This window comes from Aquarana catesbeiana, linkage group LG12 (genome assembly GCF_042186555.1).
Source record: "Aquarana catesbeiana isolate 2022-GZ linkage group LG12, ASM4218655v1, whole genome shotgun sequence".
In the NCBI taxonomy this organism is placed as follows: domain Eukaryota; kingdom Metazoa; phylum Chordata; class Amphibia; order Anura; family Ranidae; genus Aquarana; species Aquarana catesbeiana.
In genome coordinates this window covers 39,192,455-39,263,646 of record NC_133335.1, presented here as the reverse complement: position 1 = coordinate 39,263,646, position 71,192 = coordinate 39,192,455, and the positions used below count along the sequence as shown (strand labels likewise).

The 71,192-nt window shown below is 45.8% G+C and overlaps 2 protein-coding genes across 3 annotated transcripts in view; one reads left to right on the top strand and one right to left on the bottom strand.

Annotated features, from left to right (window-relative positions):
• Positions 1-16,410: 16,410 nt before the first annotated feature.
• On the top strand, positions 16,411-36,943 carry RNF113A (ring finger protein 113A). The gene is made up of 10 exons (XM_073607610.1): positions 16,411-16,567; positions 21,935-22,011; positions 23,341-23,451; positions 24,858-24,965; positions 26,390-26,499; positions 28,397-28,503; positions 29,708-29,797; positions 32,394-32,487; positions 35,273-35,379; positions 36,804-36,943. The coding sequence occupies exons 1-10, from the start codon at positions 16,471-16,473 to the stop codon at positions 36,872-36,874; spliced, it is 972 nt and encodes a 323-aa protein (XP_073463711.1). The 5' UTR covers positions 16,411-16,470; the 3' UTR covers positions 36,875-36,943.
• A 9,012-nt stretch (positions 36,944-45,955) lies between these two features.
• The window catches only part of STRADA (STE20 related adaptor alpha), a 32,148-nt gene continuing 6,911 nt past the window's right edge, over positions 45,956-71,192 (bottom strand). Inside the window, exons 4-13 of one of the 2 annotated variants that reach the window (XM_073607606.1) lie at positions 68,991-69,019; positions 61,307-61,412; positions 59,639-59,760; positions 58,294-58,402; positions 57,549-57,672; positions 55,818-55,989; positions 52,203-52,307; positions 51,043-51,275; positions 50,452-50,494; positions 45,956-47,935 (exon numbers count right to left, since the gene is read on the bottom strand). In XM_073607606.1, the coding sequence (XP_073463707.1) occupies positions 47,783-47,935; positions 50,452-50,494; positions 51,043-51,275; positions 52,203-52,307; positions 55,818-55,989; positions 57,549-57,672; positions 58,294-58,402; positions 59,639-59,760; positions 61,307-61,412; positions 68,991-69,019 (1,196 nt within the window). In that variant the 3' untranslated portion in view covers positions 45,956-47,782. The remainder of the gene's footprint in view (positions 47,936-50,451; positions 50,495-51,042; positions 51,276-52,202; positions 52,308-55,817; positions 55,990-57,548; positions 57,673-58,293; positions 58,403-59,638; positions 59,761-61,306; positions 61,413-68,990; positions 69,020-71,192) is intronic. The other variant, XM_073607607.1, reaches the window with a different exon arrangement.

Sequence of the window (71,192 nt, the reverse complement as noted above, 5' to 3'; positions counted from 1 at the left end):
CCAAAGAGAGTAGTAATGAGGTGTGCTACAGTGAACAGTGGCTGTGGCCAAATTGCACAGTGGTGGTGGTGGGGGGGGGGGGCTTAAAGGGGCATGGTTAAATAAAACAAAAGCATTAGGGCCCTTTCACACTGGGGCGGTTTGCAGGCGCTATTGCGCTAGTAATAGCGCCTGCAAACCGACCCGAAAGTGCCGCTGCTTTGATTTTTTTTGAGTTTTGATTTTGCTTTGATTCCAGTGTGAAAGCCCCGAGGGCTTTCACACTGGAGCGGTGTGCTAGCAGGATGGGAAAAAAAGTCCTGCTAGCAGCATCTTCGGAGCGGTGAAGGAGCGGAGTGTATACTGCTCCTTCACCGCTCCTGCCCATTGAAATCAATGGGACGGCGTGGCTATACCGCCGGCAAAGCACCTCTGCGGAGGCGCTTTACGGTGGTTTTTAACCCTTTTTCGGCCGCTAGCGGGGGGTAAAACCGCCCTGCTAGCGGCCGAATACCGACGGTAAAGCGCCGCTTACGATAGCGGCACTTTACCGCCGATGCCGTCCCCACCCCAGTGTGAAAGGGCCCTAAGTGTACCCATAAAATATGATTTGATTAATAAAAGAAATGTAAGTTAATATATGAAAATAGCCTACCTTAAAAGTGGACACTATCAGCCAGTAGAGCAGTATACGGTGTCAGAAGATCAGTTGACGGTGTCAGTAGAGCAGTGGATGGTGTCAGAAGATCAGTAGATGGTGTTAGTAGAGCAGAGGACAGTGTCAGTAGAGCAGAGGACGGTGTCAGAAGATCAGTGGATGGTGTCAGTAGAGCAGTGGACGGTGTCAGTAGAGCAGAGGACGGTGTCAGAAGATCAGTGGATGGTGTCAGTAGAGCAGTGGACGGTGTCAGTAGAGCAGAGGACGGTGTCAGAAGATCAGTGGATGGTGTCAGTAGAGCAGTGGACGGTGTCAGTAGAGCAGAGGACGGTGTCAGAAGATCAGTGGATGGTGTCAGTAGAGCAGAGGACGGTGTCAGTAGAGCAGTGGACGGTGCCAGTAGAGCAGTGGACGGTGTCAGTAGGGGAGGGTGTCAGTAGGGCAGTGGACGGTGTCAGAAGATCAGTGGATGGCGTTAGTAGAGCAGAGGACGGTGTCAGTAGAGCAGTAGATGGTGTCATTAGAGTAGTGGACGCTGTCAGTAGAGCAGTGGACGGTGTCAGTAGGGGAGGGTGTCAGTAGGGCAGTGGACGGTGTCAGAAGATCAGTGGATGGCGTTAGTAGAGCAGAGGATGGTGTCAGTAGAGCAGAGGACGGTGTCAGTAGAGCAGAGGATGGTGTCAGTAGAGCAGAGGACGGTGTCAGTAGAGCAGAGGACGGTGTCAGAAGATCAGTGGATGGTGTCAGTAGAGCAGTGGACGTGTCAGTAGAGCAGTGGACGGTGTCAGTAGGGGAGGGTGTCAGTAGGGCAGTGGACGGTGTCAGAAGATCAGTGGATGGTGTTAGTAGAGCAGAGGACGGTGTCAGTAGAGCAGAGGACGGTGTCAGTAGAGCAGTGGACGGTGTCAGTAGGGGAGGGTGTCAGTAGGGCAGTGGACGGTGTCAGAAGATCAGTGGATGGCGTTAGTAGAGCAGAGGACAGTGTCAGTAGAGCAGTGGACGGTGTCAGTAGAGTAGTGGATGGTGTCAGTAGAGCAGTGGACGGTGTCAGTAGAGCAGTGGACGTTGTCAGTAGGGGAGGGTGTCAGTAGGGCAGTGGACGGTGTCAGAAGATCAGTGGATGGCGTTAGTAGAGCAGAAGACGGTGTCAGTAGAGCAGAGGACGGTGTCAGTAGAGCAGAGGACGGTGTCAGTAGAGCAGTGGACGGTGTCAGTAGGGGAGGGTGTCAGTAGGGCAGTGGACGGTGTCAGAAGATCAGTGGATGGCGTTAGTAGAGCAGAGGACGGGGTCAGTAGAGCAGAGGACGGTGTTAGTAGGGCAGAGGACGGTGTTAGTAGGGCAGAGGACGGTGTCTTATATGTACGTCCCAGTCAGGTCTAACGCATCACCTGACTCAGCCGGGAAGGGTTGCGCGCGCAACCTCGCCACGGCCGCCCATGCGCAGTATTCTTGCTGCTCTTCTACTTTTTAGGATGTGGCACTGCTCTATCATAAAATTCCCACAGTTCCATCCTGTGTTGGAGTTTGGTAAACTTTTTGATACATATATTGCCAAAAGTATTGGGACGTCTGCCTTTACACACACATGAACTTTAATGGCATCCCAGTCTTAGTCCGTAGGGTTCAATATTGAGTTGGCCCACCCTTTGCAGGGAAGGCTGTCCACAAGATTTAGGAGTGTTTCTATGGGAATGTTTGACCATTCTTCCAGAAGCGCCTTTGTGAGATCAGGCACTGATGTTGGACTAGAAGACCTGGCTCGCAGTCTCGGCTCTAATTCATCCTAAAGGTGTTCTATCGGGTTGAGGTCAAGACTCTGTGCAGGCCAGGCAAGTTCCTCCACCCCAAACTCGCTCATCCATGTCTTTATGGACCTGGTCCATTTATTGAACCCTATGGACTGAGATTGGGATGCCATTAAAGTTCATGTATGTGTAAAGGTAGGTGTCCCAATACTTTTGACAATATAGTGTGTATTGGGGTTGATTTACTAAAACTGGAGAGTGCAAAATCTGGTGCAGCTATGCATAGAAACCAATCAGCTACTAACTTCAGCTTGTTCAATTAAGCTTTGGCAAAAAAAAAAACCTGGAAGCTGATTGGTTTCCGTGGAGAGCAGTACCAGATTTTGCACTCTCCAGTCTAAAGCTTGATACACACTATACAATTTTCTGTATATTTTTTCCTTCAGATTTACCAAAACCATATAATATGAGGTCAGACCTTAAGAGTTTAACCACTTCAGCCCTGGAAGGATTTACCCCCTTTAGCTGACAATTGCACGGTCATGCGACGTTGTACCCAAACAAAATTGACGTCCTTTTTGTTCCCACAAATAGATCTTTCTTTTGGTGGTATTTGATCACTTCTGCAGTTTTTATTTTTTGCGCTATAAACAAAAAAAGAGAAACAATTTTGAAAAAAAAATTTTTTTTTAACTTTTTGCTATAATAAATATCCCCAAAAAATATATTTAAAACACATTTTTATTATTATTATTATTTTTTACTAGTAATGGTGGCGATCTGCGATTTTTATCGGCACTGTGACATTATGGCAGACAGATCAGACACTTTTGACACTATTTTGGAACCATTGACATTTATACAGCGATCAGAGCTACAAATAGCCACTGATTATTGTATAAATGACACTAGCAGGGAAGGGATTAAACACTAGGGGGCGATAAAGGGTTAAGTGTGTTCCCTGGATGTGTTCTAACTGTAGGGGGGGATGGGCTCACTACAGCATGACAGAGATCAGTACTCCCGATGACAGAGAGCAGTAGATCCCTGTCATGTTGCTAGGCAGAACAGGGAATGCCTTGTTTACATAGGGCATCTCCCCGTTCTGCCTCTCCTCACCACAATCACGGGCCGCCGGCGAACAGCTAGTTCGTGGGACCCGCGGGCACGCTCCCGCAGCACGCGCGCTCGCTAGGAGGCAAATTCAAAGGGACGTACAGGTACACTCATTTGCCTGCCCGTGCCATTCTGCCGGCGTAAATCGGCGTGCGACGGTTGGCAAGCGGTTAAATTTGTATGCAATCAGGCAGGCCCTTGCACTACATGGTTTTGGTAAATCTAAAGGAAATCAGACAACAAAAGTTGTATAGTGTGTGTATAGAGTCCTAGTAAATCAACCGTGCCGCCCCCCCATCCATGCGTCCGCTCCCTTTCAGGACACCGGACGCATGGATTCCTATGGCGGGGGTGGTATTTTTTTAAGCACCTGATAAGAGCCAGAGGCTCTAATAGGCTTCAAAATAGGGTGGGCTCCTGGTGCAGGGGGTGTGCCCTGATCCCACCCAATTGTGTGACGATAGCGAATTAATTTTCGCTCTTTTCACACTAACCTTCCTCCCCGCCAATCAGGAGGCAGGACGTCAGACCTGCTTTCTGATTGGCCAAAGTGCTTGGATGCTTGGTGCTTTGGAAGAGGAGCGAGGAGACTCGCGCTGGAGCGGAGGTCGCCGCCGCTCTGAGAGGATCTGCTTCAGACAGTGCTGCGGTAAGTCCCCTCGGCTCTGTCAGAGCCGCAGGGGGGAGATTCCAGAGCCACGTGCGCCTGGGAGGGGGGGTGTCGGTGCCAGAGCCGCGATCCACGGGGGAAGGTGTGCCAGAGCCGTGATCCGCTTGGAGGGGAGATGCTGCCAGAACCGCAAGCCGCGAGTGGGGGGGGGGTCGGTGGGCACAGTGGCTGCATTTGATGGGCAAGTGGCTTAATGTGATGGGCACATGTGGCTGCGTTTGATGGGCACAAGTGGCTGCGTTTGATGGGCACAATGGCTGCATATGATGGGCACAAGTGGCTGCATATGATAGGCACAGTGGCAGCATATGATGGGCACAGTGGCTGCATATGATAGGGAACAAGTGGCTGCATATGATGGGCACAGGTGGCTGCATATGATGGGCACAGGTGGCTGCATATGATAGGCACAAGTGGCTGCATATGATGGGCACCCGGCACAAGTGGCTGCGTTTGATGGGCACAAGTGGCTGCGTTTGATGGGCACAAGTGGCTGCATTTGATGGACACAGGTGGCTGCATATGATGGGCACAAGTGTCTGTGTTTGATGGGCACAAGTGGCTGCGTTTGATGGGCACAATGGCTGCATATGATGGGCACAAGTGGCTGCATATGATGGGCACAATTGGCTGCATATGATGGGCACAGTGGCTGCATATGATGGGCACAGTGAGGCTGCAATTGATGGGGTTCAGTATTTTTCAGTTTGTTTGCGCCCCCCAAAAAATTTTGAGCACCAGCCACTACTATCTGCCATGGTGTGAGATGAGGCTGGGTTCACACTGGTCCGACAAACGCTCCGACATTGGGAGCTCATGTCGCATGACGTGTGAAATTTAATGTTTCCCTATGGGAGCCGTCCTAACTGGTCCGACACAAGTCGTTCCGACTTTAGAAATGCTCCCTGTACTACTTTGGTCCGACTTTGATCCTACTTCAGCCTATTGACTATCATTGAAGTCGGATCAAAGTCAGATTGCCGTCTTGCATGATCCGACTTCGGCACGCGACTTGTGCTCAGATGTTCTTGAGGGGGAACTCCGCGCCAAATTTTAAATAAAAAAACCGGCATGGGTTCCCCCTCCAAGAGCATACCAGGCCCTTGGGTCTGGTATGGACCTTGAGGGGAACCCCCTACGCCGAAAAAAACGGCGTGGGGGGTCGCCCCCAATCCATACCAGACCCTTATCCGAGCACGCAGCCCGGCCGGACAGGAATGGTGGTGGGGACGAGCGAGCGCCCCCCCCCCCCTGAACCGTACCAGGCCGCATGCCCTCAACATGGGGGGTGGTGCCTTGGGGGAGGGGGCGCGCTGCGGCCCCCCCACCCCAAAGCACCTTGTCCCCATGTTGATGAGGACAAGGGCCTCTTCCCGACAACCCTGGCCGTTGGTTGTCGGGGTCTGCGGGCGGGGGCTTATCGGAATCCGGGAGCCCCCTTTAATAAGGGGGCCCCCAGATCCCGGCCCCCCACCCTATGTGAATGAGTATGGGGTACATCGTACCCCTACCCATTCACCTAGGGAAAAAGTGTCAATTAAAAAAAAACACTACACAGATTTTTAAAGTAATTTATTAGACAGCTCCGGGGGTCTTCTTCCGACTTCGGGGGTCTCTCCGGTTCTTCTCCGCGCTCTCCGGGTCTTCTGCCGGGCTCCTCCGCTATTTTCTGCACGCCCCCTTATGCCGTCACAGTCCCTGGGCATGCTGGGACTGTGCCGTTTTAGGGGGCGTGGTCATCACCCGATGACCACGCCCCCTTATGCCGTCATAGTCCCAGCATGCCCAGGGACTGTGACGGCATAAGGGGGCGTGGTCACCACCTATATAAGTCAGAGCGGAGCGCTCAGAGTGCATTCCAGCCCCAGAGAGCGTCGTGTCAACATCAGGAGAAGAGAGCAGAAGGCAGAAGGCAGAAGATTGAAGACCGGGCTCCTTCGCTATAGCAAAAGAGCGGCAAAAGAGCAGAAGAGAGCGGAGGAGCCCGGCAGAAGGTCCGGAGAGCGCGGAGAAGAACCGGAGAGACCCCCAAAGAGAAGAAGGCAGCAGACCGGGCTCCTCCGCTGTAGCAAAAGAGCAGAAAATAGCGGAGGAGCCCGGCAGAAGACCCGGAGAGCGCGGAGAAGAACCGGAGAGACCCCCGAAGTCGGAAGAAGACCCCCGGAGCTGTCTAATAAATTACTTTAAAAATCTGTGTAGTGTTTTTTTTTAATTGACACTTTTTCCCTAGGTGAATGGGTAGGGGTACGATGTACCCCATACTCATTCACATAGGGTGGGGGGCCGGGATCTGGGGGCCCCCTTATTAAAGGGGGCTCCCGGATTCCGATAAGCCCCCGCCCGCAGACCCCGACAACCAACGGCCAGGGTTGTCGGGAAGAGGCCCTTGTCCTCATCAACATGGGGACAAGGTGCTTTGGGGTGGGGGGGGCCGCAGCGCGCCCCCTCCCCCAAGGCACCACCCCCCATGTTGAGGGCATGCGGCCTGGTACGGTTCAGGAGGGGGGGGCGCTCGCTCGTCCCCACCCCCATTCCTGTCCGGCCGGGCTGCGTGCTCGGATAAGGGTCTGGTATGGATTGGGGGCGACCCCCCACACCGTTTTTTCGGCGTAGGGGGTTCCCCTCAAGGTCCATACCAGACCCAAGGGCCTGGTATGCTCTTGGAGGGGGAACCCATGCCGGTTTTTTATTTAAAATTTGGCGCAGAGTTCCCCCTAATATTAAACAATGCCGGGCATTGGTGGGGATCCAAGTCGGATCCCTGTTCATTGAAAGTCGGACACATGCTGGCTTTATGTCGCAGGGCAAAGTCGGATCCAAAGTAGGACGGCTGTCGTGTCGCACCAGTGTGAACCCAGCCTTACAAAGAAAAGGAGAAAAGGACACTGGGTTTGCACAGCAGGTGGGGCTCCAGAGTATATATTATGAGCAGAGACGGTTTTTTACAGCTTTCTCCAGATTTTGGTATTCCTGGATTGGGCTTGTTAGTTTGTAGATTTCAAAGTGTCTTTGGGGGGAGCACATCCTCCAACCAGGGTTGCCAACCATCAGTAAATTCTGATGGACTGCATGTCCATGATGGACATTCACAGAAAGATGTCAAAGTCATGGATTTTACAAACTGCCCATGAATTTACTGACAGTTGGCTACCCTGTCCCCAACTGTCCAGGCAGAGAAAGCTGAGGTGGTTAGCAAGTCCAGGGGGGCTGGAGGAAATGTGGAAGTCTCCAGAAGATTGAGCAAATCCAGGGGGGGAGCTGGAGAAAGTGTCTGGAAGATCGAGCAAACCCAGGGGGGCTGGAGGAAGTGTTTAAGTCTCTGGAAGATCAAGCAAACCCAGGGGGGCTGGAGGAAGTGTGTAAGTCTCTGGAAGATCGAGCAAACAAAGGGGGGGCTGGAGGAAGTGTGTAAGTCTCTGGAAGATCGAGCAAACCCAGGGGGGCTGGAGGAAGTCTGGAAGATCGAGAAAACCGAGGGGGGCTGGACGAAGTCTGGAAGTCTCTGGAAGATTGAGCAAACCTGGGGGGGGGGGGGCTGGAGGAAGTATCTGGAGGTTTGAGCAAACCCAGGGGGGCTGGAGGAAGTATCTGGAAGTATGAGCAAACCCAGGGGGGCTGGAGGAAGTCTGGAAGTTTCTGGAAGATCGAGCAAACCCAGGGAGGCTGGAGGAAGTCTGGAAGTCTCTGGAAGATCGAGCAAACCCAGGGAGGCTGGAGGAAGTCTGGTAAATCAAACAAACCCAGGGGGGCTGAAGGAAGTCTGGAAGTTTCTGGAAGATTAAGAAAAGCCCAAGGGGGGGCTGGAGGAATTGTCTGGAAGTTCGAGCAAACCCAGGGGGCTGGAGGAAGTTTGAAGTCTCTGGAAGATCGAGCAAATCAGGGGGGTTGGAGGAAGTCTGTGAGATCGTCGAGCAAACCCAGGGGGGCTGAAGGAGGTCTGGAAGTCTCTGGAAGATTGAGCAAACCCAGGGGGGACCTTAGTAAGTCAGGAATTCTCTGGAAGATTGAGTATTGCCGCTTGCAACTTAGTTTAACACAAGTTTATGCAAGTCCCAATGAAATCGGAAAAAAGTAGTGCAGGAACCTTTTTCAAAGTCACTGCGACACGAGTCGCGACAATTCAATTTGAACGGTTCCATTGACGGCAATGGGGTGAGACTTGTTGTGTGATTTGACGGTTCCAAAGACAAAGTCTCACCCCATTTCCGGCAATGGAACCATTCAAATTGCCGTGGCTCATGTCGCAGTGACTTTGAAAAAGGTTCCTGTACTACTTTTTTCCAGTGTGAACGAGGGCTAAGAGTCAGGTGGCTTAGTTTTTTTTCATTATGTGTGTTTGCTGGTAGAAGAATCCCTGTGTGGCAAATCTGTGTGTAAGGACTTTATTTTTTTCTGTTTAATAAAAGTGGGCTACCAGGATAGATGGATAGATCGATAGATAGAATCTTTGTTTTACAAAAAACATTTAATAGATCACAAAGGATCCCCAGAGTTCCATGGTTTTGTTGCTGAAACAGTACGGCAGACAATGTTCGCTTTGAGGCTCAGTTTTTCTGATTGAAACCACAAACTGGGCAATCTGATTAGGGAGGAGACACTGCTGTGATGATTCTTTTTCCAGCACAACTGACAATGAAATGTGTGTGTATATGTGTGCACCTCCCCCCATTATGCGTGGTACACACAATGAGATTAGCAGACGAATGATCGTCCGTTTTGTTTGCATGCTAGTCTTATATCGAAAATAAAGAGTTTACTAAAGTTACGGAAATTCTCGTATGATAGAAAAAAAAATCAGAAGTGATGTAATGTGTTGTAGTGTATTTGTATTGTATTTTTCGAACGACAACTGTACTGATTAAACAAAAATTGTACAATCTGGTATCGTACAAGAAAATGTTTCATGCTTGTCCAATCCGATAATATAGGGTAAACTGTCGTGATTGGCTCTCGAAAGCTCCGTACTAACGATCAGATTATTGTACGATCGATTTGAATGTGGTATTTTTCGTACAATTTCCTGATCGCGTGTACAGGCCATAAAGCTGCAAAGGCAGCTGCACAGGGTTGTGTACTTGCTGTGATGCTTTGCTGTGCAGTTCAACAAGTGCGACCCTCTACATGTCTGCAAACTGTTAATGTACACCACGATCATTGAAATCTATCAAATGGCTTCAGCCAGTTCTTCACCCATGGGGGGAACACCACTCTAAAGCTTAACCACTTAAGGACCGAGCCTCTTTTTGAGATTTGTTGTTTACAAGTTAAAAACATTTTTTTTTGCTAGAAAATTATTTAGAACCCCCAAACGTTATACATTTTTTTTTCTAACACCGTAGAGAATAAAATGGCGGTGGTTGCAATATTTTCTGTCACACCGTATTTGCGCAGCGGTCTTACAAGCGCACTTTTTTTTGGAAAAAATAGACTTTTTTGAATTAAAAAAATAAGACAACCGTAAAGTTAGCCCAATTTTTTTTTTTATATTGTGAAAGATAATGTTACGCCAAGTAAATTGATACCCAACATGTCACGCTTCAAAATTGCACCCGCTCTGGGAATGGCGACAAACTTTTACCTGATAAAAATCTCCATAGGCAACGTTTAAATAATTCTACAGGTTGCATGTTTTGAGTTACAGAGGAGATCTAGGGCTTGAATTATTGCTCTCACTCAGCCGATCACGACGATACCTCACATGTGTGGTTTGAACACCGTTTTCATATGCAGGTGCTACTCAGGTATGCGTTAAAATTTTGTTTTTTTTTTTTTGTTTTTTCTTATTTATTTTTCCTTTTATTTTTTATTTTTACACTGTTTAAAAAAAAAATTGTGTCACTTTTTTCCTATTACAAGGAATGTAAACATCCCTTGTAATAGAAAAAAAGCATGACAGGTCCTCTTAAATATGAGCTCTGGGGTCAAAAAGACCTCAGATCTCATATTTACACTAAAATGCAATAATAAAAAAAAAATGTTGTCATTAAAAAAAAAAAAAAAAAAATGGCCCTGTAGCCTCCCTGGCGGTTTTCCCGAGTGTGGCTCGGGGTTAAAATTCAGTACCATTAGCGGTAACCCCGAGCCACACTCGGGATCGCATTGCAGGATCCTGGGGCGGCGTTACTTACCTTGTCCCCGGGATCCTGCGATGTCCCCCGCAGTGTCCGAGGGCTCCGTCCTCCTCCGAAGCCTCTCCGTGCCAGGCTCCGTTCCCTGCGAGCGGCGCGACGCACGGGGGCGGAGCCTGGTGGCAAATTCAAAAAAATGTCAAAATCATAACACATACAGTACTGTAATCTTACAGATTACAGTACTGTATGAAATGACTTCACATCCCTTTTGTCCCCAGTGCTCTGGCCCATGCCCTGCATGCAGTTTTATGTGATATATACTGTTCTTTCTGCCTGGAAACTGGAGATTGTCCATAGCAACCAAAAAGTGTCCCTTTACGTCAAAAGTGGCTTTAGACCAGCTAGAAAACAGCGATAGTAAATTAGAACACTTGCAGAATTGAGCGATAGTGAATTGTGGGGAAATTTATTTTATTACTATTTTTTTTAATTTTTTTTAATTATTTATTTTTATTTATTATATTATAATTTATGTTTTTGTGTTTCAAACTTTATCATACCCGGGATATCTACTAGACTCTGGTTTGGACAGATTTAAGTGTGTTATTGTTAAAATTTACAGACCTACAATATAAAACGCCAAATTTCCATGCAAAATAATTGTACCGCTTTCAGCACCTAAAATCCGAAATAATCATACCGCCAGGGAGGTTAAGAGCTATGGGCGGAAGTGACGTTTTGACGTCGCTTCCGCCCTGCGATGTTATGGAGATGGGTGGGGGCCATCTTCCCCTCACTCGTCTCCATACCCAGCAAGGGGTAACATCTGATCGCCTCCGCTGCTGCCGACGGCTCTGGTAAGCGGCGGAGGGCACCGGAGTAGGGAGACCCTCTCCCGCCGCCGATAAAAGTGATCTCATGGTGAATCCGCTGCAGAGACCACTCTCTCTCTCTCTTCGGCCGGCGGTCCAAAGCGGACCGCCAGCCGAAGAAGAGGATACTGGGGTTATGGCAGCTAGTTGCTACCATAACAACGGTATTCCTCTTCAAACTTAGGACGTATATCGGCGTGCGGCGGTCCGTAAGTGGTTAGGAGAAGTCCAGCCTGGGATTTTTAGGCTGGGCTTCTCCTCTGGGTCACAGGAGTGCAATTCGTTTTGTTACAAATTCTGACGGGTCGCTTAATCTGACGAAACACCGGCCAGGGGGACATATTGGGACATTTGAGCGATACTTCTCCTTAGGATTTAAGAATGACCTCTGTTTTGTTTGGGGAGAAGTACTGACCACTGAACACAACCCATCCAAGTGTTCTAACTGCCCTGAAACTGGTTGTGGAACCTATTAGGGGTTATAACAGATGGTCAGGAGGCAACATATTGGGGTTGATTTACTAAAGGCAAATAGACTGTGCACTTTGCAAAGTGCAGTTGCACACTGCAAGTGCATTTGCTCCAGAGTTTAGTAAATGAGATGAAGCTTCACTTTGCAAACAATACCCAATCACGTGTAAGGAAAATAAAAAAAAAAATTAGAATATTTCCTTGCACACCATTGGATGATAAAAGTCATCCATAGTCATCCATTTCATAGATGTTAAAGGAAGTCATGATATGCTTCCCTTTTAATGCTATGGTCTCCTATCACGTGATTTCAGCTGAAAGGGGAGGATCAGATTTTAGGCGGAGCTGCTAATTGGCTGACTCAGGGTCAACACCAGTTCCTAAACCTCAAAAAAATATAAATGTCTTTTTTTTTCTCAAAAAGGAGTTTATTGAGATGAAACAGAACAAACGCACGCCTTAAAATGAAATATAAACTGTAGAGGTTCCTTTTTTCATTTCCAGTAGAGAAATGATGTTGAGTGACAGGTCACAATAGGAAATGTCTCCACTATGGGATTGGAAGACTAGTAAGTGCTGGCCAATCTGGGCCAGAGAATATTCCACAGTAGTTGAGGTTGGCGGTTGTCCTTCTCTCCGGCACAGGGCGGCCTCACTGATTCGTCGCTCTGATCTATAAACATACTGTTCCTCCATTCATTGTGTCAGTTGATCTGTGGAGGACAGAATCATTTCCCCTTCGTTCGACCTCCCTGGAATTCACACCTGCCATGTCAGGAGGCTCTAGAGAATGTCTTGCCCCCCCCCCTGTGCCAGCCCAAGCTACCTTCACACATGGTCACGAGAGACAGAAGAAACCAGATCTCTGGTGGTGGGTGTAATGTGCCCCCCTCACACAGCATGAAGGACACTCGTCTGTACCAGTATATATACTGTATACAGGTAATACACTTATCTGCGGCCACTTCATTTAAAGGGTAACTCCAATTTCATGGAATAAAATATAGCAAATAAAAAAAAATAATCTAGCATATAACATTGCTACACAAGTCATATAATTTAATGTTATTAAAAATGTCCTTTCCTTTCCAATCTCCAGCTGCTGTCATTTTCTGGAAAATTCTGTGTTCTTTACATTGACTCCATTTATTAGGTCTTATCACATACCTCATTTAAAGTCCCAAAACTCCCCCTTCTGTTCCTAGATAGGGATGGAGGTTGCATATTTTCATGCCCCTCATTTAAAGTCCCACAATTTCCTTTTGCTCAACCTTCTGGGACCTGTGACGTGTCCCAGAAGATTGCAGGGAGGAAGGGGGGAAAGGAGAACTTCTCCTCTGGGGCCACGGCGCCATGAGCGCAAGTGGAAGCTGGGTACTTGTCAGAGCTAGACACCTGCCCCCCCCCCCCCCCCCCAGGGGTTTAGGAGTCCTAAAAGCGTAAGTTCCACTTTTGGGTGGAACTCCGCTTCAAAGAGGGACTTTGGTTTGTTTTTTTTTTAAAAGTCAGCAGCTCTTATAGGGTTTATTTACTAAAGCTGGAGAGTGCAAAATCAGGCTCACTTCTGCTTAGAAACCAATCAGCTTCTAACCTCAGCTTCTTCAATTGAGCTTTGGCAATAAAACCTGGAAGCTGATTGGTTTCTAAGCAGAAGTGAGCCTGATTTTGCACTCTCCAGCTTTAGTAAATAAACCATAGCTGCTAAAAATCAGGTACTTTCCAGAGCCTGGATCCAGCACTGCCTTCCCACGGTGCTTTGTGAATTGTTCCTTCAGCTTCCAGGGATTTGTGACATGTCCCAGGAGACTGCGGGAGGGGGCAAGGCAAGGGGCTTCATCGTTGCGAAAGTAGGAGCGCCTACCATATTTGGTCAATGATGTCACCCAGGTGACCCAGCCCCTTTGCTTACTTCAGAGGTGGGGACCTGGAGATATCATTCGGCACAAGGGAAGCGATGTTTTGGCGCGTGACGTTTTTTTTTTTTCTTTTTGTGGGTTGGCGGTCATCGTTCATCATGATTGACGTGGACACTGTGCTTGAAGATGGATGTCAGTGGATGCTTTTAAAAAAAAAAAAATTTAAGAAGGACTTATCAAAAACTGTGCTGTTTTTTTTTTTTTTTACTTGACATTTTTTTTTTTTTAAATGAGTAGGGGTACTATGTACCCCTTACTTATTCACATGGGGTGGGTTGGTGTTTGGGAGCCCCCTAATGTTAAACAGGGCTTCCAGATTTGGATAAGCCCCCCCCCCCCCGCCCACAGACCAGCACAACCAGCGGGCCAGGGTTGTGAGGAGGAGGATCTTGTCCCCATGAACATGGGATCAAGGTGCTTTACCAGGGGTGGTACCCTGCAAGGTAAAATACCCTCCCCGTGTAGAGGGCCTTGTAGGATTCAGGAGAGGGGTCCAAGCTCACCCCCTCCTTTCCTGGCCTATCAGGGCTGCATGCTTGGATAAGGGTCTGGTGTGGAATTTATGGAATTTGGGGGGGACCTCATGTCATTTTTTTTTTTTTGGTGTTGGGTCCCCCTTAAAAATTCATAACAGACCTGAAGGGCCTGGTATAGATTGTGGGGGAACCCCACATTGGGCTTCTTTGTTTACATTCACCTGTTAAGCAGGAGTCCCCGGAATCTTTATCCTTGCTTTGCTGCTTGCATACCTGGAACTACAATGTGCATATGTGCTTCACTTGTTGCATGCTTGTTGGGTGAGGAAAGAGCCCTAAGCTGTGTCATACCTCCAACTTTATGGGAGAAGAGACACCTGGAATCAAAAAGGCCAAAGGACATCCCCCAAGCTAGGTATCCCGAGCTGACAGCTGACTGAGCACTGCAGGGATGAGTCAATGGTTGTTAGGATGCGGTGGGTGCCGGCTCCTTAACAACCTACACAAAATTCTGTCAAAACCGCAATAAAAACGTATGTACATCAGTGTTGCCAACCGTCAGTATTTTTACTGGCAGCCAGTAAAAAACAGGCACTTTTCTCCTGCCAGTAAATGCCAGTGACAGGAAAGAGTTGCCAGTAAAAAATATGGCTGTGATGCTCAGCTCGTAACTGCGCAGTTCCAGTCCGGATCCGGGCGAGACCATCCCAATTAATGCTACAATGTGTTTGGTGGCGCCGGCGGGGGTTGGGTCTGGTGAAGGTGGTGCCTGAGAGTGGCATGTGATGTCATGGTGTAAGGGAGGCGAGCAGAGCGGCAGGAGCCTTGTATGAGTGTCTGCAGGACGAGAGCAAGGCAAGCCGGGAGCAGGACTGTCAGTGCTGTTTGGACTGGAGTGGACTGAAGAAACCACCCGGTGTGGAGAGAGACTGTCACTGTAAATCAGGAGGGGACGTGTCGGTGAGGTGTCATCATCATCTGTGCTGCTGCCCCCTGCTGTCAGTGTCACTGTGAGAGTCAGTTTCACGTGAGTATGCCTGCCCATTCTAATTTCCTGCCCTCCTGAGTCCTGTCCCTGAGCTATTTACTTACTATAATTGAAAATAAAATTTGAAATATGTTTTGTGCCTTAATATCTACCTTTAATCACATTGCTAATTGCAAATTGTACTTATTTGAAACCTAAATGCTGAAATTTGCACTTAAAATTCTAACTTGGTAATTTTTTGGAAATGTCAGTAAAAACCCGGCTGTGCCAGTAAATTTTGAGTGTCATGTCAGTAAATTTCAATCTGGTAGGTTGGCAACACTGATGTACATGCATTTTATGTGTGTTTTTGGTGCGCTTCTATTAAAGTGTATAGGGACAAAATTGTGCTGCTGGTGCACCAAAAAAGTGCCTGAACCTTTTCAAAATAATTGATGTGAACGGGTACCATAGAGAATAATGTGATTTCCATTGTAATGCAGTGTTGTGCGACAGTGGCTGCATCAGAAAATGCACAAGTGTGAAGGGGGGGGGGCTAAGTCTGATGTACAGAGCTCTATTTCCATCCATAAGTGTTATATAGCACACTACACCTTTCGTCCCACCTGGAAATGATTGCATCTGTTATTTTTAAAAGCCAATATAAAGAGAAGGTAGAGGTTGGAAAAAAAGAGTTGTGGGTTTAACCAATTATTTTCAGCATATTAAAGCAGAACTAAAGGCAAAACTTTTTTTTTATTTTTCGTAGCATAATGGAGGTTTATAACCCCTGTCAAGTTTTTTGCCATCTGTGTCCCATTGGGGAGATTTCCCTTCACTTCCTGTCTCAAAGCCAAAACAGGAAGTGAGAGTTAATCTCTTCAAAGTAAAGGAATGTCCGGGTGTCCCCATTGGAAGATTTCCTTCTATTCCCGTTCTGGGGTTTTCTTTCACTTTTGATAATAATGGTAAACAGGGCAAATACAAAGAGTAAATCTCCCTAACGGGGACACAAAAAGCAATAAAACCTGACAGGGGTTATAATCCATCTCCATCCAAAACAAAAAAAAGTAAAAAGAAAAAAGAAATTTTGCCTTTAGTTATATTTTAATTCTATCCCTATAACTGGAGGGGGTGTCCTTTGTGATAACAGGTGTCCCTCTTTCCCATCTCAGGAAGTTGGAGGTATGGCTCTGCTTAGGACTCCCCCCACCAAGCATGTAGCCAGTGAATATGATATGCACATGGTAGTTCCAGGTATGCAAGCAGCAAAGCAAGAATAAAGATGACAGTCCTGCAATCTGCACCTTCACATACAACCCAGCAATGTCATCGCCCTGTATGTGTCTAATGACAGGTCCTCTTTATCTTTATTCTCTGATCATCCATAGAACACCACGGCCTGCAGTACCACACCACAACGTACAATATCCCCGGCGCCCAGCAGGTGTCGCCCTGCCTCACTCGGCTCTCTTTATGGCCTCTCTATCCCGGCTTCCGCCTCTTCTATCACCCCGCTCAGAGAAAGATGGCGGAGCCGGAGGAGAAGAAGTCGGTGTGCAGTTTTACGTTTAAGAAGAGCAACCGGAAATTCGCCGGCCGGAAACGGAGAGAGGAGGACCGGGGTGAGCGGGGTCTGCCGGCTGCCGGGCCGTGCGAGGCATTGTGGGAACTTAAAGTGGAGCTCCATTTAAAGGGACATGATAGGAAGATGGTGTAACACTGTGTGTTGGGGGAGAGCTAATTAAATGCATATTTTGTCCTCAGGCGTGAGGCTAATGATGTATGTGTGGCTTCACCTGGAGGGCATGGTTTTTAGTGGCTCTGGCCCCAGTCGGGGGAGGGTAGGAGGCAAGGGGCGAGTTTGGTTACACTGTCCCGTGGTTGCCCGCAGCCGGGATCGCCCACGTCCTGTGACTGCGCCGGGATCGCCCACGTCCTGTGACTGCGCCGGGGTCGCCCACGTCCTGTGACTGCGCCGGGATCGCCCACGTCCTGTGACTGCGCCGGGGTCGCCCACGTCCTGTGACTGCGCCGGGGTCGCCCACGTCCTGTGACTGCGCCGGGGTCGCCCACGTCCTGTGACTGCGCCGGGGTCGCCCACGTCCTGTGACTGCGCCGGGGTCGCCCACGTCCTGTGACTGCGCCGGGGTCGCCCACGTCCTGTGACTGCGCCGGGGTCGCCCACGTCCTGTGACTGCGCCGGGGTCGCCCTCGGCCGGGACCTGCAACTGCACCGGGGTTGCCCTCGGCCGGGACCTGCAACTACGCCGGGGTCGCCCCTGTCCTGTGCCTGCGCCGGGGTCGCTCCTGTCCGGGACCTGCAACTGCGCCGGGGTCGCCCTCGGCCGGGACCTGCAACTGCGCCAGGGTCGCCCCTGTCCTGTGCCTGCGCCAGGGTCGCTCCCGTCCGGGACCTGCAGCTGCGCCGGGGTCGCCCTCGGCCGGGACCTGCAACTGCGCCGGGGTCGCCCCCGTCCGGGACCTGCAACTGCGCCGGGGTCGCCCCCGTCCGGGACCTGCAACTGCGCCGGGGTCGCCCTCGGCCGGGACCTGCAACTGCGCCGGGGTCGCCCTCGGCCGGGACCTGCAACTGCGCCGGGGTCGTCCCTGTCCTGTGCCTGCGCCGGGGTCGCTCCCGTCCGGGACCTGCAATTGCGCCGGTGTCGCCCTCGGCCGGGACCTGCAACTGCGCCGGGGTCGCCCCTGTCCTGTGCCTGCGCCGGGGTCGCCCTCGGCCGGGACCTGCAACTGCGCCGGGGTCGCCCCTGTCCTGTGCCTGCGCCGGGGTCGCCCCCGTCCGGAACCTGCAACTGCGCCGGGGTCGCCCTCGACCGGGACCTGCAACTGCGCCGGGGTCGCCCCTGTCCTGTGCCTGCGCCTGGGTCGCCCCCGTCCGGAACCTGCAACTGCGCCGGGGTCGCCCTCGACCGGGACCTGTGCCTGCGCCGGGGTCGCCCCTGTCCTGTGCCTGCGCCGGGGTCGCCCTCGGCCGGGACCTGCAACTGCGCCGGGGTCGCCCTCGGCCGGGACCTGCAACTGCGCCAGGGTCGCCCCTGTCCTGTGCCTGCGCCGGGGTCGCCCCCGTCCGGGACCTGCAACTGCGCCGGGGTCGCCCTCGGCCGGGACCTGCAACTGCGCCGGGGTCGCCCCTGTCCTGTGCCTGCGCCGGGGTCGCTCCCGTCTGGGACCTGCAACTGCGCCGGGGTCGTCCCCGTCCGGGACCTGCAACTGCGCCGGGGTCGTCCCCGTCCGGGACCTGCAACTGCGCCGGGGTCGTCCCCGTCCGGGACCTGCAACTGCGCCGGGGTCGCCCACGTCCTGTGACTGCGCCGGGGTCGCCCACGTCCTGTGACTGCGCCGGGGTCGCCCACGTCCTGTGACTGCGCCGGGGTCGCCCACGTCCTGTGACTGCGCCGGGGTCGCCCACGTCCTGTGACTGCGCCGGGGTCGCCCACGGCCGGGACCTGCAACTGCACCGGGGTTGCCCTCGGCCGGGACCTGCAACTGCGCCGGGGTCGCCCCTGTCCTGTGCCTGCGCCGGGGTCGCTCCTGTCCGGGACCTGCAACTACGCCGGGGTCGCCCTCGGCCGGGACCTGCAACTGCGCCGGGGTCGCCCTCGGCCGGGACCTGCAACTGCGCCAGGGTCGCCCCTGTCCTGTGCCTGCGCCAGGGTCGCTTCCGTCCGGGACCTGCAGCTGCGCCGGGGTCGCCCTCGGCCGGGACCTGCAACTGCGCCGGGGTCGCCCCCGTCCGGGACCTGCAACTGCGCCGGGGTCGCCCTCGGCCGGGACCTGCAACTGCGCCGGGGTCGCCCCTGTCCTGTGCCTGCGCCGGGGTCGCTCCCGTCCGGGACCTGCAATTGCGCCGGTGTCGTCCCCGTCCGGGACCTGCAACTGCGCCGGGGTCGTCCCCGTCCGGGACCTGCAACTGCGCCGGGGTCGTCCCCGTCCGGGACCTGCAACTGCGCCGGGGTCGTCCCCGTCCGGGACCTGCAACTGCGCCGGGGTCGTCCCCGTCCGGGACCTGCAACTGCGCCGGGGTCGTCCCCGTCCGGGACCTGCAACTGCGCCGGGGTCGTCCCCGTCCGGGACCTGCAACTGCGCCGGGGTCGTCCCCATCCGGGACCTGCAACTGCGCCGGGGTCGCCCTCGGCCGGGACCTGCAACTGCGCCGGGGTCGCCCCTGTCCTGTGCCTGCGCCGGGGTCGCCCCCGTCCGGAACCTGCAACTGCGCCGGGGTCGCCCTCGACCGGGACCTGTGCCTGCGCCGGGGTCGCCCCTGTCCTGTGCCTGCGCCGGGGTCGCTCCCGTCCGGGACCTGCAACTGCGCCGGGGTCGTCCCCGTCCGGGACCTGCAACTGCGCCGGGGTCGTCCCCGTCCGGGACCTGCAACTGCGCCGGGGTCGTCCCCGTCCGGGACCTGCAACTGCGCCGGGGTCGCCCTCGGCCGGGACCTGCAACTGCGCCGGGGTCGCCCCTGTCCTGTGCCTGCGCCGGGGTCGCCCCCGTCCGGAACCTGCAACTGCGCCGGGGTCACCCTCGACCGGGACCTGTGCCTGCGCCGGGGTCGCCCCTGTCCTGTGCCTGCGCAGGGGTCGCCCCTGTCCTGTGCCTGCGCCGGGGTCGCCCTCGGCCGGGACCTGCAACTGCGCCGGGGTCGCCCTCGGCCGGGACCTGCAACTGCGCCGGGGTCGCCCTCGGCCGGGACCTGCAACTGCGCCGGGGTCGCCCCCGTCCGGGACCTGCAACTGCGCCGGGGTCGCCCCCGTCCGGGACCTGCAACTGCGCCGGGGTCGCCCCCGTCCGGGACCTGCAACTGCGCCGGGGTCGTCCCCGTCCGGGACCTGCAACTGCGCCGGGGTCGTCCCCGTCCGGGACCTGCAACTGCGCCGGGGTCACCCTCGGCCGGGACCTGCAACTGCGCCGGGGTCGCCCCTGTCCTGTGCCTGCGCCGGGGTCGCCCCCGTCCGGAACCTGCAACTGCGCCGGGGTCGCCCTCGACCGGGACCTGTGCCTGCGCCGGGGTCGCCCCTGTCCTGTGCCTGCGCAGGGGTCGCCCCTGTCCTGTGCCTGCACCGGGGTCGCCCTCGGCCGGGACCTGTGCCTGCACCGGGGTCGCCCTCGGCCGGGACCTGCAACTGCGCCGGGGTCGCCCTCGGCCGGGACCTGCAACTGCGCCGGGGTCGCCCCCGTCCGGGACCTGCAACTGCGCCGGGGTCGCCCTCGGCCGAGACCTGCAACTGCGCCGGGGTCGCCCCTGTCCTGCGCCGGGGTCGCTCCCGTCCGGGACCTGCAACTGCGCCGTGGTCGCCCTCGGCCAGGACCTGTGCATGTTCCAGAGTCGTCCTTGGCTGGGGCCTGCGCCGGCTTTGCCCACGTCCTGTGCCTGCGCTGAGGTCGCCCTCGGCCGGGTCCTGTGACTGTCATGCTCAGCCCAACTTGATTTTGTACCAGGAACATAACAGGAAGTCCCCAGCCTGCCGCTAGAACACAGCACATTTGCGATTGAAGCAACACAAAACCTGCAATTAAGCTTTAAACCCTCAGTGGTTTTTATCCTAACACATTGAGCACAATAAAATTAAACGTTCCCCAGTCATCTGTTTGTTTATATTTTTACCCCAGCACCTGCCGTTTTTTAAAACCTCCCATGCTGCTGGCTCCTGCTCTCTCAGTACTGCTTCCCTGAAATTGCGGTCTTCACAGGAAAGATTTAACAGTGGACAGTGCAGTCAGTGTGGAAGAGGAGGGAGGGGTGGTGGAGCTCCTTTCCATCCTAAGCTATAGGGCTGTGTGTTTCTATTGATACAGTGTGGGGAGACACATCTCTAGTCCCTGCATGCGAGGGGACTCCATAAAATGCTGCAAGAGGAATGAGCCACCCTGAAACAGGAAACCTGGGACAATCATGGTAGCTTACTGGAACATAGGCAAGGATTAAAAAATTAAGAAGCTGTATACTCAGTGATTGAGGAAGAAGACGTTTTTAATAAAGGACTTGTCAAAAGATGTCTCTTGTTTTTTGTCACACTACACTTTTTTTTTTTTTTGGGTGAATGGGTAGGGGTACAATAACCCATACTCATTCACATGAGGGGTGGGGGGAATCTGGGGGCTACCAGATTTTGATAAGCCCCCTGTCCGCAGACCCCCCCCCCATGTTGAGAGTGTGTGGCCTGGTATGGTTCCTGGTCTGCCGGGCTGCATGCTCGGATAAGCGTGTGGTTTGGGGGGAGCCCACGCCATTTTTTTTTTCTGGTGTGGAGTTTCCCCTCAAAATTCTTTAGTCTGGTGTGGTTTTGGTGGGGGAACCACATGCTGTGGTTTTTTTTTTTGTTTTTGTTTTTTTTTTTTTTTTTTTTGTTTGTTTTTTTCTTAGCCGACAAATCTCTTTTTTACATTCAGCTGTCAGTAGGGAAACCCCACTGACAGCTAAGGGCTCATCAATTATTAAGGACATGGCGGCCGGCTTCCAGGCCCACTCCTTAGCAACCAGCTATATACAGTGAATGGAAAGCAAAAAAAGAAAAACGCAATCGTGGCAAAATCGCGGTTATAAAAACACGGAAAGCACTGCAGAAACACTCAAAAGCAACATGCATAGATGCAAATCAAGCCTAAATCAGCTTCTGACATTACAAACTGAACTGAGGGTTTAATATGACTTCCTCTCCTTAGAGGAATCCCGAGGCCTCCATTGCTGATCTGTGGAAATGCTGTTGGCAGGCCTTCTGCCTTCAATCCCTCCACATTCCCTGATCTGGAAGAAGTACAGAGATCTATGGAAGCTAAAGTAATGTCTGAGGTCCTTATCTGCATCGTTGTTCTGGGTTAGGGAGCATGGCAGCCAGGCAGATAGCATTTTTAGTATGAGGAGTTGGCAGGAAATGTTTCTTATCTCCTATATGTGATGAAGTGTCAGAGGATCAGTGTGTATCAGGCTGGGTCACTCCCTGATAAGTCATACTGACATGTTTTTGTCTCTGCAGAGAGCAGTGAAGATGATGAGGGCGCTCCTGTGGTCAGGAGGAAGAAGAGAGAGATCATCAACCCCATGGTGCAGAGGGTAAGTGTTCAGAGGTTGATCATATGACTGATACATGAGAGACTTTGTATTGAGTGCTGTTAGAATGTCTTTTAAGACAGCACCTGAGAGTAGCTCCTCCCACTTCTTATAGAAACACTGCTACATTCATCTTTAAATGCAGCCTCCTCCCCACAGATCCTCAGATTTTAGTGTTTGCTCTTATCTGGCCTTATCTTGAGAAAGGTGGCCCCCAAACCTTTTTCCCTTATATGGCTTTGGTAGTACTGGCTCTGCTTTGTGCATGGTTGTGTGGGTGCACATGGGACCCCCAAGCATCCCCTCTTTATGGGCAGGGGTGACTCCAGATTTTCTTCCCCTTTTCCGTGCTGGGGGAAAGTCACGGTGGCGTGGTGTGTTTTTTTTTTTTTTTTTTTTTTGTGGCACTCGCCACTCCTCCTCTGTTTGCCATACTTGGGAGGGGAGGCAGTGCCATTGCATGCTGCAGAAGGGCATGTCTGTATAATATGTTGGCACAGTGGCTTGTGGTAATCTGGGTGGGAGAGTGTGTGAAAGGGTGACAAGGCTGGAAGACATTTTGAGAGATGGATAAAACTTTGTCATCTTTTAACAGAAGGAGCCTAAACAAGGACCTTCATGGCAGGGTCAGCAGGTATTCAGTGAATAATTCCGTAGTTTTAAGGCCTTGAAAATGACTTTGTGAATTACACTTATTTGTCAGAGTTTATAAGAACTTAGTGGTTGGGTTTACATCTAATATTAGACCAGTTTGCATTTTCCCAAGGAGCTGAAGGTAGCATGGAGGTGTTTCTTATAGGAACCTATGAGCTATTTATCTTGCGAATAGTAGATGGGTTTGGTTGCTTTAGGCAAAAAATTGTATCAAATACTTACTGTAATTTTATGTTTTCCTGGTGCAAATCCATGACAGCATATATGTACTGGTATGCTGCCATGTTGGCACCAGGAAAACAGAAAATTGGATCAAATGCTTACCGTAATTTTCCTTTCCTGGAGCCAATCGATGGCAGCATACGTGGTATTATGCTGCCATGTTGGCACCAGGAGAACCGAGAATTATATCAAATACTTACCGTAATTTTCCTTTTTCTGGTGCCAATCCATGGAAGCACACATGTGGCAGTATGCTGCCATGTTTGCTCCAGGAAAACTGAAAATAGTATCAAATACTTACCATAATTTTTCTACAACTACATGTATGCCGTGTTGGCGCCAGGAAATAGGGTTTTTTCTAAAAGATTCCCCATAATGGTAATATAAGGGACAAGAGTCAGGACTGTGTCTATGTGATGCTGTACTGTTTTCTGAAACTTGTGTGATCTCTTTTAGACAAAGCAAAGCACCAAGGAGGAAGCTGACCACAAAGCGAGCAGCAGTGAGGAGGAAGAGAAGGTCTCCTCCAAGTCCATAACCGTGTCCTATAAATCTACAAGATCAGCAGTGAGTGTCTTGTCACTTTGATACTCTCACCCTACTTTATATCAAGTACACATTCTGTGTTAATGTATACTCTGTCTGAAAATAATTCTTGATGTGACGTATTTTCATTTTGCTGTTTTTTATGCCAGTGTTTAATTTCCCAGGGGGTTCCCTATGGTTCTATTCCTTCTGTGGTGGTTGGAGAGTTGATGCTTATGAAATAATTCATAATTGCTTTTTTTTTCTATTATTTACCTAGCTACAGGTCTGTGATCTCTGACACACCGTAAGGCCGGCCATAGACGGTTCCAATCTCAGCCAATTCAGCAGGAACCAGCCGAGATTTGTACCATGTATGGGCAGGCTGAATGTACCAAGTTAAACGATCAATCAGTCTGGGTACAACCAGCCTGCCGGATTTCACATGCAGTTATCGCTATCGGCTGGTATAATTACTGTGTTCTCCCAGCTGTGATACTTCCTCTGCTGGGAGAATACAATGGCTTGGCGGGAGGGATTCACCTGTCAACACTTGCAGGAAAGAAATTTTCTCAGTAAATGGGCAGCTTAAAGTGGTTCTAAAGGCAGAAGGTTTTTCTTTATCCTAATCCATTCCATGCATTAAGATAAAAAACCTTCAGTGTGCAGCAGCCTCCCTAATATTTACCTGAGCCCCCATCTCGATCCAGCGATGTTGCACGAGAGACTCGGCAGTCCAGGACTCTCCCTCCTGATTGACTGAGACACACAGCGGGCACCATTGGCTCCCGCTGCTGTAAATCAAAGTCAATGAGGAGAGAGAAGGGGCGGGGCCGAGCCACGGCTCTGTGTCTGAATGGACACACAGAGCAGCGGATTGGCTTTGGTGCCCCCACAGCAGGTTGCCTGCTGTGGGGGCACTCAGCAAGAGGGGGGGGCCAGGAGCGCCGAGGAGGGACCCAAAAAGAGAAAAAAACACTGCACAGAGCAGGTAAGTATGACATGTTTGTTATTTTTAAGACTTTAATATCACTTCAGGGCTCATCATACACATTACAATCTGACTGTACAATCATCCTTCTACTAAAACCATGTAGTATGAGGACCTACATAAACTATCCAATCCATTTATATCTATTTTGATAGATCTAAAGGAGTTTGTACAGTCCGATTGCAATGTGTGTAGTGAGCTTAAGAATTTAGTGGAACATGATTTTTTACGACTTAAGAACCTATGATTTTAATGGGAGCGAAATTGATGAGGTTTTTGAGGCCGTTTATAAGGATAACAAATGAGTCGCTAGTTTATAAAACATTATTTCTCTTGTTATTCACCAATTAAAAAACATATACTTAGTTTCATAATTTGGGATTTGTGTTGGTAAACATGGCATGGTTTAACTTTCCTGTGACGTGCAGGGGGCCTAATATGTGTATTGCTTTCTCAGAAACCTGTGGGGCCTGATGATATGGGGGCCACAGCCACATACGAGCTGGATACAGAGAAGGACAAAGATGCCCAGGCAATATTTGAGAGGAGCCAGAAAGTACAAGAGGTGAGAGAGAATGTTTCAGAATGACTTTGATATCTAGTTTGTATTAGAGCTGCTCGATTCTGGATAAAATGGGAATCACAATTTTTTTTTTGCTTAGAATAAAAATCACAATTCTCTCACACTTCTGAAGAACTTTTTTATTTTAAAGATTTGCAACCCCTGAACATTAGGATATCAAACAAGATGGCAATAAAATAAGACGTAATACTCTTTGCTTCAATAAAATTTAAAGAAATGTAATGAAAAATAATGTAATGTGTAAAAAAAAAAAAAAATTAAAAAAAAAGATCCAATAAAGTTAAATTAGGGTCTTTTTTCTGATACCTACTGCAACTTTTTTGTTTACGCTTCAGCTGTCAGCAATGGTACAAAGCATTGAAAAGTTATTTTACAAATTAAATAATTTTTTTTTTTTTTTTGCGCTTTTTTTTTTTATTGGGAAATGTGTAAATATATGTTAAAGGTGTAAAAATATATTAATGAACAAAGCAAGCAAAAAAAAAAAATAGTTCTAATTACTAATAGTTTATAAAATAGAAGTAAATTAATAAAAAATCATTAGGAGAAGAATTAAATGGAGAATAAGGAGTTAATAAGGCTGATTAGCCTAAAGTAGGGGATTCGTTTTTTTACTTGACGAGGTTGCTTTAAACTGACTTCATTTGCAGAGGAAGTTCATCCCTTTGATCTGTAAATGAATAAACAGAAGGACAGATAAGAAGATACAATGTTTTTTTACCCTCAGCTCTGAGCAATATTGTTGATAAAAATTGCGGGCTGCTTTTTATTTTTTTGACAGCTGTGAGCCAGGAAACCTTGAATCTGAATCTTGAAAATGCTGGATTAATTTAATCGAATCAAGATTCTGATCTTTTAACGATTAATCGTGCAGCTCTAGCTTGTATTCTTATTTTAAAAATTAGTTTAGACCTGTTGACCTTTTGATATTTCCTGTATTGATGATACTGCCTGCAACATCCACGGCATAACATACATAGACAATGTAGATCATTTCTTTTCTCCAAGGAGATTCCAGCATAGTGTCCTTACCATCACCATACTGGCCTACATATGAGAAGGTCTGTTTGGGGGGGAAACTAGTTTATCTACTCATTTTGGACTGTAAAAGGAAACCATTGTGCTTGTATTGGGGGTCCTTGCTGATCCCCTTTTCTCACTTCAAGCCCACTAGGCTATGTCTTAATTGAAAGCTGCAGATCTATGTCTGTCATTAATTGACTTGGCTCCTGTTAGCTGAATGCCATGTGATCACCTAGTCATTGGGTCACATGATGCTGCTCAGCAATTGAAAGCAAGATTACATTTATTTATTTTTACATTTACAAAAAAAAATGAATTTTGTAATGCTGACACAAACACTATTGACTTATGTGACGTGTGAATTTCTCTTACCCTGATGTCAGGAGCTAAAAGGAAAAGAAGACGACAAGCTCTATCGTGGAATACACAATTATCAGAAGTTTGTAAAGCCTAAAGACACGTCAATGGGAAATGCTTCCTCTGGTATGGTGAGGTATGCCGGCCAGTCACTGATCACATGCTGGTTGTCCCTGTAACATTTGCTTAACCACTTCAGCTCCGGAAGGTCCCCCCCCCCCCCCCCTTCTTGAGAAGGCAATTTTTTTGCAATGCGGCACTGCATTATTTTAACTGACAATTGCACGGTCATGCGATGTTGTACCCAAATAAAATTTTTGTCCCCCCCCCCACAAATAGAGCTTTCTTTTGGTGGTATTTGATCAGCTCTGCATTTTTTTTTATTTTGCGCGCTATGAACAAAAAAAGACAATTCTGAAGAAAAAAAACAGTTTTTTTACTTTCTGCTATAAAACACATCCAATACAAAAATCTAATTTCGTCATCATTCTTTTTAGGCCAATATGTATTCTGCTACATATTTTTGGTAAAAAAAAAAATTCCAATAAGCCTATGTGTCTAAAAACTAAGATTTTTATTTATTTTTATTTTATCTTTTTACTAGTAATGGTGGCGATCAGCGACATATAGCTGGACTATGATATTGCAGCGGACAAATTGGACACTAACTGACACTTTTAACGCTTTTTGGGGACCAGTGACACTAATACAGTGATCAGTACTAAAAAGTATGCTCTGTCACTGTACTAATGAGTAAAAGATGACCAGCAACTTTATACATGCTCTTCATTCATTTCAAATGTATTAATACTCCACAAAAAGAGATAGGTACAGTAGATGTTAACGCGTTTCAGCCTTAACGGCCTAGTTCACAACAATTGAAGGGCATGTAATTGAAGATCATCTTTTACTGAATATCGTGTTGGCAGCTGAGCGACTACTTTTCCTACACCCGACAGCTCAGGAGAACATTCAGTTGATTTGGGGTAGTGGCACCCTTTCTCTTTTTACTGTACTAATGACACTGACAGGGAAAGGGTTAAATGTATGCGTAAGTTGTGCTTACTAACTGTGGGGGGGGGGTTGACTAGGGGAAGGCAGAAATTTGCAGAAACACAGGATCAGTACCTTCCCCTCTGACAGAATGACAATCTGCCTTGTTTACATAGGCAGATTGTCGTTCTGCCTCTGTACTATTTATTCGGCGGGCGCCGGCGGACATCAAGTCTGCGGTACCCTTCAATGGGCTTCCGGTGTGTATAATCGCCGGTGTGCGCCCTAGACCCGGAAGTATCAGATCACGTACTAGGTACGTGATCTGGCACAGAGTGTCCGCTCTGCTGCAGTAAATGTACGTGGGTCGGTTGCTAAGCGGTTAAAGCAGAATTACTCTCTAAAAATGTAGACAAAAAATGCTAGGAGGTAGAGATTTTTGAAAGCGACAGAATGTCTTCTGCCAATAAACTTTTTACACAGTCCCCCTAGCAATTTTTCTTTTCTGTGTACACTGTACAGCACACGTTTCCATGCAGTGTACACTTCTGACCCATTTCTAGGATCTGTAAGATGCCAAGAATGAAGCTGATGCTGGGGATGGTGGAACTTCTGTAGACATGTGCAGGAGTCACATAATCAGTGGCCACCCAATGTTTTGTATAGGGTGGGGAAGGGTTAGAGCTTTTTATCATGTTTTTATTTCCATCTGTGTCTCTGTTGGGGAGATTTTTCTTCACTTCCTGGCTTGAGAGTGACAGAGTCTCTTTAAGCATATGTGAGTCCAAAACTGTGTCCTAATCTATAAATTAAATGAACTCGTATAATCTTTTATGTCTTGAAAATGTTGGACCTTGTCTATAAATCCAATTCAGAGGGCATGTCTGTTGTCTACATCAGCTAACCAGCAGCCTGATTTAGGATGGCCAACTAGACTCCATATGTAGGATAAATTTTATCTATAACAGTGTTATTACCTTCTTTCTTTTAATAGCAAAAAGACTGTCAGTATTAATTGTATTGTGGTGTCTTAATTTCAGGAAAGGTCCAATCAGAGCTCCCGAACATCTTCGAGCTACTGTGCGATGGGACTATCAGCCTGATATCTGTAAAGATTACAAGGAGACTGGATTTTGTGGGTTTGGAGGTGAGACAATCACATTTAATTTTGATTTCTCAAAGGGATTTTGCTTTGTAATAGGCTCTCTTAAATCAGTTCCCGACTGCACTATAGCCAAAAGACAGCTACAGCGGGGTCATCCAGTTCTCGGGGGGTGTTTACGGACTCCCTCCCAGCCTGCACCCTCACAACGGCTTCCACTTGACAGTATTATGGTCTCCTGAGCGGGTCCCCTAAACAATACTCAAGGTAACACTAGGCATATACCATACTTGGCCAGATGTCCCTGGAAGGAGATACAGCTATTCCAGTGATCTCAACTTACTTCCGGGTCCCGTGCTCAGTGACTGGCCTGCATTCTGAACACAGGGGGTCGGCTGCTTGGCACAGGCACCATTTTAGCCCCCTTCTTATGGACCGAATAGCAGACATTCCGCCTGTGTGTATGGCAGATGGTCCGAAAGAAGCTGGCCGAAAATCTGGCTTCTGATGAAGGGGCATGACCAAAAAAGGTCTGCTGATCTGCATTTGATCAGCGTTCTCAGCTGACGGGTGTGTTCTGGGAAAGGGGGGGAATAGCTCAGCAGGGAGATTGCTGTACTCGGATCCTCCCAAGCGCTTCAGGTTTTTTTTTTTTTTTCTGAACGAAAAAAACCTGATAGTGTGTACCAGGCTTTAGAGATGGCTTTGCATTTTCTGATTGAACAATCTCTTCCTCTTATGGAGCTTGTGATTGGCTGCTGAGGCACCCAGTACTGTCATATGGGTCCTCCTCACTGTAATGTCCAGGTCATGGATTATACAGCCAGCCTACTCTCCTTTCTCCTATAGACCAACAGATTGGCATGTCACATAGCTGCAAGGACTGACATTAGGGCCTGTGCTGATGACATCGTCTGAGACGCTTCTGAGATCATTCAAAATTCATTGACATTTGCATTCAACTTGCAGTTGACCTCGTTCTGACCTGCCTTTGACCTGCTTCATGCAGGTTTTGCATTCACATAGACTTGTATGCTAAACTCTGCTGACACAAACATAATCCCTTCAACACCAGTCCTTAATATGAACATGTTGCATATGGGCGAAGCACAGGTTCATTATAAGGCCATGAGGACAGGAGAGGATCCTATCATGCTTTGGGTGTGACTATGAAATCATTCTTCCTATCTCTTACCTCCTTAAGTTAGCTGCTGTTTATACTTACCAGTGTTCTTCATGTTTCTTCCAGACAGCTGTAAGTTCCTGCACGACCGTTCAGATTACAAACATGGCTGGCAGTTGGAGCGAGAACTGGAAGAGGGCCGATATGGAGCTAATGGTGAGATATACATGTATAGGTGTGACAGATGTGTCTTCGCAGAAGGATATGGCATAGATAACACATCTTTTGTTTTTACACTGAACCCAGCACCTGACATGTCAACCAATCTGTTCAGTAAGATGGCTGGCTCAGTTTTACACAGAAGATAGAAATTAGAGGATGGTTACCATTTATTGTCGTTTTTTTGCTTGTATACTCTTCAGGATCCTTTAATAATATCTGCTTCTATCTGCATTTTAAAGGGGATCCCCAGTGGCAACACCTTCCTATTTTTTAGGTTCTAATGACAGAGCTGTCTAGGTCTTGAAACTTAACCTGTCAGCATTTGTCATTTTCCGTGGCTGCTAATATTTACAGTTGTGCGAAAAAGTATTTGCCCCTTCCTGATTTTTCATTTTTTTTTGCACATTTTTAACACTTAAATGATTCAGATCATCAAAAAATTTTAATATTGCACAAAGATAACCTGAGTAAATCCAAGATGCAGTTTTTAAATTATTTCATTTATTAAGAGAAAAAAAGCTGTTCAAACCTGCCTGGCCCTGTGTGAAAAAGTAATTGCCTCCTCCCATGCTGAATCATGAATGAACTGCGATTAACCACAATTTTTTGGAAAGCTGGGTTAAATTTTACTTACCACATCCAGGCCGGATTACTGCCAGACCTGTTGAATCAAGAAATCACATAAATAGAAGCTGTCTGACAAAGTGAAGCATGCTAACAGATCACAAAAAGCCACACATCATGCCACAATCTAAAAAAAATTCAAGAACAGATTAGAAACAAAGTAATGTACATATATCGGTCTAGGAAGCGTTTCAAAGCCATTTCTAAGGCTTTGGAACTCCAGTGAACCACGGGGAGAGCCATTATCCACAAATGGAGATAACTTGGAACAGTGGTGAACCTTCCCCAGGAGTGGCTGGCCTACAAAAATTACTCCAAGAGCATGACAAAGACTCATCCTGGAGGTCATAGAAGAACCCACAACAGCATCTAAAGAACTGCAGGCCTTACTTGCCTCAGGTAAGATCAGTGTTCATGATTCAACAATAAGAAAGAGACTGGGCAAAAATGGCATCCATGGGAGAGTTCCAAAGCCACTGCGGCTCATCTCACATTTACCAAAAAACATCTTAATTATCCCCAAGACTTTTAGGCACATTTTCTGTGAATTGATGAAATAAAAATTTTACTTATTGGAATGTGTGAGTCCCGTTACATCTGGCATAAAACAAATACAGCATTTCATAACAAGAACATCATACCAACAGTCAGACATGGTGGTGGTAGCATGATGGTCTGGGGCTGCTTTGCAGCTTCAGGACCTGGACGACTTACCATATTTGATAGAACCATGAATTCTCAGCTCTACAAGGAAATCCTAAAGGAGAATGTCCGGCCATCAGTTTGTGATCTCAAGCTCAAGTGCACTTGGGATATGCAGCAGGACAATGATCTGAAACACAACAGCAAGTCCACCTCCAAATGGTTCAAACAAAGCAAAGTTTAGGTTTTGGAGTGGCCTAGTCAAAGCCCGGACTTAAATCCAATTGAGATGCTGTATCATGACCTTACACAGACCGTTCAAACCCTCAAATGTGGCTGCATTAAAACAATTCTACAAAGAAGAGTGGGCTAAAATTGCTCCACAGCGATGTGAAAGACTCCTTGCCAGTTATCGCAAACGCTTGATTGGGTGGCACAACCAGTTATTAGGTTTAGGGGGCAATTACTTTTTTCACACAACTGTATGTCACTGTTCCAAACCGTAGGATTATGGTGTATGTGTGTCTAACGCAATGTGCCATTATGACTAACCCATAAAGCACAGGATAGAAAGCATTTATTGGTTCAGGGATCCAAACCCGCTTAGCTATGTTGAGGGGAAAAAATGGCTGACTTTTTTTTTTTTTTTCCTTTTTCTTTAATCTTGCATACAGACATGTGTTAAAGTGATTGTAAAGTCTTGTGTTTGTTATTTTTATAGGGGGAAAAAAAAAAAAAACATACTTACCTTCTCCATTCGCAGTGGATTTGCAGAGCAGCCCAGGATCCTCCTTTTCTTGGGTCCCTCTTCTGTGATCCTAGCCCCTCCCTCCTGTCAAGTGCCCCCACAGCAAGCAGCTTGCTATTGGGGCACCCAAGCTGAGTCACAGCTCCCTGTGACTTTTTTTTTTTGTGTCTATTCAGACACCGATCCCCAACCCGCCCCCTTTGTCCCCTGATTGGCTAGCTGACTTTGATTGACAGCAGTGGGAGCCAATGTAACCACTTCTGTGTCTCAGCCAATCAGGAAGGAGAATCTGGGACGGCTGAGACACTCCTGGACATCGCTGGACAGAAAGGAGACTCGGGTACGTATTAGGGGTTGCTGGGGAGGCTGCTGCACAAAGAAGGCTTTTTATCTCTAATGCGTAGAATGCATTAAGATAAAAAAAACTTCTGCCTTTACATCTTCTTTAACTATTCTGTCTTTACTAGTTTTCTTATTAGATGGTAGGGAGCAAAGCACTTTTTACAGAATGTGACGTCACTAAATCAGCAATGATGAAGTTAACATCCTACCGTTCTCTTACCTTGTACTGCTTAGATGAAGAGAATTATGAAGTGAGCAGCGATGAGGAGGACCTTCCCTTTAAATGTTTTATATGCAGACACTCCTTCAAGAACCCGGTTGTAACCAAGTAAGTAACCCTCGATAGAGTGCACACCAGAAATACAACCACCTTTCAAAACGGGATTCTCTCAAATCTCTGAAAAATGTTACCTCTCTCCCTGAGTTCACTTTCTTATTGTGGCAGACTAGTTTTCCTAAAAAGTGGCCTGTTCCATTCCGTGTATAGCATCAGTGTGGCACTTATGTGCCAGGCCATAATGCATGCAGATGTAGAAAGAAGTATTCCCTTTTTTTCTTTTAGAAATCATGCACAACTTAAAAGATACCTAAAGGTAAATTTTAACAAACATATACTTACATCCTCTGTGCAGTTGGTTTTGCACGGAGTGGCCCCGATCCTCCTCTTCTTCTGGGGTCCCTCAACGGCGCTCCTCCTCTTCTCGAGTGCCCCATCAGAGAAGCGCTCTCCCTCGAAGGCACCCGTGTGGGTGCGCTCCCATGTCCTGCTGCTGCGTCTATTGACACAGACAGCACGACTCAGCCCCGCTCCCGCATCATTAGATTTAATTGACAGCAGCGGGAGCCAATGGCTGCACTGCTATCAATCTATCCAATCAGGACACAAGACACCGGCTGGAGTTGGCCTGCTTGTTCCCGGCACGGGAAAGACCGGGTTCAGGTAAGTAAAACAGGGGCACTGGGGGGCTGCTACACTAAAGGAGGTTTTTCACCTTAATGCATAGACTGCATTAAGGTGCAAAACCTTGAGGGTTTACAACCCCTTTAAAGCTGAACTTCAGGCATGCAGATAAATGCACAAGATACATGTTTATATGCCAAAGGATTTATATTTCTGCCCACCCAGTCCTGAGATTTACTCAGCACAGCCCTGTCTGGCAGGGGAGGAGACCTGGTCTTGGTGTGCCTGCAGGTAAAGCAGAAATCAGTAGACTGATGTACTCACTCCTCTGTGTCATTATGATATCTACACCTACAGTACATCTGGCAAGTATTCACAGCTCTTTACTTTTTTAACATTTTGTTATGTTACATCCTTATTTCAAAATGGATTAAATTCATTATTTTCCTCAAATTTCTACAAACAATACCCCATATGACAACATGAAAGAAGTTTGTTTGAAATCTTTGCCAATTTGTATCAGATTTTCATCAAGGATGTCTCTGTACATTGCTTCATTCATCTTTCCCTCGATCCTGACTAGTGTCCCAGTTCCTGCCACTGAAAAACATCCCCACAGCATTATGCTGCCACCACCATGCTTCACTGTAAGGATGGTATTGGCCAGGTGATGAGCAGTGTCTGGTTTCCTCCAAACATGATGCTTGCCATTCAGGCCTAATGCCGCGTACACACGAGCGGACTTTACGGCAGACTTTGCCCAGGGGATGGGATTTCGTCGGACAATTCGATCGTGTGTGGGCTCCAGTGGACTTTGTTTGCTCAAAAGTTGGACGGACTTAGATTTGAAACATGTTTTAAATCTATCCGTCGAACTCGAGTCCGGTCGAAAAGTCCGCTCGTCTGTATGCTAGTTCGACGGACAAAAAGCCACGCTAGGGCAGCTACTGGCTATGAACTTCCTTGTTTTAGTCCGGTCGTACGTCATCACGTACGACTTCGACGGACTTTGGTGGATTGTGTGTAGGCAAGTCTGTTCATTCAGAAAGTCCGTCGTAAAGTACGTCAAAGTCCGCCGGGCAAAGTCTGCCGTAAAGTCCGCTCCTGTGTACGCGGCATAAGAGTTTAATCTTTGTTTTATCAGACCAGAGAATTTTGTTTCTCATGGTCTGAGAGTCCTTCAGGTGCCTTTTGGCTAACTCCAGGCAGGCTGTCATGTGCCTTTTAATGAGGAGTGGCTTCTGTCTGGCCACTCTACCATACAGGACTGATTGGTAGAGGGCTGCAGAGATGGTTGTTCTTCTGGAAGGTTCTCCTCTCTCCACAGAGAAACGCTGGAGTGAGATGGTCAGTGACCATCGGGTTCTTGGTCTCCTCTCTGACTAAGGCCCTTCCCCAATCGCTCAGTTTGGTCGGGCGGCCCGCTCTAGGATGAGTCCTGGTGGTTCCAAACTTCTTAAATTTACGGATGATGGAAACCACTGTGCTGATTGGGACCTTCAATGCTGCAGACATTTTTCTGTACCCTTCTTCAGATCTGTACCTTGATAAAATCCTGTCTCTGAGGTCTACAGACAATTCCTTGGACTTCATGGCTTGGTTTGTGCTCTGACATGCACTGTTAACTGTGGGACCTTATATAGACAGGTGTGTGCCTTTCCAAATCATCATGTCCAGTCAACTGAATTTAGCACAGGTGGACCCCAAGTTGTAGAAACACCTCAAGGATGATCAGTGAAAACAGGATGCACCTGAGCTCAATTTTGAGTGTCATGGCAAAGGCTGTGAATACTTATGAGATTTTTTTTTTTTAATAAATTTGCAAAGATTTCAAAAACAAACTTTTCATGTTGTCATTATGGGGTATTGTTTGTAGAATTGTGAGGAAAATAATGAATTAAATCTATTTTGGAATAAGGCTGTGACATAACAAAATGTGGAAAAAGTGAAGCGCTGGGAATACTTTCCGGATGCACTGTATTAGTATGTGACTTGTTAGCACAGCAACACAACTTATGGTCTTTTGTTCTTCTTCTCTCTGTCCCAGTCTAAGTTCTGCTGTACAGAGTTGTATTCATTTGTGTCTTTTATATCTGCCTGGAGTTCAGCTTTAAGCACTTGGTTTACTCATTGCACATGTATTATCTTTCTACTGCTGGAAGGCAGACAAATATTGGATTCCAATAATAAGCAATGATTTCTCCTCTCTTAGGTGTAAACACTATTTCTGTGAAACCTGTGCCCTGCAACATTATCGGAAATCCCAGCGTTGCTACGTGTGCAACACACAAACAAATGGTGTTTTTAACCCTGCTAAAGGTACGTATTGTGTTCTGTGTCCTGGCTTAAACCAGCTGGGAGATGGATGGTGGTTTTCAGCCAAAAATTCTGGAAGTAAATTGCATTTGTTGTGGGATAGGTTGTTCAGTGTATTACAATGCCTGTCTGGGCAGAAAAAAAACCCAACAAGCATTATACCTCCTCAATAAGTACATTTTCCCTGTTTTATATCTGCAAGTACAGAATATTGTCTTGTGATTTAAGTTCCTTTCACACTTGTGTGACCTAAAAGTTGTGCAATTTTGACTGACTTGAAGCAATGCCTGTGTAATGTTGAGGTCTATGGCTCTCAAGTCGCATCAAAGTCGGACCAAAGTGGTACAGGGACTACTTTGAAGTCGCACAGATATGAATGGCACTCATTAGAAATCATGGGTTACGACTTGTCATGTGACTTGCAGTCCCAAATCGCAGGACAAATCGCACAAGTGTGTAAGGGGCCTTAGCCAGAAACTCGGTGAGCTCTTAACCTTCTGTAGTGGACTGACAGCGCTGAATCCTGAGTGTTGTCAGTCCTGTCCATCTCTCTGCTGCTAAACTTTACCTGTTCCTGCCCTTCTCTGTCCCACTCCACATGCAATTGTTGATTTTTTTTCCGAGTAAAGCAATGCTAACTGCCTTGTCTCCCAAGATCACAAAACAAAAAGAGGAATCAGCGCCACAAAAATGACTGGACAATTATGAAATTCAATTAAGAATGCTGTCACTTAATCCTAGTAAATTACTAGTAGATATTAAAAATAAATACAATTCCACAATTCCAAACTAATATATTTTTTCTAAAAAAATATGGACTTATGGTTCTTAGATTACCAGCACTTCCCTAGCACACTCTGCCACTATTTTATATATAAAAAAACCAACATAAATTGTGTGATTAATCATATGCAAAAAATAAAGTGAAACTGCAAATGCTATATATGTGTCCATATAATGTGCAAGTGCTGATTCAATAAGTGTATATCCGTCATAGTTAGGGTTACCACCTCATCCCTTTAGACCCCTTTCACACTGGGGTACTTTGCGGGAGCTACATCGCTAAAAATAGCACCTGCAAAGCGCCCTGAAAGAGCCGCTCCTGTCTCTTCAGTGTGAAAGCCGAGGCAGCGGCATGATGGGACTTGTAGTTTTGCAACAACTGGAGGTCTGCTAAGTGTGTGTGTGTGTGTGTGTGTGTGTGTGTGTGTATGTGTGTGTGTGTATGTTTGGGGGTTCCAAATAATTTTCCAGCAAAAAAAATACAGATTTTTACTTGTAAACAAGTGTCAGAAAAAGGCCTGGTCAGCAAGTGGATACATTGTACAAAAATAAATCACCTTTAGTGTGTGATCCATTAATAAAATCTTTACATGATCGTTCTAGGTACAGTGTATGCGCTAATTGTCTTTTTTTTTTCCCTCCAGAATTGATTGTAAAGATGGAGAAGCACAAGGCTGACCATGATGAAAGTGATTCGCCTGCAGAAGAGGGATAACACTGCTGCCATTTCCTGACTCTATTTTTCCTTTTATTTTTTTTTATGAATAAAAACTTTAGATAAAAACTGTTTATCTGAATTTATACTGGAGGTTGAAAATCCACAGCACCCAAATTGTAGGTCTGGATTACACTATGGGTTAAGGTGTTAGATGATGTGTAAAAGCAAGAAGCCTTTTTAGAGGGTTTTTTTTTTTTTTTTTTTTTTTACTTAAGCTTTTTTTTAAGGCGATGGGTATATTTTAAAGCTGGGCTCCAGGCAAAAGCTGCTAGATTTACAGATTTATGGGAGCTGTTTTACTTGCCAATGAAACAAGACCTGTAAGCATTTAACTGCAGCAAAGAAAAACTGTCTTTTACCCTGCCAGATAGGGCTGTGCTTTGTGGCAGAGCCATGTAAATCCCAGCACTGGATGAGCAGAAATACAACTCCTATGATGGCTAAAACAGCTCTATATATACAGTATCTCACAAAAGTGAGTACACCCCTCACATTTTTGTATTTTATTCTATATTTTCATGTGACAACACTGAATAAATGACACTTTGCTACAATGTAAAGTAGTGAGTGTACAGCTTGTATAACAGTGTAAATTTACTGTCCCCTCAAAATTCAACACACAGCCATTAATGTCTAAACCGCTGGCAACAAAAGTGAGTACACCCCTAAGTGAAAGTGTCCAAATTGGGCCCAATTAGCCATTTTCCCTCCCCGTTGTCATGTGACTCATTAGTTTTACAAGGTCTCAGGTGTGAATGGGGAGCAGGTGTGTTAAATTTGGTGTTATCGCTCTCACTCTCTCATACTGGTCACTGGAAGTTCAACATGGTACCTCATGGCAAAGAACTCTCGGAGGAACTGAAAAAAAGAATTGTTGCTCTACATAAAGATGGCCTAGGCTATAAGAAGATTGCCAAGACCCTGAAACTGAGCTGCAGCACGGTGGCCAAAACCATACAGCGGTTAAACAGGACAGGCAGGGCAGCTGTTAGAAATCATTGCGCCCCATACAGCCTACCTGATGGGGCCCCCTTGACCCTGCCCACAACTCCACCCACAACCCCACCTCTGACTCCACCCCTGCCCCCACACTGTCGGGGGGGGGGGGGGGGGGGGTCTGGTGGCAGGAGCGGAAACATGTAACATTTACAGCTCCCCACCAATCAACTGGATCTGAATGGGAGAGATGTCAGTTTGTGTTCCCATACACCAAAGACTTGTGTCCATTTACATCAGGCTACCTCTGATCTGTCACATTTAGGTCTGGAAAAATAAAAAAGGATGTTCTTTTCCATTTTTTTTTTTTTGACCTGAATGGACACGGAGGTAGGCGGATCTAAATGTACACAAGTCAGTTCATACCTGTAAACCTACATGGAGCTTTCACTCAGGTCTGCATGAAAAACTGACAGGTGGACCTGATTGCAAAGCTTGGGTGAAAGGTTTTCAAAGGGGAGTGGTTTGGGGGTGGTAAAAATGCATCTTGGCTGTGTTTTTACTGTCCCTACCCATCACATGTGTAAAGTAGCATCTCACTATGTGCTCATGGTCATTATCATTATGATGATCGGAGCACAGCAGGTGCTCTGTTAGTGTAACATGACTGTGTGGCGCTGACTTTGTTATGGCTGTGCTGTGTTATAGTCTGTAACACACAGTACAGCCATATATCGGGAAAGTCAGCACCCAACAGCATGTTACACTGACAGAGCCATAGAGAACCTGCTGTGCTCTGATCATCATAATGATAATGACCGTGAGCACACAATGAGAGTCTGGGGACTGCACATTCTTCAATAGCCTGTGTGACCTGTCCGTGTGTGTATGTGCAGGGGACTGCTTGCCTGTGCACCGCTGTCGAGATTACTCCTGCTGCTCTGTTTGTCTCAGCCGCCTCATTGATAAGTCTCTCCCTCAGGCTACAGCACTTACTGAGTGAAGGGAGCCATATTACAGTAATATCCATCTGCCAGAGAAGGCAGACAGTGAGCAGGCAGAACTTTAGTTTGTGCAGGTATACTGAGAGCAGTGTGTGTGTGTATCCCTGCACCTGAAAATGAAAAAAAAAGTCCCTCTTCTGCTTTCACCTTCTGGGTCCCTCTGTTAACCTGATGGGGCCCAGGAAATGACTATATATTCCTTATATACATTTGTAATCAAGTGGGTTGGGGTTAATAAAAAGTTATTTAGTTAGTTTTTTTTTTTTATATATCTAGAAGTTAAAAGATGCTCAGGCTCCCCCTGCTGGCTGGGCCCAGTACAACAGGGCTGGTTGTACTGCTCTATCAGTGGCCCTGAGGACAGGTTCCACTCAGAACTGGCCTGTTCCACTCAGTGCATGTGCTCAGCGTCATATCCAGAGGTTGATTTTGGGAAATAGACGTATGAGTGCTGCCAGCATTACTGCAGAGTTTAAAGGGGTGGGGGGTCAGCCTGTCAGTGCTCAGACCATACGCTGCACACTGCATCAAATTGATCTGCATGTCTGTCATCCCAGAAGGAAGCCTCTTGTAAAGATGATGGACAAGAAAACCCGCAAACAGTTTGCTGAAGACAAGCAGACTAGACTTGGATTACTGGAACCATGCCCTGTGGTCTGATGAGACCAAGATAAACTTATTTGGTTCAGATGGTGTCAAGCGTGTGTGGCAGCAACCAGGTGAGGAGTACAAATACAAGTGTGTCTTGCCTACAGTCAAGCACCGTGGTGGGAAGTAGCTGAGGGTAAAGGTGATGGATTGGCCAAGCATGTCTCCAGACCTAAACCCTATTGAGCATCTGTGGGGCATCCTCAAATGGAAGGCGGAGGAGCGCAAGGTCTCTAACATCGACCAGCTCCGTGCTGTCGCCATGGAGAAGTGGAAGAGGACTCCAGTGGCAACCTGTGAACTCCATGCCCAAGAGGGTTAAGGCAGTGCTGGAAAATAATGGTGGCCACACAAAATATTGACACTTTGGGCCCAATTTGGGAATTTTCACTTAGGGGTGTACTCACTTTTGTTGGCAACGGTTTAGACATTAAAACGGAGTTCCACCCAAAAATGGAACTTCCACTTTAAGGGGACCCCCTGACATGCCACATTTGGCATGTAATTTTTTTGGGGGGGGCGGAAACCCTTTTTTTAGAGGTTTCCAGCTCCCACTTCCTCCCAGGGTAGCAGAAGTAAGCTCACCTCTCCTCCCTCCCTCTCGGCAATCATCTGAGACGCGTCACAGGTCACATATGCAGTGCATGCCCGCCTGTGCACCCACAGTGACAATGCCAGCGTCACAGAGAGGAGGGGGAGACGAGCGGGGCTTTGTTCCCCCGCATCGCTGGACCCTGGGACAAGTAAGTATCTGATTATTAAAAGTCAGCAGCTGCAGTATTTGTAGCTGCTGACTTTTAACTTTTTTGTTTTAGTTGGAACTCCGCTTTAACCGCTTCAGCCCTGGAAGATTTGACCCCCTTCCTGACCAGAGCACTTTTTGTGATTTGGCACTGCATCGCTTTAACTGACAATTGCGCGGTCGTGCGATGTTGCCAAACAAAATTGATGTCCTTTTTTTTCCCCCACAAATAGAGCTTTCTTTTGGTGGTATTTGATCACCTCTGCAGTTTTTATTTTTTGCACTATAAACAAAAAAAGAGCGACAATTAAAAAAAAAAAACGCATTATTTTTTACTTTTTGCTATAATAAATATCCCCCAAAAATGTATAAAAATACAATTTTTTTCCCTCAGTTTAGGCCGATATGTATTCTACATATTTTTGGTAAAAAAAAAAAAATCGCAATAACCGTATATTGATTGGTTTGCGCAAAAGTTATAGCGTCTATAAAATAGCGGATAGTTTTATGGCATTTTTATTTTTCAGTTTTTTCTTATCAGTAATGGCAGCGATCTGTGATTTTTATCAGGACTGTGACACTTTCGACACTATTTTGGGACCATTGTCATTTATACAGCGATCAGTGCTATAAAAATGCATTGATTACTGTGTAAATGACACTGGCAGTGAAGGGGTTAAGTGTGTCCTGGGGAGTGATTCTAACTGTGGGGGGGAGGGGCTACACCTCACATGACAGCGATCACTGCTCTCGATGACAGGGAGCAGTAAATCTCTGTCCTGTCACTAGGCAGAACGGGGAAATGCTTTGTTTACAAAAGCATCTCCCCGTTCTACCTCTCTGTGACACAATCGCAGGCACCCAGTGGACATCGAGTCAGCGGGACCCACGGTCACGGAGACCGCGGCGGCGCGCACGCAGCACTGCTTCCTCAAGGGGATATACCCGTACGCCCTTTTGCCCAACAGTGCCATTCTGCCGATGTAAATCGGTGTGCGCTGGTTGGCAAGCGGTTAATGGCTGGGTTGAGGGGACAGCAAATTTACACTGTTATACAAGCTGTACACTCACTACTTTACATTGCAGCAAAGTGTCATTTCTTCAGTGTTGTCACATGAAAAGATATAATAAAAAATTTACAAAAATGTGAGGAGTGTACTCACTTTTGTGTGTGTGTGTATATATTTATACACATACACATACACACATATCTTCCGGGGTGCTGCTACGTGCGGGCACACTGGATGGTCTAGCTGCTATGTGGGGAGGCTCTGATCGAGGGGTACATCCAAACTCAGTGGTAATTATGTGCAAAGTGTTACTAAACATGTTGCTAAACAAACTTGCCAATGCTGTAACTCTTTTAAATAAGCTGTACATACTATTATAAATTTTTCTTTTTTCTTTAGCAAACTCATCCTCTGAAGAGACCCCAAAATTCATGGGTCGAAATGCGTCAGAATTGTTATGCAATAGCCTTATCACATGCTGTGTATAACCTATGTTTGCTATTATATGTATTTGGTATGGGTATTTTCCCACTGGAGCTCCCAACTTATATTTATATGTTGTTACATTCATTCATTACCCTTCAATAAAGCATTTTAATATTTTACTTAATGCCTTGCTCATATCTATAGCTAGCTGCCTAAAAACCCCGCTCGGGGGACTTTTTTCCATTTTTCTTGTCCATATTGGGGTGAGCAGCATTGACTCCTTAATGTGTCTTCCCTCTTTGCTATATTTATATATAAAGTCTGCTCCAACGTTCCCTTTTTTTAGAAAATTTTCATGGATGTGGTACCCCCTTGGCCCTTTCATATATATATATATATATAATGTCATTATGTATTTAGCAGTTTGCCTTGAATTTAGCTTTAAAAAGTGTTACATGCAATTATTCCCATATTAACGTTTACCATTGGTGATCATTTCAGATGATTAGGAAGAATTGGATGAAAGTATTTAAAATTATTTTTTATTTTGGCAATAGAATGTGTAACAGAGAATCTCCATATGATTGTTTAATACACCAGATGACTTGTGTCTGTGCACTTGTTCACAACAGGTTTGTCCATAGTTTAGACTTGAGGGTGGTAGACATGCAACAAAGTTTATAATCAAATTAAAAAAAACAAAAAAAAAAACAGCTGCAGCTTTGTTTAGGGGGGTGCTGTATCCAAGAAGGAGGTTTGAGGGTGGTTACATTTTGGCTGTGTGAAGCCTTTAGGAAAATGATTGTCATGGTAGTAGTATAATCCTGACAGATCATACAGAGCCCCATCTCTAACTGGTGCTGCAGCAATGTTACTTCACAGTCTTTCCCCTGATGGATGTTGTTGCGGTGGGGGGGTGCTCAGGAATCTGCAATCGGCTATGCATCAAATCTGATTTAAAATGTGGGGCCCTTTTAGTGAAATTATGGGCTTTAATTAACAAATCCAATTGGGTGGTAAAACTTTAACTATTCTTTGAACCCGCTGTACCTAATCATCTCCTTCCCAAGGGAAGGATCAGCCTCATTGTACAGAGTTGCATGGGGTAGAGAGAGGAAGCACTCCTAGTGGGAAGGCTGAGGTGGCTTAATCTTCTCAATTGTCACCTCAGTCATACAATATATTACCAAAAGTATTGGTACACCTGCCTTTACACGCACATGAATTTTAATGACATCCCAGTCTTAAGCTGGCCATACACCATGCAATTTTCTTATTCAATTTTCTTTAGATTTACCTTCAACTATGTAGCACAAGAGCCTGCCTGATTGCATACAAACTGAAAGCGTTTAGGTTTGACCTCATATTGTATGGTTTTGGTAAATCTAAAGGAAAGTTGTACGAGAAAATTGTATAATGTATGGCCAGCCTTAGTCCGTAGGGTTAAATATTGAGTTGGCCCACCCTTTGCAGCTATAACAGCTTCAACTCTTCTGGGAAGGCTGTCCACAAGGTTTAGGAGTGTGTCTATGGGAGTGTTTGACCTTTCTTCCAGAAGCGCATTTCTGAGGTCAGGCACTGATGTTTAACGAGAAGGCCTGGCTCGCAGTCTCCGCTCCAATTCATCCCAAAGGTGTTCTATTGGGTTGAGGTCAGGACTCTGTGCAGGCAAGTCAAGGTCCTCCACCCCAAACTCGCTTATCTATGTCTTTATGGACCTTGCTTTGTGCACTGGTCCAAATCCTTTGGTGGGATGGAGGGGGGATTATGGTGTGCGGTTGCTATTCAGGGGTTGGGCTTGGCCCCTTATTTCCAGTGAAGGGAACTCTTAAGGCCTCAGCATACAAAGACATTTTGGACAATTTTTTTTTTTGTGTGAACAGTTTGGGGATTGCCCCTTCCTGTTCCAACATGACTGCGCACCAGTGCACAAAGCAAGGTCCATAAAGACATGGATGAGGAAGTTTGGGGTGGAGGAGCTTGACTGGCCTGCACAGAGTCCTGACCTCAACCCAATAGAACACCTTTGGGATGAATTAGAGCAGAGACTGCGAGCCAGGCCTTCTCATCCAACAACAGTGCCTGACCTCCCAAATGCACTTCTGGAAGAATGGTCAAACATTCCCATAGACACACTCCTAAACCTTGTGGACAGCCTTCCCAGAAGAGTTGAAGCTGTTATAGCTACAAAGGGTGGGCCAACTAAATATTGAACCCTACGGACTAAGACTGGGATGCCACTAAATTTCATGTGTGTGTAAAGGCAGGTGTTCCAATACTTTTGGTAATATAACGTGTGTGTGTGTATATATATATATATATACACACACATACATACATACATCCAGCTTTTACTGTGAATTTATCAGACATCAGGAGCACAAAAAGAAAATATCCTTGTTCAGGTAGTTAGTTGATGAATAGAGCTGAAACTCACCCATTACTTATTTTTTCTTATTTATGCAGCCCAACAAACTGGAGAATGTCTCTGGGGCTCAATAATAGTAGAGAGCAGATAACACTACTTGCTCTCCAATGTGCACAGTGCAGTCTATTTGGTTCATAAAAAAAATTGGCCCATTACGTGTGTGTGTGTGTGTGTGTGTGTGTGTGTGTGTGTGTGTGTGTGTGTGTTCGGCTCCTATGATTAGGCTCTCCACCATTTGGCTTTTCATTTTAAAGTTTTAGTCATTCATTTCTGTTGCTCTCTGCCAGCTTCAAAGTCCTGAAGCCAACCGAGTACATCTGTAAATACCTGTATTGATGACATCAGTTTGAGAAACTTCTTCAGACTTCATTGAAAGGTGTATTTGTCACACTTCAATTGGGTTTTACATTCCCATAGACTTGTATGGCAATTTAAAATCAAACTTTAAAGAAAGAAAACCATTGCCACCTATCACTATGTTTTAGAAATGTGCCAGTTTTTAAAAGCAGCAGTATGGTGATGACGTAGCCATGCCATTGCCTTTTAAATGAGCTTGTATGTACAAATCCAATAACCTATAAAAACAAAAATCCTGAGGCTCGGTTCACACTGAAACCAGCTACAGATTGCATAGGAACGCTGTGCGTCCCTGTTCTCCGAATTAGGGATGAATCTTTGCCAGAATTCGGCCCTGAAACAGAGCCAAAGACGCACAGTGTTTCTGTGCAGTGCGCTCTGCAGCTGCCCCTGAGATATGAGAGCCGGTCACATTCTCCTGCTATGCGAATTAGATGCATCCAATTCGCATAGGTGTGAACCCAGCCTTACAATGTAGAGAGGAAAAGTGTGTGTACATCCAACACCATCTGCATGGGGTTACATCTAGCAATGAGTAACTGTGTAAATAGGATAAGGCCACAGAAAAAATAAATCGGTATGGATGGAGTCTGGCAGGCTGAATCATAATCTGGTTTGTTATAAACTATGTTGCCAAAAGTATTGTGACACCTGCCTTTACACACACATTAACTTTAATTCATGTGTGTAAAGCGCATTTGTAAGGTCAGGCACTATTGTAGAGAAGATCTGGCTCACAGTCTCCGCTCTAATTCATCTCAAGAGTGTTCTATCAGGTTGAGGTTAGGACACTGTGCAGGCCACCCCAAACTTGCGCGTCCACACTATATTGCCATAAGTATAGAGCCACCACTCTAAATCATTTGGTGGAGGGGGGATTGTGGTGTGGGGTTGTTTTTTCAGGGGTTGAGCTTGGCCTCTTAGTTCCAGTGAAGGGAACTCTTAAGGCATCAGCATACCAAGACAATTTCTGGCTCCCAACTTTGTGGGAACAGTTTGGGGATGGCCCCTTCCTGTTCCAACATGACTGCGCACCAGTGCACAAAGCAAGGTCCATAAAGACATAGATGAGCGAGTTTGGGGTGGAGGAACTTGACTGGCCTGCACAGAGTCCTAATCTCACCCCGATAGAACACCTTTGAGATGAATTTGAGCGCAGACTGCAAGCCAGGCCTTCCCGTTCAACATCAGTGTCTGACCTCACAAATGCTCCAATAAAGGGATGGTCAAACATTCCAATAGACACACTCCTAAACCTTGTGGACAGCCTTCCCAGAAAAGTTGAAGCTGTTGTAGCTGCAAAGGGTGGGCCAACTCAATATTGAACCCTACGGACTAAGACTGGGATGCCAGTAAAGTTCATGTGTGTGTTAAGGCAGGCGTCCCAGTACTTTTGACAATCTAGTGTATGTCTTGAGAACACCCATAATGAAATAACCAAAGAAGGAAGTTTAGATCTACTAGCACACATATAATTCTAGAGTTCAAGGGCAGCTCCAGCCATAACAAATATGTTCATAGCATTGGTTAAATCGCTTAACTGGACTTTATTTATATAAAAGAGAATGCAATGGTGAGATTTTCTTGCAGGAGGTCATATGTCAATTTCAGCTGGACTCCTACCTCCCCCTTCTCAGTTCTCTGCTTATTCTATGTATGTACAATCTATCACTTGGATTTCTAATGCCTGAATTGTGACAGAGGTAGAACTCACCAGTGGAATCTAAAAGAGAATAACCCAGCTAATCAATAGCCACACAAAACAAATATACATTCACTCTTTAAAAGGGTCCAGGAGCACTCCAAGCCAAATAAGGCTTCATTTGCACAAAATGTTTTCTACGCTGTAAATCCAAGCTGCAAAATTCTGATTCCTGCAGCTGAGATTGACAGCTGTGTGTAGATAGCTGCAGCCATCAAGTCTATACACTTGCCTGTACGAAATGTATGAATTGTACGAAATGCCCGTGCAAATAGAGCCTAACATGAGACTTCAGCAAAGCTACTGAGAATGTAGACTGAGGCTCACATTGTCTAATAAACCTGAACAAAAGAACAAGTTTCTGCTGATTAGAGAACTAGAAGATCAAACATATTGTTTTACATTTCAGCAACACCTTAAGAAAAAAAAAAAACATAAGAATAGCATTTAACATTTAGGAAGGGCTGTCGACATATGCTGGGCGGTCATTTCCACCATAGATGAGGGGGTGCAATATACATATGTCCAAAATTCAACAAATCTATTCCTGTAAGGCAGGGCAATGAAACCATAAACTTTATATATTTATAATTAAAGCAACTAGGGCAAAAGGAAGGTTTCACTGTTGGATGAAATATCATTGAGTGTTATGGCTACTATGTTGTCCATGACCCAGAGAATAGGGATGAGGTTTAGGGAAAAGCTTTGTTTTCTGTTCCAGGCCCCAAACTCCAAAAAGGGAAAAGGCCAATGATTGTTTCTGAGCTCCTTGCACTGTACTTGTCCAGCAAATATTGTGAGGTTTCCGCAGATTCAATTATAGGCCAATACACTTTACCAGAATGACCAGTATAATACAAGATGCCAATGACAATGTTCATTTTATTGCCCTGCCCTACAATTCCAATTGTGTTACAGTTTGGTGGGCCCTCTCGACAGAACACTCATTGTAAACAGCCAAGAGAAGCCGGTCTATAAAAATGGTAGACTCCCACCCCAACCAGGAATAAGCCCTTTCATGGTAAGCTAGCCTGTCCACTGAATGAGCAAGTTGGGATAGGTTGTTAAGGACCCTGGTGCCTGATGACCATCTAAGACAGCTTACCCCATTGATGGGTGTTCCAAGACCGCATTCAGTGAGGGCTATAGGATTATATGGGTGGTGTGCCACAGGTCTACCGACGTCTTTAGGATGGTGGTCTTAGGTAATCATCCCCCCCTTTCTCTGCTTACAGTAATTATAAAGCTTTATTGAACGAACCTCTCTTGGCCAGTTTGTAAAAATAGCTGCTGATTTATTTTTTCTACAACACTGACTAGACAGGTGCAGGTGACACCCATAAACAAGCAGGGTTGGGTGAACGGTGCTGAACCCTGATAACCAAATGAACGGATGTTCTGTGACAGTACAGTGCTAAGCAGGTTAACTATGTCTAGATACAAGACCGATTCCAGCATAGCGTGCCTTCTTCCAGAGGACCAAATAACACAAACAGTGAGATGAGGCTGTGGCCGGCACCAGAGGGAGTGTCCCTGTGTGGACTCCTAATATTTGTGATGGTAGGTTTCCTCATGCATCTCCATTAAGCGAGACCCCCTGGGGTCTGCACAGTGTAAACATGTATCGGGATTCCAATCCCTCCCTTTTCTCCTTAAAAGTCCCAGTCATCCACATCCAACTGCTCCATGTTAGATACCAGTCCCTCTAGTCCAGGAGGCTCTGAACTTCTAGCTCCCTCAAAGTTGGTGATGGGGGACACTGGACGGAGGAGCTCAGGGAGGGCTTCAGATGCTCTGCGCCTAATCTGCAAGTAAAAAATATTTGTTAAAATTAACACTTCTAAGTTTTTCTTTTTGTTTTAAAATTCAGCTAGAAATTTGTGCAGGTATTAGGTATATTTTTTAATTGATTGGAAGCTTACAAAACCATTCACTGCCTGCCCCTCTCTTTTATGCAGCCATAACACACTGTGTAAGTGTTTGCTGAAAACAAAGCCTCTTAATCAGGGGTCTCAAACTGGCGGCCTTGCAGCTGTTGCAAAACTACAAGTCCCATGAGGCATTGCAAGGCTGACAGTGACATGCATGACTGCCACAGACAGAGGCATGATGGGACTTGTAGTTTTGCAACAGCTGGAGGGCCGCCAGTTTGAGACCTCTGCTCTAAATACCCTTTTTCAGATATCTTCAGACCAGTCACGCGACTCTCGGCCTCTATTCCTCCAATCTACAGGCAACAGTGGGAGGGGCCAAGATCTCCCTCTGATTTCAGCCTAGGAAGTCACGTGACTGCCATGCTGTCAGCTCAGCCCCTCCCACTGTAGCCCTTAAATCAGAGGAGAGCGGCCAGAGGTCACGTGATCGGCCTAAAGATATCTGAAAAAGGGTATTTAGAAGCTTTGTTTTCAAACACTTACACAGTGTGTTATGACTTCATAAAAGAGAAGGGCTGGCAGTGATATATTTTAAGTTTACCTTACTACTAATAGCAACAGGAGGGTCACGGGAGACGAGACACACACACACACACACACACACACACACACACACACACACACGCTGACAGGCAGGGGGGCGGGGGAGCAGCAGATGCACATAAACTGACTGCGGTAATCAGGGATCAACAGCCATGATTATCGTGGTCAGCACACGGAGGGGGGGGGACGGACGACAGGAACTGGCAGGATCAGACAGGTGTTTTTTTTTTTTTTTTTTTTTTTTACAGCTTAGAGAGGGACAGATTAGACAGCACAAGCACTGTGCTGTTTAACCTGCTATAAGGAAACGGGATCTCTTTTTTGTTGTTTTTTTTTTTAGGGTAACAACCACTTACATTTTTTTTTTCTTCAATAACAACATGTATGTCATACTTGCCTCCTTTGTGCAATAGCTTCGCACAGAGCAGGCACAAAACTCTCTGGGGGTGAGCTGTCAGCGCTGTCCACTTCTCCTTTTCTCCATCTGCCTCCATAGTAAATAACTTGCTATGGGGACAGATGTGTGGTCTTAAAAAAAAAAAAAAAAAAACGCATAGCGTGGCTCATTCCCCCCTCCCCGTATCCTTCCTTTCTTCCACTGTGCCCAATCTGTCTGCTGATAGAACAGAGCCTTGGGGACACTCTGCACATGCTCCGTTTGGTGTGTATTGCTAGAGTTTTTTTTTTTTTTGGTTTGGAGGGTGCATGTGATCAGCACAGGGCCAATTAGCACTGTCCAGACAGAGGGAGAGGGGTTTTGCAGCCTCACAGGACAGTCAGAGGAGAATGAAAACTCCTACAAGCTTTAACCAGACACTGATAGGAGACTGCTCTAACTGCTGATGAGAAAAGGCATTTAGCAGATTATATTTACTAGAATCATTGCATTTTCATGATCTGTGTACTGTGGGAGACCAGATATAGTGAATGCAGGGTCCTGGATTTAGTAACCATTAACTGCATTATGAAATTACAATTATAACATCTAAACAGTTTTAAGGTATTTGTTTATATTTTATGCGGGCAGACAATTTACAATGTAGGGGCTGAAGAAGAAGCAAAGTTGCTTTGAAACACAGCTCCAGCATTTTCCTACTACATAAGGTGAATTCATACCCTGGACCCTGTGTTCCATCTATGGCTTTGGCTTTCCAGTGACAGCAGTTCCTTGCTTCCAGTCCACCTCCACTCCCTTGCCAAGGCAGCCTGGTTACGTGTCCGATTTCTGTCCCAGAGGCTACCTGACTGTAATGCTAAACTCTATTTTATCTTTCTGTGCGTTTTATCTTTCTGTGCTATTCAATAAAAATATGTAACTAAAACATAACCGTGTCCTTTTAAAGAGTTGGTTACATCATAGGAGAAGTGACCTAAAGGGTCATAAGCATAATTAGCAATTCCATGACTTCTCCTGATGATCCAAAAAACACACATGGGTGCTTTCTTTCCCAATATCTCCCCGTAAACAATTGTTGGAACCCTTGTATCTCTAGCTAGTGTTAGCAAACTTGAAGGCCCATTCACACCTACAGTATGCAAGCTGTGTATCACAATTCATACCATGTATAGGATGTTAAAAAAAATAAAAAGGAAGGGCGGGTGAGGTGTGTCATGTGCCTTTTAGTACATTAAGCTGTGTTGCCAGCTTATTCAAAATGAATAGGGGGTCTTATGCAGTAAAATGTAGGAGAGATTGTGGATTAACATGGGAGGGGTCAGAAGCAGCTGTAAAGTTATTTTCCTGCAAAGGTTGCAAAAGTGCTGCTCAGTTAGCTACAAATATGCCATTCAACCCATTACAGCAGCACTGTACTTGGAGCTTGGCTGGACATGGGCACACTTACCTGTTTGAAGAAGGAATGATTGAGCAGAGTGCCAGCATTTGGCCTGCAAAACACAAAAGTATGAATTAGAATGCAGATCGGGGTGGTAGGGGAAAATGCTAGCTCTTTTCAAGCTGCCCCATAGCTAAACTTTAGGCTTAAGGCAAGTCCGTGCTTTGCAACAGCTTTACTTTAATGCCAATCCTTGCTCAGCAGTTCCCCTTTCACTCTAGTTAGCCACTGGGAAGCATGTGACTCACTTTCCTTTCAATCATGTGACAGCACTGTTAACTGGTCCAGGAATGTCATTTGTGACAGCAGTGAGATGGTCCTCATCTTCATGTAATGTAGAGAGATTTGGATTTTCCACACAGCTTTTTTTTTTTAAAACTTACTCCCAGAGAATCAATGGAGCTGTGTGGCTGGAGGGGAGGGGAGAGTATGTGCTGTTGGGGAGTGCAACATTAAAGCAAAACTGTTGCACCCCTATTGGAAAAGCTGCTCATTATTAATACCCAGTGCTTAAAGCACTGAAAAATCACAAAGTTGTTCTCCTTTTCCCACTTTTCCTAACCTTAGACACCAATTATTTTGAGCAGTGTGAAGACTCACCGTAACTCGGGGTTCCTCTGAAGACACTGCTCCACCAAGTTGTGAAAGTGTGGGGAAAAGGTGCGGTTGTAGGGGTGCATGCTAGGTTCCCCGTTGGATGGGCGACAGGAGGTGCCTTCTCCAATGCCAGAGTCCGCTCCAGAGCGAGAGGTCTTCATGGTGAGTTCAGAGGCAGGAATGGTTGCGGTGTCCAGTAGACAGGGCACTGTGCCGTTCAGCTTCTCGAGGAGCATCTAGTGAGGAGAGAAGCCACCCCATTGGTTAAGAAGTATCTTACTGGCCCTCATTTATCTAAAGGTCCAGAGAAATGAAAATATGGGCTGTCTAAATTATTTCTCCATTAGATTAAAGAATAAGTTCCCCTTTTATAACATATTACACCCGTATTTAGGGTGTAACATGTTACTTTGGAGCAGACCCCCGACCCTCCCCTGTGAAAGTGGGCAGGGATCCTCTCTCTGCACCTGCTGTCACATTTTTAAAATAGTGTGGCTGTGCAGGGCTCTGCTGACACAGTCGCGTCATTCAAAGAGTTCGGTGAATGAATGAACTACAAGTCCCCCCTGCCACTGCGTCAGGTGGCTTGTAGTTCTCAATGAGATGCGAGGGTGCCGATGAGCAGTCTCATAGTTCATTGATTATTTCTGCTCTACAGCAACTGTCTGCCCACATGGAGGTACGAGCAGACAGCTGTACTGAATGTCTGCAGGAGCCTGGCATTGCACCTGTGATCCATTGATCGTGGGTGCAATGCACTGCAGGCTGCAGTTCTTAAAAAAAATAGGAACTCCTGTGGACCGAAGACCAGAGCATCTGCCAAATTTCCACGTTCATGCCCCAACACCTTCTTCTCTCTTAGCATGTAAGGATGTTTAGAAAAGGGATCTTCAGGACGTGCCCTCAAATGTACATAATATCAAGTCGTGTGTATATAGGCATTTTCTGAGTAAACAGCAGCATTATCGGCCATGAATAGATAGAGCCTCTGTAAAATGAATATGTAGGGAAGATTCTGTGCCTAATCTAAATGCACCATAAGCAGCTGCTGTTCCATGTTTTTTGGAGTCCGCAAAAGCAAAATGCTGTCAAAACAGATTCTTCTTTAGATGCTTTCAAAAACAAAGAAAATTCAGTCCTAGAAGTGGTACTATTGTCCTTACCTGTGTAGCTGGCATGTCTTTGAATGGCACGTGCCCATTAGCAAGCTCACAAGCTGTAATCCCCACACTGTAGATGTCAGATTTGGCATCATACCCCTCAAGGTTCTGTGGGAAAAAAAAAAAAAAAGATAGTGATCCTATCTGTCAAGAAGCACTTAACTACTAAAAAGGTACCATATAGAGTGTATGATAAAAAAAAAAAGATTGAGTCTCATTTAAAAAAAAAATACATTTAAGATACATTTAAGTGAACCTGTTTTGGTAATGCAGGGCAAAGTGACTGGTTTACTTCAAAGCAGCCCTCCCAGCAGTATACATTTACTTGCTCCCCCACTGCTCCATTCAGCTGCCAGCAGCAGAGAGTGCTAAACCTTTGGTGAGCTACAAGTCACTGGAATAATAGCTTCCACAAAACCGTAATTTCCGAGAACAGTCCCCCCCAGGGGTTCTGCAGTAGGTCTGCTCACGGGTAGCTCACCAGTACTGTAAGGTGGAGTGATATCTGCCCTACAACATGCTTAAAGCTTTCAGGCTGCAGAGGATCCAAAGCAAAGTAAGTAAACAGTAATGTGTTCATCTCAATGCTAAATGTGTGTTTCTAGCTTTTACTAGTAATCACTTTAGATAACAGGCCAGGCCACTCTGGGGCAAACTTTACAGACATAGAACTACTAATATATGCAGCCCTGAACACCAGTGCAAAGATACATTTTCTTTCCTAAACACAATGGAAAAGTTAGAAGGTTTGTATTGAACAGCCATGCAAAGTGAGTTTTGCAAAGATTACCAATTCAAAGTGTTTTTTTACGCACTGATCCAGTAATAGCAAGAAAGCAGGACAGGATGATGCCAGCTGTGGGACTTTTTTAGTCAGGCTGTGAGAGAGGTACATAAATGGCCTACATCTATAGTAAGGAAATTATTGAACTTCAGTCAAAGCTGCACAGTTTTTTTTTTTTTTTTTAAAGTGGAGTTCCACCCAAAAAAAAAAATTCATTAAATGTACATAAAAAAAAAAAACATTTGGAGAAAAATTTTTTTTTTTACTCAGCTCTAAATACCTGTGGCTAGGGGGTCCCTTGTAATCTGCCTCCTTCAGCGCCTGGGCTCTTGACGTCACTTCCCTCGGCGCAGGAAGGGAGATCTGCTCTCCCCCATCCCTCTAGGCAATCATCTGGGACACGTCACAGGTCCCAGATGACTGCGCGGCCAATCACGGCGCGCCTCACACATGCGCAGTTGGTGCCTAGCTGTGGCGCCCACAGTTACAATGCCGGCGCCGCAGAGAGGAGGGGGAAACGAGTGGGGCTTTGATCCCCCGCATCGCTGGACCCTGGGACAGGTAAGTGTCCGATTATTAAAAGTCAGCAGCTGCAGTATTTGTAGCTGCTGACTTTTAATTTTTTTTTTTTAACTATAGAAAACCCCTTACTTGTATGAGCAGTTGTTTTTGGTAAAAGCAAACTAACTCTTTAATGGCAGGATCATCATGTATTATGTTAATGAAGATTTATTTTCAAATTACATTAATATGCTAAAGCTTATATGGCATTTAGTGAGTGGGTTTACACATACTTTAAAAGCAGTGGTCTGCAAACTACAGCCCTTTGCCTGCCTTTATCCGGCCCTTGGGGATTCCTCCCACATATATAAAAATGCTATTCCTCCCACTGATCTAAATGTTGAAACATTATTTCTTTTACTCACAATAATGATGGGGCACTATTCCTCCCACTGACACCAACAACTGGGCTCTATTAAAGCGCATCCGGAAAGTATTCACAGCGCTTTACTTTTTCCACATTTTGTTATGTTACAGCTTTATTCCAAAATGGATAAAATTCATTATTTTTCTCAAAATTCCACAAACTATACCCCAAAATGACAACATGAAAGAATTTTGAAATTTTTTTGCAAATTTATTAAAAATCCCAAGTAAATAAGTATCACAGCCTTTGCCACGACACTCAAAATTGAGCTCCGGTGCATCCTGTTTCCACTGATCATCCTTGAGATGTTTCTGCAACTTGATTGGAGTCCACCTGTGGTAAATTCAGTTGATTGGACAGGATTTGGAAAGGCACACACCTGTCTATATAAGGTCCCACAGTTAACAGTACATGTCAGAGCACAAACCAAGCCATGAAGTCCAAGGAATTGTCTGTAGACCTCCAAAACAGGATTGTAATGAGGCACAGATCTAGGGAAGGTAGAGAAAAATGTCTGCAGCATTGAAGGTCTCAATGAGCACAGTGACCTCCATCATCTGCAAATGGAAGAAATTTGGAACCACCAGGACTCCTTCAGTGGGCCACCTGGCCAAACTGAGTGATCGGGGGAGAAGCACCAGGAACCTGGTGATCACTCTGACAGAGCTCCAGCATGTCTCTGTGGAGAGAGGAGAACCTTCCAGAAGAACAACCATCTCTGCAGCATTCCACCAATCAGGCCTGTATGGCAGAGTGGCCAGACGGAAGCCACTCCTCAGTAAAAGGCAGGACAACCTGCCTGGAGTTTGCCAAAAAGTCACCAGAAGGGCCCTCAGACCATGAGAAACAAAATTCTCTGGTCTGATGAAACAAAGATTGAACTCTGTGGCCTGAATGGCAAGCGTCAGGTCTTTAGGAAACCAGGCACCGCTCATCACCTGGCCAAAACCATCCCTACAGTGAATCATGATGGTGGCAGCATCATGTTGTGGGGATGTTTTTCAGTGGCAGGAACTGGGAGACTAGTCAGGAACGAGGAAAAGATGAATGCATCAATGTGCAGAGACATCCTTGATGAAAACCTGCTCCAGAGCGCTCTGGACCTCAGACTGGGGTGAAGGTTCATCTTTCAACAGGACTACAACCCCAAACACACAGCCAAAATAACAAAGGAGTGGCTATGGGACAACTCTGTGAATGTCCTTGAGTGCCCCAGCCAGAGGTCAGACTTGAACATTTCTGGAGAGATCTGAAAATGGCTGTGCACCGACACCCCCCATCCAACCTGATGGAGCTTGAGAGGTCCTGCAAAGAAGAATGGGAGAAACTGCCCAAAAATAGGTGTGCCAAGCTTGTAGCATCATACTGAGAAAGACTTGAGGCTGTAATTGGTGCCAAAGGTGCTTCAACAAAGTATTGAGCAAAGGCTGTGAATACTTATGTACATGGGATTTTTTTAATTTTAATAAATTTGCAAAGATTTCAAACAAACTTCTTTCACAATGGCATTATTGGGTATTGTTTGTAGAATTTTGAGGAAAAAAATGAATCCATTTTGGAATAAGGCTGTAACATAACAAAATGTGGAAAACACCGACGATGGGGCTCTATTCCTCCCACTGACACCAATAATAAGACATTGTTCCTTACACTGACACCAATGATAGGGCATGATTTCTATCACCAATACTCACTATGGGGCACATTTTCTCCTCCTACTGACCACAGGTGCCATGTAATTTATTTATACTCCCACTGACCACAGTCCAGCCCCCCTAAAGTCTGAAAAACCGTAAACTGGCCCTTTGTTTATAAAAGTCATGAAAAGGCAGTGGCATTAAAGTGTATTTTACACAGCATTAAATGTACATTCTAAATTCTAAAAAGTCTTGTACACTCCTCTCACCTGCTGTAAGAGCTCTGGGCTCAGCCAGGGAAGAACCCGGGAGCTGTGCTTGGGGAAGTCATGGACCACTTTCACTCGCTGTCCGTGGTTTATCATGCTAAGAATACTGCGCAGGCCAGAGAGGTACACTTTCCCGTCCACTGAGATGAGGATGTGACTGGCCTTCACACTCCTGCAGAGAGATGATCATTCACTGGCCAGAACTTAGGAGAAGATACTAATTGGGTTACACTTAATTCTGAAGAACTGACTTTTGGGAAGATAATTATATTGGGACACCCTTCTCAATCAAAAGGCTGTTTATAAAGAAAATTACATTAGAAATTACACCAGCAAACAGTACAGAATTCTACGTGGGATTCCCGTCACAATAAGTGCTGCTCCTCTGTTGAGCTGGGGACATTAAGGCTGGGTTCACACATGTGCGGTGCGAATTCCAGATCCGTTTTCTCTGCGGAGAGAAAAAACAGCTGTTCAGCGGTCCCTCTCCGTAGCTGCGGATCAATGAGCAGGGAGAGGGGGGAGGTGTAGTGAGGAGAATTTGTGTTCAGAACGAAATGCATCTGTGAATCAGATGCGTTCCCATAGAAGATAATGTGCTTGTAATTCGCACCACAATGCCCAGAAAATGCACATGTTTTTTGAGCAGTGCGAATGCAACACACATATGTGAACCAGATGCATTCAAATGAATGTATTTTAAAATGTCCTGCAAATTGGATGCGGTGTAAGCCGCATCTAATTCGCATAGGTGTGAACGGGGCATCAAAGATGGAGCAAGGAATAGATGCGGTGGGAATAAGCAACCTTTCAAGACAGAAACATGACAGCAGCCTCTGAAGGTGCAAGCCTATATTTATCCATATAAAGACTGCATATATTCTTTCTATTCTCTATGAAAGAAATCAGTCTATTGTAAACAGTCTTATCAATGTATGTAAAACTTTTCCCATTTTGGGCATTAGAGGTGTGCTTTAAAGCAGGGAGGATAAGAAGCACATGTTTATCTTCTATTAACTCCCCCAAAGCCCTAGTCTCCTGCTGGAGCGCACCCCCCCACCCAAACCAACACTGGTTTGGGGTGTACACACAGCCAAGGCCTCCCCCCTCCCAATGGTTGTCCTCCAGCCTTTACAAGCCAATTCATGGTCTGTAATAATACTGGAAGTTTAACTACTTCTGCCCACGCTGTAGCTTAAGGTGTAAGTTCACCTTTACAGAAAATCTGTAAGGTGAACTTACACTGGACCCCCTTCCCATCGCACCTGGTCCCACTAACCTGGAGTCCGGCAATCACCCGTTCTGACAGATTGTATAGCCGCTTTACCAGTCCGCGGATTTGAAATCCTCGCAGCTTTCTCTGCTCTTCGCCTGTGGTGACAGGGCGGTCTATGCGGGTTCTGACTGGTTGGCACCGACCAGTTGGAATGCTCCTAAACATACCTCCTGATGAGGTACGTTTAGGAGATTAAGCCGAGGGGATTTCTAAGCCCCGGACTGGTGAGTCGGCTATACGAGGTCTCCTAGTGGGTGATCGTCGGGCTCCAGATCAGCGGGACCGGGGGGGGGGGATGAGGAGGTGGTTCAGTAAGTTCACCTTACAGATTTTTCTGTAAAAGGTGAACTTACCCTTTAAAAGAAAAATATAATCAGGCGGCCATTTACTTTGCTACCCCATGACCTCGATTTTCCCTTTTAATAATAAAGTTGCCAACCCCTGCCCTGTGTTACCTGTGAACATAGCCCATGTGATGGATGTAATCCAAGGCTTTCAACACTCCGAGCAGGATGTAAGCGATTGCCAGCTCACTCATTCCATCTGTGAAGTGTGTGCAGATCAAGTCTTTGGCTGACCCTGTCAGGAGAGACATGGTGAGTGTTAGGAGGATATTTACTAAAACTGGTGCACACAGAATTTGGTGTGGTTGTGCAAAGTAACCTAGTAACCAATCAGCTTACAGGTTTTATTGTCTAAGTTTAAAGTAAACAAGCTGAAGTTAGAAGCTGATTGGTTGCTATGCACAGTTGCACCCGTTTTAGTAAACGTTCCCCCTTACTGTCAGGAGAGAGAACAAGCAACTATAGTCTATCAAACTTGCTGCACTTTGTAAGCCATTCGAAAAAATGGAGACATGGTCCCGTCCCCCAATTAAATCTACGCTGGGATCAACGGTCATATTTTATAGGTCACTTAACAACGGAACTAGGTGAAAGTATCTAAAGGTGAAACTTTATTAGTTTTGGATAGATCAGCGAATGGTTAGAACCTCTGTCCATTTGTTATTTTTTTCAAATGTCTGTGTCCAGTTAGGGAAATTTTCTTTCCTGTACCAGAGAGACACAAATGGAAATTAGAGAAAACTTCTTGAACATGAAGGAAAATTCCCTCAAACAATTCTCAGTAACTACCCATCAACAGTGCTCTAAATGTCACCTTATCAAAATTACATTTCTGTTGTTTCCAGTATCTACTTACCATAAGCCATAAAAGGGGTGACCACCCAAAGCTCATTGTTGGCTATGAATGTGGCTCTGTAAGGGAGGATGTTGGGATGGTTGAACAGCTTTGACACATGAAGTTCCGTCTGCAGACAAAAAGACATGATCAGACACCTAAAAATCCTGGTAACCATGCAACATCGTCTACCAACTCACTACTGTCAAAGCTCACTTGAGTGCAAATGGGAAATGCAAAACTACAATTTTTCAGGACATGGGTTTGTATTAAAGCAAATTGCTGGTGACATAATACTTCAAAAACTGCCACTTATGCTGCAGAGGGTGTTCTTGAATAGCTAGCTGGATGCTCTGCAGAGTGCCCAAGAGCCACTCTGAGGATTTTTTAATTGGCAACCAGGTCTTTGGCCGCCAGCTCTACCCATTCCCTTGCACACCTTAGTACTGGTTCCTTGTGGCAATGAGCAGCCTTGATAAATGCTTGGTAATTGTGGAACGCAGGAGGCAGAATAGGTGAGCAAAGCAATATGAACTGGTTTGCATATTAGAGCATCCAAGTTCTGTGCCTCCTTGGTGGTCTACAGATGAAACGCCCAGGCCTACAGGCACTTAAGGGTACCTGCTCTACAGCATAAGAAGCGGTTTCAGAAGTATAATGTTGTCACGTTAAACTTTAAAGGGAAACAACAATTTCATAATGGAAGTACTTTTGGCGCTTCTGACAGATTCAGCAGACAAAGTCAGCATCTCCTGACCAATATGGAAAACTAAACCAACCTGTACTCCAGGCTACCTCGTGTCACAAAGCCAAATGCTAGATTACATCATCTGCGCTGAACAGGATTAGTGGGCCGATGTTCCAACACAACCAATGATCTGGCCTTTGGTTAATGTGACCAGCATCAGAGGGTGCTTGGAGCACAAAAATGGGCAAAAAAGGAAAAGTATTCCATTAATGCATGTTGGGGATAAGGGTGGTTAGAATAGAGTATGTGTTGTCCCTGAATAGGGGGTCTCTTTTAAAGTGCAAGTTCAAAAGCCTAGCACCACATTTGGCTTATGTCTGCACTCCGGTTGTCCAGCAACCAGCACTGGGAACTGCTGGCCATTTACCAGTGACACCCTGCCACTCATGCCATCTACATACTGTGACTGCAAAGCCTAAACTACTTTTAAAAATACAGATAGCACAAGAGGGATTAGGGAATATTGATAGTTCGCATATCATGGTCTTTTATAAGGTACGTTTTTATATTGAAAGTGCATTCATCAGGGGGTATGCAGCAAACATCTGTGGGTGTAAAGTAGTAAATAATAAAGCTACATAATATGAATAAATGACACAAAAATGGAGGAAAAATTACCTGCAGGAAGGCCACCATATCATTGGTACAAAACTCCAAGTTAATTCTTCTGATACAAACATACTCTCCCGACGGTTTGTACCGTGCCAAGTTTACCGTCATGAGGTCTTCAAATCCTCTCCCTGAGGAAGAAGAGAAAGCATCAGCAGACCATCAGATTCTAAATGGTACAAAATCACTTTGTAAACTAGGCCTGGACAAATCCCAGAAGATTTAGACAGGTCACTCTAAATTTCTTCTCCCTTGTATTTTTATCAATGAACACAGGGCATCCTGATTGACCGAGGTGAAGATTGTGACATCATCTGCCCATTTCTCCGCCTCTGCAAATCAGAGGCAGTCTTGTATATACCGATAAAAACACAAGGCTTCTCCTGAATGGCACTAGAAGCACTAAGCCCGACTCTCTGACAGCAGATGGGAAGTTGCCTGTACTGCTGTTTAAAACACAGCGGCAGTTACTGTAAGAAGCTAATGCTACTTACAGTCCATCTCAGCAAACCCAGCGGCCACATCATTCTATAATGGAAATACAGTAAAACCTTGGTTTGAGAGCATTTTGCAAGACAAGCTAATTTTTTTTAATACATTTTGACTTGATATACAAGCAGCGTCATATCACAACTGAGTATAAAAGAGAAGAGAGGCGCCTCTAAGGTACAACATCATTTAGCAACTCATATGGTTGATGATTAAAATAGGCACATCTAAGTATGCAGGCATCCGGGGTAAAGCTGTCCACATAGACCATCCTCCTCACCATCAACGTCGTCCCTTCCACTCTGCGCTCCACGAGCGGTTCAATCGCTCTAGGAGGGTAGTCTTCCCGGTCACGATTGCAGACTGACAGCGGTGAGAGCCAGCGGTGCGGAGGACAGTCTATGTGGACAGCTTTACCCCGGATGCCTGCATACTTAGATGTGCCTCTTTTAATCTTCAACCATGTGAGTAGCTAAATGTTGTACCTCCATTAAATGTAACCATATAACTACACTTAGAGGCTCCTCTCTTCTCTTTTATACTCTGTAGCTCCTGCTGGATTTTGCTTCTAACCCCCTGGTGGAGGCTTCCATCTGTGGATGGACATTTTATGGTTACACAACCTATCACATATTTATGAATAAATGGTTGTGGAACGAATCATTTGAGTTTCCATTATTTTTTATGGGGAAATTCACTTTGTAATGCAAGTGCTTTGGATTACAAGCATGTTTCTGAAACGAATTATGCTCGCAATCCAAGGTTTTACTGTAGTTTGTTTGGGCCAGCTTGGCCAAAATTGACTTTTTAAAGTTACATTAAACAGCGAGTTAAATTTTTTTAAGATGGTGACATTAATAACAGAGGCTCTCTGAATTTACTTCTAAATGATCAGCAATCCAGATATCTAGCTTTGGGCTTCCCTTCAGTTTTTAGATTGGGGAATTTAAAAACCTGAGACCACCCAGCCTTGTTCCCAGGCTCGGGAACAAGGAGTTCAGAGATATTTGCAGAGCAGGACTATCTGGTGCACAAAATCTGATTGGAAACGATCATTAGAGGAGTAGGCAAGTTGTACCCACATCGAGATAAAATGCTTGGCTACTATGTACCTGTCCCAGGCTGGTGATACATAGCAATTAAGACCAAACTGCTGCCCAACTAGCACAGAAAATATCAGCTGTTTACCTATGATAGTGAGAAGTTCGTAACAACTATTATCCGGAGCGTATACACCCATGGTGTCCGGACTGCGACAAGACGCTATGGACTCCGCGCTGGCAGCTTCATCGGGCTGAAGGAGAACGCAGGACAGAAAACCAAGGTAGACAAAGACAAGAAGAAACAAAGTCACTCTGTCAAATTACAATATCTCACTGATGAAAAAGCTGTCAATTTATAAAAACAAGTGCATAGTGACAGCACAGAAAAGCCACAATTTAAACAGTAACATTCCTGCTAAAATGTTTTTTCCTGGTTAAAGGACCTCCTCTATCGGTTGGAGGCATTTAACAGTGACACTGGTCATGTGCTGAAGACAAATAAGGTCTCATACACACTGGGCATTTTGCTAACTCTCATAGACAACTTGCCTCTTTAGAAAAAACGCTTGTAAACACATGTAACGTGCATGAAGCACTTGGGTGTTACAGTAATTAATTTCAATGGCCAGAATAATAAATTTATCCTGTCCATTGAATGAATTAACATGCCTAGCGTTAATACATTTTTAGAAGCGTTTACCAATGTCAAATGTTTTTTTTATGGCAAAATGCTGCTGCTCCTGGACGCACTGGCAGTGGGGTTTTTTCTGCCTCTAAACGCCTATGTTTGTATGAACACAGACTAACATGAAGGGGCATTTAGAGGCAAAAAAAAACAAAAAAAAAAACGCCAGAGGCCCCTAACAGCCACATTAAAAACGTCCAGCGTGCATGAGGCCTAAAGCAGATCTGCTACTTGCACTGGATAGGGAGGCACACTGCACTTGCCTTGATAAATTCTCCTATTGACTTTTCATTAGTGTGAAGATCACGATACAAAAACAATGATGGTAGACATCACAATGTAGAAGTCCCCAAAAAATATGTGATGCAATGAGAGTTATTACAACATGTAACATTACGTGTTATACTGGAGTGATGTAGATGACAATTAGATTTTTTTTTAATGGTCAGAATTAACAGCTACAAACCAAAGTAGATCCTACAAGTCTACACAGATTTCTCCTCTGAAGGTTTACACATACATATATATACTATATATATACTATATATATATATATATATATATATATATATATATATATATATATATATATATATATATATATATATATACATACACACACACACACACACACTATATTATATTCTACATATATTTATGATTTTATTTGTAAAAAGTTTACCATTTTTGTAAAGACATTCTTGTGATTTACAATTCTTTCCACGTAAAGCCTGGTTCAGCGAAGCAGCTTCCTGTGTCACCTCTTGTCCCCCAGTCTCCTCACTGTGCAATCCAGCAGTATTAAAGTGATTGTAAAGTCTTGTTTTTTTTTTAATGAAAATAACAAACATGTTATACTTACCTGCTCTGTTGCAGTGGATTTGCACAGAGCAACCTGAATCCTTCTCTTCACGGGTCCCTCTTCTGCTCTCCTGGCCCCTCCCTCTGGTCGAGTACCCCCACAGCAAGCAGCTTGCTATGGGGGCACCTGAACTGAGTCACAGCTCCCTGTGTCCGTTCAGACACATGGCCCAGCCCCGCCTCCTCTCTCTCCTGATTGGCCGACTGTCTTTGATTGACAGCAGTGGGAGCCAATGGCGCCACTGCCGTATCTTAGCCAATCAGGAGGGAGAGTCTCAGACGGCCGAGACAATCGTGGACATCGCTGGACAGAGATGGGGCTCAGGTGAGTATTAGCGGGGCTGCTGCACACAGAAGGCTTTTTATCTTAATGCATAGAATGCATTAAGATAAAAAACCTTCTGACTTTACAACTCCTTTAATCCTCTTCTTTTAGTAAAAATCTTAATCCGTCCTGCCCTCCCAACCCCCATTATCTTCTGGTGTGGTGGGGATTAATACAACCAAAAGAGCCATACACACGGGCTGAATATCGGGCGCATCAGCTGGTTCAATACAGCAGCCAGTCCAACAGGATCTGGACCCAGCTTTTTTCTAAGGGACATGATTTAAAAAGGTCTGCCGATCGGCAGCCAATGGCTCAGAACACAAATGCTCAGCGAGGAAGATAGTTGTACTAACATTGAATTGTTAGTACAGCGGCTCCTCCCAATCACTTTAGTTTTATTTCGTTCAGCCCGCTGGGTTAAAAGGAAAAAAAGAAATGAATAGTGTGTACTAGGCTTTGGAAGCAGTCACAGGCTCTCATCCAGAGAGCGTGAATGTGCATGCCCTTTCCAACCAGCTGCTCCATTCATAGAAGCATTACTATAGCTTCTATGAATGAAGCAGAATCTATGAATGTAAGGGAAAAGCTATCAATTATCCACCTGTCCTCCATTCATAGATCCTGTTCCATTCACAGAAGCTGCAGTATGGTGTGACAGACCTAGCCGGGACAGAGGCTTTTTGAGGGGACTGAATGCCAGCCTCTTGCCGACCGATTATGGGCCCTGGCATTTGGGGGAACGGTGCTCTTTGTGGGCTGTATGCCTGGGGACCCTTGAGGTGGTGTTACTTTAGATTCAGGTCCATGTCTCCCAAGACACACAGACTCTGGGGACCTGGGATATGCCATTGTGAAGGGAGTCACTAATAGGGGGAAAAGGGTGAATGAGAACCCCACTATTATCTGTGCTAGTCAGATACAATGCTGTATATATGTATATATAATGTGCGCTGTCTCATTGTGTTGTGTACTGTGCTAGTTTGGGTTGTGGCTGTATTTCAATGTTCTATTGTGTCTATCTGCCTTGGCTTATGGGATGTTTATCTCTATGGAGAGAGGGGGGATTCCTCCAGCAGCCCCCCTGCTAAGACTGTTTACTGATGAGAAGTTAAACACACCTGACCTGTGTGTCCGTTGTCATTGGACAGTTTAACCCGCCCTGTTTTCCAAGGGTGGGGGGGGAAGTGTTTTGAAGTGGGATCTGTATAACATGTGTTTGAATAAAGATTTTATTCCTGCCTGAACCTCAAGACAGAGCCTCGTCTCATATTTGGGGGAGAATTATTTGTATGGGTTCCTTCTTCAGCTGATTGAAGTGCTAGGTAACTGCCTTTGTGTTTGGGTATGGAATGTCCTAAACAACTTTAACCCCTTTCATACTCGGGGTGTCGTTACATATGGCTTCTATGAATGGAGCAGCTGGGCAGAAAGGGCGGGCACAGTCAGGCTCTCTTGATGAGGGCCTGTGAAGGCCTCTTAGTTGTATTAACCCTTGTGGCCTTAGAAAATTATGGCAGTAGAAGTGGGGGGCAGGACGGTGAAAGATTTCCACTAACAGACGAGGAATCAGCACAAGGGACACATCCTAATCACTGTAAATTATGTCCATTGACTGCACTTCGGCTTTAAAGTGTATCTATACCAAAAACTTTTTTTCCCCCAGTTTTGGATAGTATACTACTGCTACCCAGGGGCTCCGTTGGAGAGATCTCCCCTCACTTTCTGCACTGGGGACAACCTTTTACCAAACGGGAATTTAAAGAAAAACTGCAAAAAGGGAGTGTATAACAACAAATATTTAACAGGGGGTTTTAGCCTTCCCCCTAAAAAAATAGAAAGAATTGAATTCTGTCTTTATTGGTGTTAAGAGAGATTACCCCTCATTTCCTGTTCTGGGGACAAACATTTTACTAGACAGGACATGAAGGAACCCTTCTGACTGCAGTAAAACCAGTCAGGAGCTCTAACCCTTCCTCATTCTATCCAAAACAAAGGGTATAAATCAGGGGTCTCAAACTGGCGGCCCTCCTGTGGTAGCGAAACTACAAGTCCCATCATGCCTCTGCCTGTGGGTGTCATGCTTATAATTGTCAGCCGTGCAATGCCTCATGGGACTTGTAATTTCTCAATGGTTGGAGGGCCGTAAGTTTGAGAAACCTGGTATAGATGCACTTAATTCCTAAGTAGAAGAGGAATGAATGGCCGAAATGAAAAAGTCCTTTGACAAGTAACCACATTTATTGGTTAAACTTGATGGACAGGTATCTTTCTTATGTAACCATGTAAGGGAATACCACAAACATATTTACCCTACTTTAATTCTGCATTTAGATGCCCGAATGGAGTTCTACTTTACTTTTTCCTGGATCCTTAGTACTTATTTTACTAACTTACGTGAGGCTGAAACATTTCATCATTGGTTTACAAAGAACACTGGACCAGCCACATCAGTGCTTCCCCCAAAAAGGAGCCTAACATTGTATGTCTCACCCACAGATAATACACAACACAAATCTGGGTGGAAAAACGTGCACAAGCATGGAGAGAACAAACTCCACGTAGGGAGTGACCACCAGCCCACCATGTTGGAGGAAAAGCAACATGCATCATTAACACATTTTCTGACATGAAGACTTTGCTACTTAATTTCCTGGTGACTTTTGAAATCACTCGACAATGTGAATTACACTGATGCCTGTGATGTAAAAGTGGTCACACAAGGGCAGATGTGTCTCCAAGGAAACAGATATTAGAAGATCTGCTTACTGTTCCAGAGTACCATTGCTACCTTCCCTCTCAGAATTTATTTAACTGAAAATCTGGCACCCCCTATGCCATTGACATGAAACAACAGCAGCTTGCCACATTAGTAAACCAGTGTGTGGGATAACCAACTCCTTCAAAAGCCCTCGTTGTTAGGCTCCATACACACTGGGTTTAAAAAAATGTCAGTTCCCTTGTCAGAAGAAAAACGCTCATATAGCATGCCTTCCTCTTCCTGCCTCTAAAAATTGAGCTCAAAATATGCCTCTAATCATCCTGTGTATGGACACATAGGATAACATTGAGCTGCTTCTACAGGCAAAACTCCTGTAGAAGCAGCGATTTTAAAGCCAGTGTGCATGGAGTCTAACTCTGCTGTTAACATTCATCAAAGTTTTATATACCATTCCTACGGGCCCTTCCAGATTGATTGAAGGGGTGCTTCAAAGTTGAGCAAATACCCCCTTTAGAAGCACATAGCATAGAATGCATAGAGTGCTGCTCGTAGAGGCCCGCCTCTCCGCATAGAGTGCTGCTCGTAGAGACCCACCTCTGCAGAGAGTGATGCTCATAGAGGTCCACCTCCCTGCATACAATGCATCTTGTGGATGTACATCTCTCTGCATAGATACTCATGGACAGAAATGAGAATCCCCATTCTGCAGAATCACATGGCATGTATATGGTGTTCAGAGAAGTCACAAGCAGCCAAGTGATTTTACACAGCAAGGCGATGTCACAAACCTGCTATTCGTGTGTCAACCATTGGACACTGTACTTCTGTACTCGGCAGCATGTTGCTCATACAGTCTTCAAACTGCATCTCCCTGCAGCTTGTGCTCTTCTTCTGGTAATCCACAGCTGTGTCTGACTTCTGGAGGGTTTTTTAAAGCTGCTTCTGCATCGGCCAGGTGCTTCATCATTTTTCTTATTATTCTACCCTTTATACTACAAGCACATCACCCTGCAAAGTAAGTCACTTAAAACACAACAGAGTTCATAGGCCTAGATGCCACCAGTCAGCACCCACCTCTATCATGTGCTGGCTCCATGCAACAAGTAAAATCTGAGAGCTACAACAAGGACATACAAGGCAGCCATTGCTGATTGTTTTTTGGGAAAATGTGAGTATACTGTCTAGCATGCTGACCCAATGTCATCAGTACTTTAAAGTGAGAGACATGGGATAAGTATAAAGAGCAGGGAAATCAGAAGTCTTTACCAGCATACTTGTTCTGGGTCAGTCATTTAAAGTACTGAAGACAGAGGTCAGACAAGTAGCATTTTCAGATGGAGAAATCAGCAACTTTTCTTTTATGACAGGTTTCCTCTGGGATCAGGCCATTACAATCTTTGCTGATAGTAATTATTGGATTCTTGGGGCATATACACCTTGGAGTGCAAAAGGTGCCAAAAGCTTTTATTATATTAAAGCTTCCTTGTACCCTTCACCGACACCAGTCCTGGAGACATGTTGGCAGGTAGAATTTAGGCAATCATGCAAAGATTCAACTCAAACTTGACGCAAACCTGTGAGGAAAATAAAATACTAAACTAACAGCAGGACCAGGCAGCACCAGCTGTTAGTACATATCACTTACCTTTCTCATTCAGTCCCTGGAGTGCCCCTTGTGCTGTCTCTATCTCCTAACAGTGAAGGGGCAAGCCCTTTATCCCCATTTCACAATACAATGCCCAGGGTCTAAGTAACCAATCAGTATGCCCTGGCGCCATCAAATGGAAGGCACACCTATGTAAATACAGAGCCTCAGAATGTCACTTCAGAGAGTGCTCCAGCTACACCCGAATGACAAATGTTAGAGAAGACATATATGCTGAGAACTTCTGTTATTAGCTACTTGGCAAAACCATTAGTTTGGGATTTTTTCCCCCCCTCAAGGCATACTTAATACAGAGAAAAAACAGGTAAGCTGCATGTTCAGCTGAGAGAAAGTCATCGCCGACAGTCATTTTGATGACACACGGATTGACTACTGATGCAGGCATATTTAATTAAAAGGAGAAGTACAGCTAAAGCTTTGTTCATTCTGCACTCCTGTGGCCCCGTTTTCAGTACACAGCAGGCTAACGCATGCTATTAAGCTGATGTCACAGAGCTGGTCCAGGCTCAGGAAAGAACGCAACCATATGGTGGGGATCCGCCCACATGCTTTGACCGGGACCCAGGTCAGCCTCTCAATGAGCCACTGAGAGCCTGAGCCGGCCGCTCCCGCTTCCACAGCCCAGCGCTCCAGTGAGCGAGGGAGGGCAGAGCAGACAGCCAGTGACTCAGCCACCAGCTCTCTGCTCAGGGAGCTCAGAGAACCGGGTGATCGGCGGTGTTTGATTGCTCTGTTCTCAGTCTTAGAGCCGGCAGAGGACTGATGCTGCATCCACCAAGTAAGTAGGATTCCCCCCCAAAAAATCCCATACTTCTCTTATAACTCAAACAGCAAAGGATGATGGACAGAGCTGATCGTATGAAGAATAAAAAAAAAACCTCAACGTATTTATTAGATGCACATGAAATCCATTGTTAAACGACAGCTTCCATCCATGTCATGAAACTAATAAATAAAAAAATACATTTAGCAGCAGGAAGAAACCTTAAGCATTTTTTGTTGTTCAAAAATCAGATGACCGACCATACATAGGAACAAGAATGTAGAACAAAGTATGCTCCCTTTATAATATGTGGGTGAGCATCACACACACAGCACAAGTCAAGTACTTGAGAAGTCTGTAAAATGTCCATGAAAATGAAATGAAAGGTGTCGATACAGGCAGCACTGTTATGGATCACAGACTCATCCCTGCAGCCTGATCTATTGAGAGTCAGAGAGTGCAGTACACATCTCTACCATCTTTCCATATGCAGCCTGTTAATTCTGAGTTTCTTTATCTGTACACCACAGCAAATTTAGTATAAAATTATGTAGAAAACCTAGTAAAATGGGTTGCTATCATACTTCCTCTTCCCTCCTAGCACTGTGCTAAATGACAGAGGTAACACACAACTGTAGGAAGACTAATGACCGTGGAGAACGGGCTATAGAACGAATACTGAAAAGTACCCTGAAATCTAAGTGCGCTCTACAAGACCAGGCTGCTTGGGATGAGTCTGACCCTCATTCAGATGCCTCCATGCTGTACATACAAACACATGCTGCACTGATGGGCATTCCCACTTACTTTCTTTCGGGAGTCCCCTAAATGCGAGTCTAGAGGAAGGGAGAGGATTGGCTCAGCTTATAACAAGCATAGATATAGAACATAAAATGCAAGCACTAATCCTCTTTAAAGTGGACCAAAACTATAAAAACACCCCTGTTCTGTCCTGAATATCCCGTCCTTTAAGACTAATACAAAGTAAAAATTGGCACGTCTACTTACCTTTCCTAAAAAAATGAATGCTCTGAGATTTTGGTCATGCGATCTCACCTACAGGTAATGCCAATGGTACAGTCTGAGCAGCTGCTTAGACATCTCTGCCTAGACTTCAGTCTTCTAAGCTTAGGTCATATGACCAATGACCAGCTTTTGATAGCCTGGCCAGCTATGGTGGGCTAGAGAATCAATTACTTTAGGTAAGGTAAGCATTTAAAGTGAACTAGAAATTTTTTCATGTCAAGTGCGGGCATGCTAGGTACAGTGCAAGTGTAACACATGTATATCTCAGTGGCAACTCTTGGGTTCCAGACAAGCGGTTCTGCCTAGACTCAGATGATGTAATCAGTCTACTCAAAGCAGAAGGAAGAACTTCCTCAGTCTCTTCCCCCCAGGGATTGCACTTTACATTGTAACGTTGTAGAAAAGCAGAAGGTGAGAGGCTGTAGCAGGGACTGACATTTATGAACAAGGCCAAGAACTACAAAAACACTTGACTTTACATAACTGACATTTCTGAGAGGATATCTCAGTCCAAGAAATAGATCTTGACCCCTGAGGATGCCTGAACAAAGATGGCACAATCCTACAAAAAAGAAAAGCAGAAGCCACTAGGGGTCGACCGATATCGTTTTTTTTTCAGGGCCGATACCGATTTTTCAGCTGCCTTTCAGGCTGATAGCCGATATCAGGTGCCAATATTCTGTACACTTATTTTTACAGTGTCCTTTCCAAATTTTTTAAAATTTATTTTTCACTTTTAGTGCTGTCACAAGGAACGTAAACATCCCATGTGACAGTAATAGGCAGTGACAGTACACTTTATGGAGCGATCTGGGGTCTATAAAGACCCCTAACCCCTCCTCTGCACTTAAAAGTATTCAAAACGCCAAGATCGGCGTTTTTAAGTACTTTCTATTTTTTAAAACTGGCTCCTTTAGGATGCCAGTAATCCGGAAGTGATGTCATGACTTTTTCTGATTGCGGCTTCGTTTAGGTCTCCGGCCAGCCGGTGGACGTGCCGACCCCTAGAGGACACCAAAGCTGATTTACTAAAGGAGTTGACAAGCTTCACTGAATAAATTGAGTAAAGATCTACTTCAATTATCCAAGCATGTGAAATCAAATTCCTGCTCACTTTGAGTGCTCAAGCACGTTCAGATAAAACAGGAATTTGCACACAATTTGAGTGAATATTCTGAAGTTCTTTAGTAAATCAGCCAAATTATCAGGGGAATACTGTGAGAAGGAAAACTACCTCTACCCAACACTGCAGTGTGGTTTCCCCGCATTCAATTTGCTTAGCAGGAGAATGTGACTGGCTCCCTATGGAGCCGGTTCACATATCTACGTTGCGGCTGCGGAACGCAATGCACAGAAACGCTGTGAGTCTTTGGCTCCGTTTCAGGGCTGAATTCAGGCATAGATTCGGCCCCCGATTTGTCCCTGAAACGGGGAACAGGTACGCACAGCGCTCCTATGCGATCCGCAGTCGGTTCCAGTGTGAACCGAGCCTTACAAACAAGGCTACTGTGCGGGGCTCTTGGCCAGACAGCTGCAACATTCGCTCACACAGATCTTTGAATGAGAGAACAGCAACCGCGGTTCTCAAATAACTACCAAGGTGCTGATCAGTGCCCTGGAAGTTCACTGACAGTTTCTGCATCTGAGTAACTGTCTGCCTGTACGGAGATACGGGCAGACAACTCTCAACAGTGTCTGCAGGAGCCGAATACTGCACCCAATATCCACTGATCGCGGGAGCAATGCCCTGCAGGCTCAATTGTAAAACATTATTACATGCACATTTTTTTTTACCTTCAAAAAGATGTGCCTTTATTTATTATTTTATTTAAAGGTGAACTTATCCATTAACATGAATACCTATAACTGTCTCTAGGTCTACTTTAAGGATTGCTCTTTAATGCCAAGTAGACACCTTCCCAGAAAAACATTATACCTTTTGCCATATATAGTGACATGTCAGGAAATAATTGACATCAACCT

Coding starts and splice junctions, on each gene's coding strand:
- RNF113A (XM_073607610.1), top strand. CDS start 16,471: ATGGCGGAGCCGGAGGAGAAGAAGTCGGTGTGCAGTTTTACGTTTAAG. Junction 16,568..21,934: donor ACGGAGAGAGGAGGACCGGG/GTGAGCGGGGTC, acceptor TTGTCTCTGCAG/AGAGCAGTGAAGATGATGAG. Junction 32,488..35,272: donor AAGAACCCGGTTGTAACCAA/GTAAGTAACCCT, acceptor CTCCTCTCTTAG/GTGTAAACACTATTTCTGTG.